The sequence below is a fragment of the Ranitomeya variabilis genome, chromosome 4, assembly GCF_051348905.1.
Source record: "Ranitomeya variabilis isolate aRanVar5 chromosome 4, aRanVar5.hap1, whole genome shotgun sequence".
Lineage (NCBI taxonomy): Eukaryota > Metazoa > Chordata > Amphibia > Anura > Dendrobatidae > Ranitomeya > Ranitomeya variabilis.
Window position 1 is genome coordinate 430,958,200 of NC_135235.1, and position 72,089 is coordinate 431,030,288.

At 44.1% G+C, this 72,089-nt stretch overlaps 1 protein-coding gene across 1 annotated transcript; it reads right to left on the reverse strand.

Moving 5' to 3' along the window:
* Positions 1–5,504: 5,504 nt before the first annotated feature.
* On the reverse strand, positions 5,505–42,714 carry SMIM36 (small integral membrane protein 36). The gene is made up of 2 exons (XM_077257587.1): positions 42,308–42,714; positions 5,505–6,574 (listed from the first exon to the last, which is right to left on the reverse strand). The coding sequence occupies exon 1, from the start codon at positions 42,635–42,637 to the stop codon at positions 42,374–42,376; it is 264 nt and encodes an 87-aa protein (XP_077113702.1). The 5' UTR covers positions 42,638–42,714; the 3' UTR covers positions 5,505–6,574; positions 42,308–42,373.
* Positions 42,715–72,089: the final 29,375 nt, after the last annotated feature.

A 72,089-nucleotide genomic window follows, 5' to 3' on the forward strand; every position in this document is an offset into this window, starting at 1 on the left:
GAGACACAGGAGGCATGATTGGAGACACTGGGGGCAGAATTGGAGACGGATTGTGCAGGATCATGGGGCAGGATGGATACGATGGAGACAGATGGGGCAGGATGGGGAGATCATATGGGGCAGGATGGATACTCATGAGGGCAGGATGGGAGAACGTATGGCTGACGCCAGGAATGAGACACACGGGGGCCAGGATGGGGAATATTATTACCATAGGGACTAATTAAGGGATATTATTACTGCAGTGATGTATTTATTTTTTGAGGACACTGTTTTAAATGAGGGGGCGGTCCTGTTACTGTGTAGAGTGACACTATGTCGCCTCTTTTTCTTTATGCGGTGTAATGTAGAAGTTGGGAAAAATTAAGTAATGTGTTCTACAAGCGGAGCTCGAGATAACTGTGTTATTTCCTGCAGAAACGAGTCCTGGCTGGAAGACATGATGGCGGTCTGTGCTGGATGAAAGATGAAGGACTTCACCTAGAGACGTCACTGGTAAGTCAGTGTTACCTATATACTGACATTATACACTGTATACTGTATACAGAGGTCCTGAGTATAATTTCACTAGTCATCACTGTATTATCTGTACACAGACACTGCATACTAAGTACAGATCTCCTGTGTATAATGGCACTTATGGTGATAGTGTGGTGCTTTTTTTTTATTACTGATCAGAATTGTAGTATTCAGTAACTATGTGGTGGTAATATGTGGTTTGGACATGGTGTTGCGGTATTTGTTCCTTGTATGTGATATTATTCGATCACTGTGGTGGTAATATGCGGTCTGGTCATGGTGTAGCGGTATTTGTCCCTTGTATGTGATATTATTCGATCACTGTGGTGGTAATATGTCATCTGGTCATGGTGTAGCGGTATTTGTTCTTTTTATGTGATATTATTGGTCATTTTAAAAATTGAAAAATAAATAAAAATATACCTAAATTGTATTGCATATTTTAACAAATATTTAATAGGTTACAGCAGAGTAGGGCCTCACCAAAAGAGTCTACCGTGTTATGGTGGCGGCTTACAAAATCTTTTGGCCAAAACAAAAGCTGCCAGCTATATGTGTGATCTGGTGATGGGAACTGTTAGGGTATGTGTCCACGTTAAGTAAACGCTGCGTGTTTGACGCTGCGTGGGGCCACAGCGTCAAACACGCAGCGTCCAGATGTTCCAGCATAGTGAAGGGGATTTTATGAAATCCCGTCTCCACTATGCGTGGTAACACGCACCCGGCGGCCCTGCGACTCCGGACATGCGGCGCTTCTTTTAAGATCGCAGCATGTCCGTGTTCCTTGCGGCAGCTGCGCCGCCGCAAGCTATAACACAGGGCCCTATGTGTGGGGTGCGATGATCCCGGATGTGTGCAATGAACACATCCGGCATCATCGCGTCACAGTAGGGGGCGGGGCTTAGCGCCGAGCGGGTTTGCCGCTCCGACGCAACCGCCGGCCATCCTGAAGGTGGATACGTACCCTCAATGTGTGATTGGTGAGAAGTGGAGTTTTTCCAAGAGAGAGCGGTGGGACTGTGGACAGTTTGAGGTGTGGAGCGTGGAGGCGGAGCTGGGGTGGAGCCTGGGCGAAGTCTCAAGGGGGCCCCGAAAATTTTGCCAGTATGGGGCCCCGAAATTTCTAGTGGCAGCCCTGCTGGCAACTGCCTGCAAAAGTTTTTTTTTTTCACTATACATATATAATATTCATTATGTTAACTAAGGGGCAGGTCAGTGAGGGATCAGTGACCTATCAACAGTCTTCATTATGAATACCTAATCAGAGCACCACATGAAGACTCCCCACAGGCCGCCCCGGATCACAAGCATTTCATTAACTCCAAACTGAAAATAAAGATTACACAACAACCACAAGACGGATTTAATCAACCAATGTATCATTTTAGGACGGTTTCACACATCAGTGTCTCCGGTACATATGGTGACAGTTTTCACACGTACCGGAGACACTGACACACGTAGACCCATTCAAATGAATGGGTCTGTGCACATATCTGTGTTTTTTCACGGTCCGTGTATCCTAGTTACACACACGTAGACATTTTTATTTTTGTGCAGCTGCACGGATCACACGGACCCATTCAAGTCAATGGGTCTATGTAAACATGTACCTCACAGGGATGCCATCGGTGTGATGCATTAGTATCACACAGATGGCCGCCGGGGAAGAAACGCTACAGTAAGTGCTGTTCCCCGGTGGCTGGTGCTGAAGTCAGCTCTCAACATTCTCCCCTACTCTGCCGGCGATCGGCACAAACAGAGGAGAATGATGTCCGAACCATGACAGCAGGTGGGGGCTTTTGGGACTCTTAACCCATCATCTGACACTTGCTGCTGTTAATAACAGTGATCGTAGGAGTGGAGGATGGGGGTATTCCACAGCAGCGGCCTGCGATCTAACTAAATAAATGAATGAAAAACCTGACGTGGGTTCCCCCCTATTTTCTTGAACAAACCAGGGAAAACTCACAGCTGGGGGCTGCAACCCCAAGCTGTTAGTTTCTTCAAGGTTGGTTATCAAGAATAGAGGGGTCCCCATGCTGTTTTTTAATTATTTCAATAAATAATTTTAAAAACTGGCATGGGGTCCCCCCATTTTTGACAACCAGCCTTGCTAAAGCTTACAGCTGGGGGCTGCTATTTTCAGGCTGGTAAAGGGCTGAAAGCTGAGGGTTGCAGCCCACAGCTGTGAGTTTTGTCTGGTTGGTTCAAAAAAATAGGGGGGAACCTTCGTTGGATTTTTCATTCATTTATTTCCTTAGATCGCAGCCGGCGGCTGTGGAATACTCCGATCATCCGCACCTACTGTCACTGTTATTAGTGGCAGCAGGTAAGTAAGAGTCCCAAAATCCCCCACCTGCTGCTGTTCAGACTTTAATATAATGCTCATTATTCTCCTCTGCTTGCCGGCAGAGCAGGGGAGAATGATGAGAGCTGGCTTCAACACCTGCCGCCGGGGAACAGCGTTTACTGTAGGTCTTCTTCCCCAGCGGCTGTCCGTGTGGTACTGATGCGGCACACTGGTGGCACACGGTTGCCAAACATGTGCCACACATCATACACACACGGGCACACGGACACCTATCTCTGGTACCGTTTTTTTCCGGTACCGGAAATAAACGTGTGAAACCGGCCTTAATCAGTATAACGGCACCAACCTGACACTCTCTGTAGGTTACTGTGCACAATCCTGCTGACAGGTTCCCTCTAAGAATGCTGGTTAGAGATTAAAAAGTTGGTCTGTAGGATTTCTGCCGTTACCCTGACCACCAGGAAAAAGGCAAAAAAAAACTGCAAGCTACTTTTTTTGCTGTTCAGTGGAAGCTAGGAAATTCTCAGGGATAAACTATTGGCATTATTTGAATAAAACTAATGTACAATGCTCTCTGTCGAAGCTGCCAACTTAGATACTGAGACAAAACTAGTGTTGTGGCGACAGTGACAGTAGGACAGTAATGCTACGTAATGTACTTTGATTAGAACAATCCGACTGGCTGTACAAAAAGCCATGCATAATGAGGGTGCATTGCACTCTATTCAGCAGCTGCCTTAAAAAGGTTTTTGTGTTTTTAAGGGATCCATATAAATGAATAACTTGTCTGTAGACAAACATACAGTTCAGGATTACCATTACAATATTACTTAGGTGGAGCGAGCAGCGTAATGGAAATAGAACTGATTTCGGAAAACAAAAAGTCGTTAGAGTATAGCATGAAAAATGTCAACTCGGTGATTAGAGGGTTAATTCACCATGACAACTCCTTTATGTACTAAGGATAGCCCACTAATTGCTGCCGAGTAACTATACAATTGAGGCCGAAAGTTTTGAGACTGACAAAATCTGGTTTTCATAGAGTTTGTAGCTTGAGTGTTTTCAGATCTTTTAGTCGAATGTTTCTATGGTTACTAATGTACAACTTATAAAGTTTTTACCCTTTTATAAACAAATACATCAAGTTTATGCAAAGATTTAATGTTCACAATGTTGACCCTTATTTTTCAAGACTTCTCAAATTCGCCCTACTGGCATTATGGATACCAGCTTCTCAGCCAAATCCTGACTTACAACAGCCCATTCTTGTTTAATCGATGCCTGGAGTTTATCACAATATCTGTGTTCTTGTTTGGCAATCCTTTTTGATGATTGAAGACATGTTCTCAATGTGATTGAGATCTGGGGAGATTCTTGGCCATCATCAAAACGCATCGTTCATCACTTAATTGCTCTTGGATCATTGGGAGAAGTTGCTCCTGGAGGATGTTTAGATATCATTCTTTATTCATGGCAAAATTGTGGGTGAGCCCCCTATCATATGGATGAAAAGCAACCTGACATATAAATGGTTTCAGGATGCTTTACTGGTGGCATAACACAGAACACTTGGCAGTGCTCATCTTTTCTTCTCCGGATAATCAATCTTCCAGATGTCCCAAATAGTATGAAGATGGCTTCATCAGAGAAAACAGCTTTGCAGGAAGTACAGTGATTGGACTACAGTGGACTGGGGTAAAGTTATTTTCTGTGATTAAGCTCCCTTCATGATGTTTAAGACGATATGTTAGAATTAGCGTCCGGACAAGAAAAGGTGAGCACTACCATGAGTCTTGTGTTATGCGAACAATAAAGCATCCTGAGACCATTCATGTGTGGATTACTCTTCATCCAAGGGATGAAATTTTGCCTAATAACACTGCCATGAATAAAAATTGGTATCCCAAAATCCTCCAAGAGCAAATTTTCCCACTAATTTAGAAGTAACTTGGTGATGAACAATGCTTTTTCCACCATAATAGAGCACCGTATCACAAAGTAAAAGTGATAAGTAAAGTGGCTTGGTGAACAAAATATTCAAGTTTTTGGTCCATGGCCAGAAAACACTCTAGATTTTAATCCCGTTGAGAATCTGTGATCAGTCGTCAGAAAGTGGATAAACAAACAAAAACACAGAAATTGTGATAAATTCCAAGCACTGATTAGGCAAGAATGGGCTATCATCAGACAGCATTTGGCCCAGAACCTATATCCAGTTGCAAGGTCAAATTTTAGAAGAACTGAAAAATAAGTGTCAACACTGTAAATATTGAGTCTTTGAATAAACTTGATGTATTTGGGAATTAAAGTCTAAAAACTTATGAAAATGCTTATAATTCTACTCCAATAACAAACCATAGAAACATCTGACTGAAAAATCTAAAAACACTGCAGCAGCAAAATTAGTGAAATCCAAAATTTATGTCAGTCTAAAAACTTAGGCCACAACTGTAGATTATATATAAGAGGGCTAAATAGACCCTCTAGTATAAGAGAACACCAGCGCTATCAGTCACTGACATGCTACTTCACAGTTGGTAATGGAATAGTTCAGGACTGAACAAAAGCTTCAAGTGGTCGCATGTCAATGATCATTCAGGTTGTTTGATAGCAATGAAATAATGGCAGATGGAGGCAGAATTAAAAATATGCAGTAACATAATAACTTTAATGTACACATAAGTTACATATTTTCTCTCCGCAGGAGGGTGCATTACTTGTAATGTTACATAATATTACAGCCACATATGACAGTTCATTTTAAGTGACAGTCCCTATGTTCTGGTAGTGCCATGGAGGAAGTCCCAGAGGTAGGGGCATAGTCTCTACTTGACTTTTGGTTCCTTATTTGGAACAGTGCATCCTCCTGCAGGACAGTAGCTGTAGGGGCTAAAGTTCAGTCACCCAGTTGCACTAACTCTTGCAGGTTCTAGGTTGGACTTCTTCTGGCACTTATGGCAATACAAGGAGGAAGTCTCCCTCTCCTTCCATGCTGTCATTCTCAGCATTGATTGTCATCTGTTTTATCATTTCTGCAGCCATCGCATCTGCAAGGTTGAAATCTCTGGACATGGCAAGAAGTACTCCCTCTTCTCCAACACAACTACTTTGCAGTAGGTCATGCAGCCATCACTGTCGATACTCTTTGGTGGGCCATAGACTGCTCTCTAGCTCAACAAATGCAGCACTATAAGTTAGCTGGAGAGACCTCTTCTCCCACCTGTGCAGTCTCTGCTCCATGTTTCTGCAGGCACTGTACTCCCCAACAGTGAGTAAGCTTGTCACCCTACTCCTTTCATGACCAAGTGACATGCTGTGCTCAAAGTTTGTATTATTAATCAGACACCACACTTCCTTGGCAGCAGCACCACTTTATCTTAGCCTTATTGACTGCTGTATATTTAGCTATTATTTTCAATATTATAGAGGTCACCATTGCTCCATAGGAGCTCCCAGGGCAGCTTCAATGCAGCAGTGCAACTTCCACCCTTTACAAGATCCAAATGCATTTTTAGAAGAACCGTACTAATCAGTGCCATATTGTCCTCTGAAATACCTCCAGAGTAAGATGCCCATTAATCACAATAATCGGAAAGACTGAATGCTGCAGCTCAATGGTAATCTGAATGCAAGGATACACAAAGCTCATCTATATCATTCAATAGGGATAGATGCTAAAATGAAGGGAATTTGTTATCTCCGTGTGCCGGAATCTCACTTCCCAGAATCCCATCTCTCGATCTAAAAAAAGGGAAAAGAATGTATTATGAATATCTAATAAGTGCAAAGAGTAATTAAAGTAAATGTCCAGACATATTATAAATAACACAAGTTGATAATTCCACAAATTGGCAGACATTTCTTAAGCTATTGATCATGTAACCCTATTGCTAAGAAAGGCTAAGGTGCAGATTCATTAAGACTGGTGTTGCACCCAGTAATCTTAATGACCTCACTTAAATAAGTACAGCTGAATTTATTCAAAGAAATTTATCACCAGGTTTTTGGTACCTCATCTGAGAGCTGCATGATGTAGGCAAAGAGACCCTGCATCCAGAGATGTATTACGGAGATTACTGGGTGCAGAGGTTGTCACACAATCCTAGTTCTTAGATTTAGCAAGGCAACAGAGTTGAGAAAGTTTCCCCCACCCTCCCCAGGCTCTCTATGTACATTCTCCATAGACAGTGAGCTGCTTATCACAGGAAGGGGTGGTGGTCGGACTAGCATGCACTGCTGTAGATCATTTTATCAGCAGATGATAAACGTCATTGTAAGTAAATAACAGCACACAGCCTGACATGTGACACATCATTAAAATCTGTGTTTTATCCCCTAACTCATGCTGTCCTCAGATTACATTACATAGCAAAAAACTGCTGACAGATTTCCTTTAAGAGGTGCGCACCACTTAATGAATTTGATGCATGTTCCTCGGAGAAATGCACCTCCTTGTGACTTGCCAGAATGCCACATCATTACCCCTCCCCAGCCTCACCCAGTTTGGTAGAATTGATTCCAACTGGTGTGAAAATGCCAAAAGTTTTAACATTTTTAACAGTATTCTGGCATAAAAGTTTTGATGAATTGCCACCTTAGTCTAAAAAGATGGACTCTCTGTAGGATGTACATCACGATGTAGATTATGAGTCACTTAGTTGATGTGCATGATCGTTAGATATACTGTATATAAGTGAAATAAATGTGGGCTATGTATACTGGAGAGTGACTTTTTTCAGCCATTGTCTACTGACATGCAGTGTTAATAAGATTAAACCTGTTAGTTTGTCAGAGGACAGTGGAGGTCATGACTGTGACTTCTAAGAACGCTTTCTGTGAAGAGAAGCTGCAGGCAACAATGGCTATTTTGGATAGATGCAAACTGAGCACCAGTGTGGAGAAACGGTGTAGCATTGTTGAAAGTTTGGGCACAGGTACGTTGACTATACATTCAACATATATAGTCAAACTTTTGATTTGGACTGATGGCTTTCTCTCATGCCCCTTTTAGCTGTTTATCTATCAGGATGATGTAAGGTCACAAGGCTATAAATTTCAATTACTGTATTTTTCAGACTATATGATGCACTTTTTCCCAAAACATTTGGGAGATAATGGGGGGTGCATCTTACAGTCCAAACGCAGGCTTACCGGAGGGTTGCGGCAGAGGTGTGCCGATGCTGTGGCGGTGGGCAGTGCGGAGTGCACCTGAGCAGGGTCCCTTCTTCTGGATGCTGGCATCCACGGTGAGCAGGCTGCATCACCGGTTTCCCTGCGACCATCTCCCTGAAGCCGTGAGCTGCCGGAGGCTTCAAGAAAATGGCCGACGGAGGCCGCGTGTGCACAGATTGAAATCTCGGCGGCACTCAGCTTCAGGAAAATGGCCATCGAGATCTCAATCTGAGCACGTGTAGTCTCCGGCAGCCATTTTCCTGAAGCCTCTGGCAGCCCATGGTTTCAGGAAGATGGCCGCAGGGAAACCGGTGATGCACCGTGGACACTAGGCCGTGGTGCCGCCACATTTCTGCTGCCAGCATCCTGAAGAAGGGACCCTGCTCAGGTGCACTCCGCACTGCCCACTGCGCAGCATCACCACACTTCTGCCACCATCGGCTTCCTGAGGAAGGAACCCTGCCTTCTGTGACCTCGCTATACCACCACTGGCTCTCAGGTAAGATACCTTAAATTCGGACAGTAAGATGGACCCCCATCTTATAAAAACCTTTTTTCTGCTATTTTCCGCCCCAAAATTTGGGGTGCGCTTTATGGTCCAATTCGTCTTATTGTCATGGTCTGCTGAGTTTCTGGGATTAGGTGGTTTTAGGGTTAACCTGTTTAGTTTGGCAAATTAGGTCCAAGACAAATCTACAAATAGTGACTTGAAAGTTGCAATTCTAAATCCAGTAAAGGCTGGTGTAAGAAGTAAGAAAAACATTTCTGCACAGAAATGTTATATCTAAAAATGCACTAATTTTATCAAAAATTGAGAGAGACAAGAGATAAATATGTTAGGAGTTTTCATCCGTGGGGATGCAGTTGAGTAAAAATTCAACAATCCTTAATACAAAGGATAGAATAGTCCAGTCAGGTAATGTCTCTCCTCGATACCTTAAGACTGGTTCATAGACTTTCTACTGAGCCCCTTAATTTTAGTGATCAGTAGGGATTAGTGATGACCGAGTGTGCTCGCTACTTGGGTTTTCCAAGCGTGCTTGGAGATTATGCTTGAGTCGCCTCAGCTGCATGATTTGCGGCTGCTAGACAGTCTGAATACATGTGGGGGTTGCCCATTTGTAAGGGAATCCCCACATGTATTCAGGCTGTCTAACAGTCGCAAATCATGCAGCTGCAGCGACTCAAACATAATCTCCGAGCACGCCCAAAATACTCGGAGACCACCCGAGCATGTTCGGAAAACCCGAGTAACGAGCACACTCACTAGTAAGGGAATCCCAGCACTCAGACAGCCAACAATCGAAACTTTTTAAATATCTGCATGAAATTGCATAAAAACCCATAAAAATTGTCACAGAAAAAGCTCCCATATCTCTACCACTGTATGGTAGATTAAAAAAAAATACAAAACAGAATAGTCACCAAGACCAAAAACTGGCCACTTTTGACCTGGTGCTCTTCAAGTCTAAGTTAGAAATTCTGGAAAAGCTTTAATTTCTAACAATTTCTATATTGCTTTTAGAAATTAATAAACAAACAAGAGACATAAAGACTAATTAGTATCATTGCCTGTGTAGGATTAAAACCATGGTGTCTCTTTCACCTAACAATAATTTGTGGCTGCCGGCAAAGTTATGATAACCAAAGCTAGAAACATGATGGGAATTCATTAAAAGCTAAGGAACATGAGCTTTCTTGGCCAGACTAGCCTGCCTCTCCCTTACCTGGTTTATTCTTTAAGCTCTAGCTCTGATCCATAGCCTTCTTTTATTAGGGCACTAACCATGTAATGCTTACAGTCCTCTGGCATTTACACCATTCCAAGCCCGAACTTGCAATTTTCTGTGTGTAGACAAACATCTGCCATCTCTGTCTGTCATTTGACAATTATTTCACAAGAGTTACAATAAAGATCCTTACAATTGCAATATTTAAAGTTAAATAGATTGAAAAAGTAAAGTATACTATGTTCGTTTATGAAAAGTAAACTTAGGTTTAGTGGAACTTATATGCCACACATAAAGTCGTTGTACGCCTCTTTGGGTGCTATATTACTGCCTACAAATTGGAGTTTTAGGCATAGTGTGAATGAAGCTTACCTTACTAGTATCCCTACTTGCTCAAAAATGCAGCGTATTTTGTAGTCAACATTAATTTATGTTATACCAAAATTTCTTGCTTTTTCACAAAAACAATTTTTGAGCTCCGGGATTCCAAAAAATTTGGAAATAGTGACGCTAAAAAGTAAACCAATATTCATCTCGTCTATTCTCAGATTTTCCATTGACTCCTGTTGTCTGACGGTCTCTAACTGCCTCCCTTACGTTCCATATATTATGTCATTACTTTAACCAATCACTATTCCCCGCAGTGATGCCCGCATGTATGACATGTGACTAGTGATGAGCGAACAAGCTTGGAATTGCTCAATACTCAATCAAGCATCAGGGTGCTTGATCGAATATCGAGCACTGGCAATTATCACGTGATGCTTGAGTGCTCGGGTCCCCAGAAGTAGCTCATTTGAATTTTCTGAACCGTGCGACGCACTGAAGCAGAGAATTTGCCTGCTAGTAGAGTAGGGACTCGTCTGTCAGTCTGACTCTTTGTGAGCTGTAGAGCTCTGGGGATGTAGAAAGAGAGGGAGTCCATTTTCTGAAAAAATGCTAGAGTTTCAAATTCACTTCCATTTTGCTCGCTACTCGAGTGGAGCTCATCCAAGTGTCCGACGTACTCGATTTGAGTACCGAGCTCTCGAGAATTTCAGTGCTCGATCAAAACTACATGTATGCAACCACTGACTGCAGAAATCAGCTGCATCATTCTCCTGAATGATGTATGGCATATGATGGCTGCAGGAAGAAAGCAGAGATCAGCAAGAATCACCAGAATGATGGTTGATGGTAGAGCTGTGGGCGATTGAAAAGATATGTACAAGGTTTTAAAGTATTTAATTAACCTATTCCTTGGAAGCATTTTCGTAAATCCTGAAAGAAAAACTTTAATTCCTTGTAGTTCATTTTTTGAAGCACAAAATTATTGGGTCTTAAGTAGACTTGATCATTTAGCTTCTTTTTATTTATTAACGTATCTTTCGGATTATAAGTATCAGGATCCTGTCAGCACCGGCGTGCTGCCACGACTCCTGGGGTCAGATGCCACGGTGAAAGCTCAGGCAGACGGGACCTGAGCAGCATGCTGAAGATAGCAGAAAACAGAAGGACCTACGATCATGTGACCACAGGGGGCGGGGCTTAGCATCCTGCTACTGGAGATAGGTGAAGGATTCTACAGGCACCTTAAAGTAGAGGAGAGGAAAACTCAAATTGTACAAACGGGGGTCATAAACGGAGATAGCAGCGCAATACAAAAGGGACAGACAGAACTCTAAATGGGGACAGAACCAGATCAGTACCAGACAAGCATAAAGTAGCACAGGCACAAAGCATGGGCACAAAGCACAGGCACAACAGGGTCACACACACTCGGCCAAGGGTCAGAGTATAAGCAACAGGGAATGGCCCCACAATGAGGCTATAAGAAGCCTCCCAGAATCCCAGAGTGAGGCCATCCAGCTTCTGGTAAAATTTTCAGAGTAATCTTTATTCCATCAAAAAAACTATTGAAAAAATGGTGGACAGGAACAAGAGCAAGTGACTCGTTTCGAACATGGTTGTTCTTTATCATGCTGAGTTAAAAATGACAAAGCACCAGTCTTAAATACACAGGTGCAATTAAGCAACACACATCTACTATATAATTGTCTAAGGGGTACTTCTGTCTGTCTGTCTTTCTGTCTGTCTGTCTGTCCCGGAAATCCCGCGTCGCTGATTGGCCTGACGGCCGCAACCAATCTGCGACGGGTACAATCTGGCTGAGAATTAGTCCCTCCCTACTCTCCAGCTGTCAGTGCCCGCTCCATACTCCCCTCCAGTCAGCGCTCACACAGGGTTAATGGCAGCGTTAACAGACCATGTTATGCCGCGGTGTAACGCACTCCGTTAACGCTACTATTAACCCTGTGTGACCAACTTTTTACTATTGATGCTGCCAATGCAGCATCAACAGTAAAAAGATCTAATGTTAAAAATAATAAAAAAATAAAAAAATCATTATATACTCACCTTCTGTCGGCCCCCTGAATACAGCCCAGGTCTTTCCCACACCTCGTGACGGTCCGGTCCATCCATTGCGGTCTCGCGAGATGATGACGTGCGGTCTCACGAGACCGCTATGTCATCATCTCGCGAGACCGCAATGCACTCTCGGGAGTGACGGGCACAGTCTGGTCACGAAATTGCCGCTCCCTACTCCCCTGCACTCAGCGCCCCCTCTATACTCCCCCCAGTCAGCGCCCGCCACCCACATGGCGTTTTAGCAGTCCATTAAACCGACTGGGTTACACCGCAGCATAATGCGATGTAACGCAGTCTGCTAACGGTGCTATTAACCCTGTGTGATGAACTTTTTACTATTGATGCTACCTATGCAGCATCGATAGTAAAAAGATATAATGTTAAAAATAATTTAAACAAATAGTGATATTCTCACCTTCCGTCGCCTCCGCAGCAGCTTTTCCTGCAGCTCGCGATGCTCTGGTCCCACCGCTTCACTGATTGGTTGCGGGCAGCCGGCACAACCAATCAGCGACATTGCCACAGGATTTAAATCACGGTTCGCTAATTGGTCGCGCCCAGCCGGCACGCCCAATCAGCGACATTGCCGCGGGATTTAAGTTACGCTTCGCTGATTGGTCGTGGTCAGCCGGCATGACCAATCAGCAACATTGCCGTGGGATTTAAATTACGCTTCGCTGATTGGACGCAGCCAACCTGCGCGACCAATCAACTACATTGACGTGGGATTTAAATCACGCTTCGCTGATTGGTCGCGATCAGCTGGCGTGACCAATCAGCGACATTGGCGGGGGATTTAAACACGCTTCGCTGATTGCTCGTGCCCAGCCGGCGCAACCAATCAGCGACATTGCCACGGGATTTAAATCACGGTTCGCTAATTGGTCGCTGCCAGCCGGCGCGACCAATCAGCAACATTGGTGCGGGATTTAAATCACGCGTCGCTGATTGGTCACGGTCAGCCAGCGCAACCAATCAGCGACATTGCCACTGGATTTAAATTACGCTTCGCTGATTGGTCGTGCCCAGCCGGCGCAACCAATCAGTAACATTGCCACGGGATTTAAATCACGGTTCGCTAATTGGTCACACCCAGCCGGCGCCAATGTTGCGCCGGCTGGCCGCGACCAATCAGCAAAGCATGAAAGATCTAATGTTAAAAATAATAAAAAAACAAAAAACCTGCTATTCTCACCTTCCGTTGTCCGCCGATGCGCGCGCGGCTGCTGCCAGCTTCCGTTCTCAGAGATGCATTGCGAAATTACTCAGAATATTTTGCGGTTTCGCGAGACCGCTAAGTCATCTGGGTAATTTCGCAATGCATCTCTGGGAACGGAAGCTGGCGGCAGCAGCGCGCACATAGGGACAGCTTCGCTGGACAACGGCGGGTGAGTATATAACTATTTTTTATTTTAATTATTATTTTTAACAGGGATATGGTGCCCACACTGCTATATACTACGTGGGCTGTGTTATATACTATGTGGGCTGTGTTATATACTGCGTGGGCTTTGCTATATATTACATGGGCATTGTTATATACTGCGTGGCTGCTATATACTACATGGGCAGTGTTGTAAATTACTTGGGCAGTGTTATATATTACGCGGGCTGTGTTATATACTGCGTGGCTGCTATATACTACGTGGGCAGTGTTATATACTACGTGAGCTGTGTTATATACTGCGTGGGCTGTGTTATATACTGCGTGGGCTGTGTTATATATTACGCGGCCTGTGTTATATACTGCGTGGCTGCTATATACTACGTGGGCAGTGTTATATACTACGTGAGCTGTGTTATATACTGCGTGGGCTGTGTTATATACTGCTTGGGTATGTTATATACTGCATGGGCTGTGTTATATATTACATGGGCTGTGTTATATACTATGTGGCTGTGCTATATACTACGTGGCTGTGTTATAGACTGCGTGTCTGCTATATACTATGTGGGCTGTGTTATATACTACGTGGCTGTGCTATATACTACGTGGCTGTGTTATAGACTGCGTGTCTGTTATATACTACATGGCTCCTATATACTACATGGCCTGTGCTATATACTATGTGGCTGCTATATACATACATACATACGCTAGAATACCCAATGCGTTAGAATTGGTCCACCATCTAGTGAAAAATAATTGACTAAAACTAACACACTGTGCAAGGAAGAGAAAAGAAAGGAAATACAATGTATGAGTATTGAAATCTAAATAGAAAATACGGGTGAAAACAGAGAAATGACCAATAAATGAAATAATATAGAAAAAAAATAAAAACTTTTTTCAAAATCTCAATAATGATAAGCTATTTCATTTTTCAGATGCAATCGAGAACGAGTACCCAAGTTAAAAATCCAGAACGTCTTCCTCACCATTTGACGCCTTTGCATATCACCACCTCGAGCCGGTCTGGTAATTTTTTCAAAACCAAAAACCTTGAGAGATGAAAGATTTCCTCTATGTGCATCAATAAAGTGTTTGGATGTGGAGGATGAATGTCTATTGTTATGGATGCAACCAGTTATATAATTAATATGTTCGTTAATACGAACCTTTAGTTTATGAGATGTTCATCCAATGTACAGCTTGTTGCATGCTGTACACTCTATTGCATAGACAACATGGTCAATGTTGCAATTAATGAATTGCTTAACACTGAAGCTCTGACTGTTGTCAGAATTAGAAAAGGAGGAGCACTGGCTCACAAAGGCACAGGTTCTGCAGCGTCGGGCTCCGCAGTGAAAAAAAGCCTTTACGATTAAGTGGGGTACCTGCAGATTTGGGTCTTGAAAAAAACTGAGAAAGTCGATTTGCCAGTGAAGGTGCTTTTTTGGCGACAACAGAACATCCAGATTTAAGAATGGAAGAAAGAATGTCATCCTCAAACCGTAAAGGTAAATGTTTTAATACAATTTGTTTAATACTAGAGAATTGAGGACTATACTGGGTAGAAAAAACTGGTTTGTTTGCATGTGTGATGATATTATGGTTAGGTTAGGTTCCTTAGGACAGCGAATGAAGATCTGTTTTTTTTTTAATCACAGATGGATTATGCTCTTTTTAATACCCAGTGGGGACATCCACGTTTAGCAAGTCTACAATTTAGTAAACTATGGGGTTACTGCAATTTCTTTTAATACAAATGTGTTCACCAGTAAGAACCGCTTTAGCTATAGTGCCTTGCAAAAGTATTCGGCCCCCTGGAACTTTTTAACCTTTTCCCACATATCATGCTTCAAACATAAAGATACCAAATGTAAATTTTTGGTGAAGAATCAACAACAAGTGGAACACAATTGTGAAGTTGAACAAAATTTATTGGTTATTTAAAATTTTTGTGGAAATTCAAAAACTGAAAAGTGGGGCGTGCAATATTATTTGGCCCCTTTACTTTCAGTGCAGCAAACTCACTCCAGAAGTTCATCTCTGAATGATCCAATGTTGTCTTAAATGCCCAATGATGATAAATATAATCCACCTGTGTGTAATCAAGTCTCCGTATAAATGCACCTGCTCTTTGATAGTCTCAGGGTTCTGTTTGAAGCACAAAGAGCATCATGAAGACCAAATAACACAACAGGCAGGTCCGTGATACTGTTGTGGAGAAGTTTAAAGCCAGATTTGGATACAAAATTATTTCAAAAACTTTAAACATCCCAAGGAGCACTGTGCAGGCGATCATATTGAAAAGGAAGGAGTATTATACCACTGCAAATCTACCAAGACCCGGCAGTCCCTCTAAACTTTCATCTCAAACAAGGAGAAGACTGATCAGAGATGCAGCCAAGAGGCCCATGGTCACTCTGGATGAACTGCAGAGATTTACAGCTGAGGTGGGACAGTCTGTCCATAGGACAACAATCAGTCATACACTGCACAAATCTGGCCTTTATGGAAGAGTGGCAAGAAGATATTGCCATTTCTCAAAGATATCCATAAAAAGTGTTATTAAAAGTTTGCCACAAGCCACCTGGGAGACACATCAAACATGTGGAAGAAGGTGCTCTGGTCAGATGAAACAAAAATCAAACTTTTTGGTAACAATGCCAATCGATATGTTTGGCGTAAAGGCAACACAGCTCATCACCCTGAACACACCATCCCTACTGTCAAACATGTTGGTGGCAGCATCATGGTTTGGGCCTGCTTTTCTTCAGTAGGGACAGGGAAGATGGCTAAAATTGATGGGAAGATGGATAGAGCCAAATACAGGACCATTCTTGAAGAAAACCTGTTGGAGTCTGCAAAAGACCTGAGACTGGGACGGAGATTTGTCTTCCAACAAGACAATGATCCCAAACATAAAGCAAAATCTACAATGGAATGGTTCACAAATAAACATATCCAGGTGATAGAATGGCCAAGTCAAAGTCCAGACCACAATCCAATCGAGAATCTGTGGAAAGAGCTGAAAACTGCTGTTCACAAACAATCTCCATCGAACCTCACTGAGCTCGAGTTGTTTGCCAAGGAAGAATGGGCAAGAATTTCAGTCTCTCGATGTACAAAACTGATAGAGACATACCCCAAGCGACTTGCAGCTGTAAGCGCAGCAAAAGGTGGTGCAACAAAGTATCGAGTTAAAGGGGCCGAATAATATTGCACGCCCCACTTTTCAGTTTTTGAATTTCCACAAAAATTTAAAATAACCAATAAATTTTGTTCAACTTCACAATTGTGTTCCACATGTTGTTGATTCTTTACCAAAAATTTGCATTTGGTATCTTTATGTTTGAAGCATGATATGTGGGAAAAAGTTGAAAAGTTCCAGGGGGCCGAATACTTTCGCAACACAGTGTACATGTTTGGGATGTCTACGCCTATAATGAATGATGGTATTGCCTGACAGTGGTTTTCTAAAAATAGAGGAAACAATAAATTCACCCACCGCACCGACGAACAACCGTGTTTGAAACGTGTTGCTTGTTCTTGTTCCTGTCCTGCATTTTTTTCAATTTTTTTTGAGGGAATAAAGATTATTCTGAAAATTTTACCAGAAGCTGGAACATTTTTTCTTCTTTTTGCAATTGCTACACATGAGTGGTCAGCTCGTGGTTTTGTGCACGCTGGACTCCTATAACCTTCAGCGGTGAACTGGTATTATCCCTTCTGTTTTCTGCTTAAAATAGAGCTACATTTATGGCATATCTAATGTATGCACCATAAGTGCCTCAGGGGTTGGACCCCCACCCTTTAGACTACCATCAGATTTTAATCCCTTACCAACATATGACGTTCAGTACATCATATGACTGCTTCCCGACTCTGCAGGAACAAAGCCCACATCTTTGCTGGCAGATGATGGTTACAATATTCAGCTGTCATCTGCTGCTAAAATCTGCACATTGAGCAGAGCTCTTCTTGCAGCTGTTAACTTGTTAAATGCCGCTATCAATCTCTGACAGAGGCATTTAGAGCGCATCAGCAAAAGAGCGCATCATCCTATGCCCCCATCAGTGCTCCAGTGACTTGATCATAGAGCGATTATGGGTTGGCAGGATAGCCAGGGGTCTGCAGAAGAACCCATGCTTGTCATGATGGCACTGTGAATGCCTGCTTTTGGCTGGTGCCCATAAGAAACCGAGACTTTTACTATATACATTTATACTGTTGTATTGCTGTTTATAACAAAAGCAATAGGATGATCATAGGTTCAAGTCCCCTAAGAAGACTAACAAATGTGTAAAGTAAAAAAAAAGTTTTAAAAATATGAAAATAAACTTAAAAAAGTTCAAATCACCCACCTTTTTCGCCATTAAAAATACAAAAATAATAATGAAAAAAATACACGTGTGACATCCCTAAATCCGTAAAAGTACGATCCATCAAAATATAAAATGAGTTAACCCAATCAGTAAACATCGTAATGATAAAAAGAACCTGAACACCAGAATCACGTTTTTTTGGTGGCCACCACAACACTTTAAACAAAATGGAATAAGAGCATATCACAACATCGTATATACCCCAAAATAAAAACGTCATCTCAGGAATAGGGTTGAGCGAAACGGGTCGATCATTTTCAAAAGTCGCCGACTTTTGGCTAAGTCGGCGTCTCATGAAACCCGATCCGACCCCTGTGCTTGTCGGCCATGCGGTACGCGACTTTCGCGCCAAAGTCGCGTTTCAATGACGCGAAAAGCGCCATTTCTCAGCCAATGAAGGTGAACGCAGAGTGTGGGCAGCGTGATGACATAGATCCTGGTCCCCACCATCTTAGAGAAGGGCATTGCAGTGATTGGCTTGCTGTCTGCGGCGTCACAGGGGCTATAAAGGGGCGTTCCCGCCGACCGCCATCTTACTGCTGCTGATCTGAGCTTAGGGAGAGGTTGCTGCCGCTTCGTCAGAAGCAGGGAGAGCGTTAGGCAGGGTCCACTAACCACCAAACCGCTTGTGCTGTAGCGATTTCCACTGTCCAACACCACCTTTGGTGTGCAGGAACAGTGGAAGCTATTTTATTTTTATTTTTTTCCTCAGCGCTGTAGCTCATTGGGCTGCCCTAGAAGGCTCCGTGATAGCTGTATTGCTGTGTGTACGCCACTGTGGAAACCAACTGCTTTTTTCAAAGCACATATCCTCTTGTTCCTTTCTGCACAGCTATCTTTTTTGTTTGTCCACACTTTTTATTTAATTTGTGCATCAGTCCACTCCTATTGCTGCCTGCCATACCTGGCTTAGATTACTGCAGGGAGATAGTAATTGTAGGACAGTCCCTGTTTTTTTTTTTTTGTGGGAGATTAAGATTGGCATTTCTGCTACAGTGCCATCCCTGTGTGTGCCATCTCTCACTGAGTGGGCCATAGAAAGCCTATTTATTTTTTCCGTGATTTGTTTTCTAAATTCTACCTCAACACAAAAACACTACATCAATCAGTGGTAGAAAAATATTGGCCTCAGTCAGGGCTTGTGTGCCACTGCTGTGTGTGCTATCTCTTATTCAGTGGGCTATAGAAAGCCTATTTATTTATTTATTTTTTTTCTTATTATTTGGTTTCTAAAGTCTCCCTGAAAAAAAAATAAATAAATAAAAAAACAGTGGGAGAGTAATATTGCCCTTTCAGCTTGTGTGCCAGTCTTGACTCCTGGGTGTGCCACCTCTCTCTCATTCAGTGGGCCATAGAAAGCCTATTAATTTTTTTGGTTTTTTTAATATTATTTGGTTTCTAAAGTCTCCCTGAAAAAAAAAAAAAACATAAAAAAACAGTGGGAGAGTAATATTGCCCTTTCAGCTTGTGTGCCAGTCTTGACTCCTGGGTGTGCCACCTCTCTCATTCAGTGGGCCATAGAAAGCATTTTTTTTTTCCTTGATTTGTGTTCTAAAATCTACCTCAACACAAAAACACTACATCAATCAGTGGTAGAAAAATATTGGCCTCAGTCAGGGCTTGTGTGCCACTGCTGTGTGTGCTATCTCTCATTCAGTGGGCTATAGAAAGCCTATTTATTTATTTATTTTTTTTCTTATTATTTGGTTTCTAAAGTCTCCCTGAAAAAAAAAAAAAAAAAAAAAAACAGTGGGAGAGTAATATTGCCCTTTCAGCTTGTGTGCCAGTCTTGACTCCTGGGTGTGCCACCTCTCTCTCATTCAGTGGGCCATAGAAAGCCTATTTATTTTTTTGGTTTTTTTAATATTATTTGGTTTCTAAAGTCTCCCTGAAAAAAAAAAAAAACATAAAAAAACAGTGGGAGAGTAATATTGCCCTTTCAGCTTGTGTGCCAGTCTTGACTCCTGGGTGTGCCACCTCTCTCATTCAGTGGGCCATAGAAAGCCTATTTATTTTTTTTTTAAAATATTATTGGGTTTCTAAAGTCTCCCTTAAAAAACAAAAAATACATAAAAAAACAGTGGGAGAGTAATATTGCCCTTTCAGCTTGTGTGCCAGTCTTGACTCCTGGGTGTGCCACCTCTCTCATTCAGTGGGCCATAGAAAGCCTATTTATTTTTTTTTTAAATATTATTGGGTTTCTAAAGTCTCCCTTAAAAAACAAAAAATACATAAAAAAACAGTGGGAGAGTAATATTGCCCTTTCAGCTTGTGTGCCAGTCTTGACTCCTGGGTGTGCCACCTCTCTCATTCAGTGGGCTATAGAAAGCCTATTTATTTATTTATTTTTTTTCTTATTATTTGGTTTCTAAAGTCTCCCTGAAAAAAAAAAAAAAAAAAAAAAACAGTGGGAGAGTAATATTGCCCTTTCAGCTTGTGTGCCAGTCTTGACTCCTGGGTGTGCCACCTCTCTCATTCAGTGGGCCATAGAAAGCATTTTTTTTTTTCCTTGATTTGTGTTCTAAAATCTACCTCAACACAAAAACACTACATCAATCAGTGGTAGAAAAATATTGGCCTCAGTCAGGGCTTGTGTGCCACTGCTGTGTGTGCTATCTCTCATTCAGTGGGCTATAGAAAGCCTATTTATTTATTTATTTATTTTCTTATTATTTGGTTTCTAAAGTCTCCCTGAAAAAAAAAAATAAATAAAAAAACAGTGGGAGAGTAATATTGCCCTTTCAGCTTGTGTGCCAGTCTTGACTCCTGGGTGTGCCACCTCTCTCTCATTCAGTGGGCCATAGAAAGCCTATTTATTTTTTTGGTTTTTTTAATATTATTTGGTTTCTAAAGTCTCCCTGAAAAAAAAAAAAACATAAAAAAACAGTGGGAGAGTAATATTGCCCTTTCAGCTTGTGTGCCAGTCTTGACTCCTGGGTGTGCCACCTCTCTCATTCAGTGGGCCATAGAAAGCCTATTTATTTTTTTTTTTAAATATTATTGGGTTTCTAAAGTCTCCCTTAAAAAACAAAAAATACATAAAAAAACAGTGGGAGAGTAATATTGCCCTTTCAGCTTGTGTGCCAGTCTTGACTCCTGGGTGTGCCACCTCTCTCTCTCATTCAGTGGGCCATAGAAAGGCTATTTATTTTTTTGGTTTTTTTAATATTATTTGGTTTCTAAAGTCTCCCTGAAAATAAAAAAAAAAAAACTTAAAAAAACAGTGGGAGAGTAATATTGCCCTTTCAGCTTGTGTGCCAGTCTTGACTCCTGGGTGTGCCACCTCTCTCTCTCATTCAGTGGGCCATAGAAAGGCTATTTATTTTTTTGGTTTTTTTAATATTATTTGGTTTCTAAAGTCTCCCTGAAAAAAAAAAAAAAATAAATTAGGTGGGAGATTAATATTGACATTAGTGCTTGAGTGACAGTCCTGCGTGTGTGTCATCTCTGTGATTTTGTGCCACAGAAAACAGAGTGTGTAACATTGTGCCTGATTTTCCTTGTGGTCTCACCAACCTGTTAAGGGATATTGAAATCATACTGAAGTTATAGCTCACCGTGTAAGTTGTTTGACAGCAACAAATAAAGTTACTTTGGTTAAGATTTTAAAACAATGAGGAAGTCTGGTGCAAGAGGTCGTCGTGGGCGTTCATTGTCAGCTGGTAATGATGGTAGTGGTAGTGGAGCATCAGGTGGTCGTGGGGATAAAAATATTCCACCTAAGTCTGGAGCTGTGGAGCCAGTTTCGTCGTCAGGCTACACAAGGCCTCGAACGCTCTCTTTTCTGGGAGTAGGAAAACCGCTTTTAAAGGCGGAGCAGCAACAGCAAGTTTTGGCTTACATTGCAGACTCAGCCTCTAGCTCTTTTGCCTCCTCTTCCGAAACTGGTAAATGTAAAAGCAGCGCGTCGCTTGTGGATGTTCACGGTCAGGGACAAGTCGCTTCCTTGTCCTCCTCAGCAAAAACTACAACAAGAGAGAAGGATGCAGCAGGCGACACAACGGGTCACTCCATGGAGCTCTTTACACATACCGTCCCTGGCTTAGAAAGTGAAACATTTAACAGGCCATGCCCATTACAAGTATATTCTGACATGGAGTGCACTGATGCACAGCCACAGCCAGAGTACTATGCTGCTCCTTTGACTCAGACCACCACATTGCCCTCTCAGGGTACAGATCCACAATCAGACCCTGATGAGACTATGTTGCCCCGCCACGAACGCTATACCACCGACCGACACAGTGACACAGACGAAGTTGCACACGAGCTCGAAGAGGAGGTAATAGATGACCCAGTTATTGACCCCGATTGGCAGCCATTGGGGGAACAGGGTGCAGGCGGCAGTAGTTCAGAAGCGGAGGTGGAGGAGGGGCCGCAGCAGGCATCAACATCGCAACAGGTTCCATCTGCCGGGCCCGTATCTGGCCCAAAACGCGTGTCAAAGCCAAAACCTGTTGGAGGACAGCGTGGCCATCCGGTTAAAGCTCAGTCTGCAATCCCTGAAAAGGGATCCGAGTCTAGGAAGAGTGCAGTCTGGCATTTTTTTAAACAACATCCAACTGATCAGCGCAAAGTCATCTGTCAAAAATGTTCAACTAGCTTAAGCAGAGGTCAGAATCTGAAAAGTCTAAATACTAGTTGCATGCATAGACACTTAACCACCATGCATTTTCAAGCCTGGACTAACTACCAAACGTCCCTTAAGGTTGTAGCACCCTCGGCCAATGAAGCTAGTCAGCAACGCAACATCCCTTCCGTCACTGTAAGGCCACCATTTTCCGCACCACCGGCAGTATCTGTGCAGGTTTCTTTGCCAGCCAAAAGCAGTCAGGGTCAGGGAACCACCAGTTTTGTAGGAGGAAATATTGCATCTAGGGCACCGGCGGAAACAATACCGTCTCCAACCGTCTCTCAGTCTGCCATGTACAGCGGCACACCCGAAAGTTCCACGATCTCCAGCTCTCCAGTCCAGCTCACCCTACATGAGACTCTGGTTAGAAAAAGGAAGTACTTATCCTCGCATCCGCGTACACAGGGTTTTAACGCCCACATAGCTAGACTAATCTCGTTAGAGATGATGCCCTACCGGTTAGTTGAAAGCGAAGCTTTCAAAGCCCTGATGGAGTACGCTGAACCACGATACGAGCTACCCAGTCGACACTTTTTTTCCAGAAAAGCCATCCCAGCCCTGCACCAGCATGTTAAACAGCGCATCGTCCATGCACTCAGGCAATCTGTGAGTACAAAGGTGCACCTGACTACAGATGCATGGACCAGTAGGCATGGCCAGGGACGTTATGTGTCCATCACGGCACACTGGGTGAATGTGGTGGATGCAGGGTCCACAGGCGACATCAATTTAGGGACAGTTGTGCCTAGCCCACGGTCTAGGAAACAGTTGGCTGTAGGCGTTCGCACCCCCTCCTCCTCCTCCTCCTCGTCCTCCTGCAGAAGCTACAGCTCTTCCACAGAACGCAGTCTGCCAACCACTCCATCGGCAGATGACACTGTTGCACACCAGTTGTCCCATTATGGGCCAGCTACTGCCAAGCGTCAGCAGGCTGTATTGGCTATGAAGTGTTTGGGCGACAACAGACACACCGCGGAAGTTCTATCCGAGTTCTTGCAACAAGAAACGCAGTCGTGGCTGGGCACAGTAGATCTTGAGGCAGGCAAGGTAGTGAGTGATAACGGAAGGAATTTCATGGCTGCCATCTCCCTTTCCCAACTGAAACACATTCCTTGCCTGGCTCACACCTTAAACCTGGTGGTGCAGTGCTTATTGAAAACTTATCCTGGGTTCTCCGACCTGCTCCTCAAAGTGCGTGCACTTTGCTCACATATCCGACGTTCGCCTGTACACTCCAGCCGTATGCAGACCTATCAGCGGTCTTTGAACCTTCCCCAGCATCGCCTAATCATAGACGTTGCAACAAGGTGGAACTCAACACTGCACATGCTTCAGAGACTGTGCGAACAGAGGCGTGCTGTTATTTATTTGTGGGAGGATACACGGGCAGGCAGTAGGATGGCAGACATGGAGTTGTCAGGTGTGCAGTGATCTAAGATACAAGACATGTGTCAAGTCCTTCAGTGTTTTGAGGAATGCACACGGCTGGTTAGTGCAGACAACGCCGTAATAAGCATGAGCATCCCCCTAATGCGTCTGCTGATGCAAAGTTTGACGCACATAAAGGAGCAGGCGTCTGCACCAGAGGAAGAGGAAAGCCTTGATGACAGTCAGCCATTGTCTGGTCAGGGCAGTGTACAGGACGAGGTAGCGGGCAAAGAGGAGGTGGAGGATGAGGAGGATGATGGGGATGAGTATATTTTTAATGCCGAACCTTTCCCGGGGGCACAGGAAATTGGTTGCGTGTCACGGCCGGTTTCTGGTTTTTTGAGGGACACAAGTGACGTAGATTTGCCTGCAACTGCCCCTCAACCAATCACAACCGGAGATTTGACAACTGGAACTTTGGCCCACATGGCGGATTATGCCTTACGTATCCTAAAAAGGGACACACGCATTACGAAAATGATGAACGATGACGACTACTGGTTGGCCTGCCTCCTTGATCCACGCTATAAAGGCAAATTGCAAAATATTATGCCACATGAGAACTTGGAACTAATATTAGCAACCAAACAATCAACTCTTGTTGACCGTTTGCTTCAGGCATTCCCAGCACACAGCTCACGTGATCGTTCTCACACGAGCTCCAGGGGGCAGCAGACTAGGAGTGTTAGGGGTGCACACATCAGAAGTGGCGTTGGACAGAGGGGTTTTCTGACCAGGTTGTGGAGTGATTTTGCTATGACCGCAGACAGGACAGGTACTGCTGCATCAATTGAAAGTGACAGGAGACAACATTTGTCCAGTATGGTTACTAACTATTTTTCATCCCTTATCGATGTTCTCCCTCAACCGTCATTCCCATTTGATTACTGGGCCTCCAAATTAGACACCTGGCCAGAATTGGCAGAATATGCATTGCAGGAGCTTGCTTGCCCGGCAGCAAGTGTCCTATCAGAAAGAGTATTCAGTGCTGCAGGTTCAATATTAACCGAAAAAAGGACTCGTCTGGCTACCCAAAATGTTGACGATCTAACATTCATTAAAATGAACCACAACTGGATTTCGAAATCTTTTGCCCCACCTTGCCCGGCCGACACCTAGCTTTCCTATGAAAAGCTCGTGCCTGTGAATTACTTTTCTAATGTCTAATTTGCTGCAGCTGATTGTACAGCATACGACATGTTTACACCTCCCTAAATGGCAAAACTCCCCACACGGGGCCGTGGTATCGCGACTTGGCGCAAGCACCCGTGAGACTGCTGTTTGTCTGAAGAGGTGGGTGTGCTCGCTTTTGGTTGACGGCATTGCTACTGGGTCCCTCATAGTACAATGTAGTGTCTCTGGCGGTGGTGGTGCGCACCCAACGTCAGACACACCGTTGTAACATGAGGGGCCCTGGGGCGGTCCCGCCGGCCTCAAGAGAGTTCCCCCCTACCCCAGCTCAAAATGTGCTCTACCACGTGCAAAATTATGTCGCACAGCTCCACCAATCTTTAGTCTATTCGCTGACATCATTCAATGTCTGGCACTGACAATACAAATTTGTAGACATCTATGATGCAACTTAAAGTAGTCTGTGTCTGTGTCCTATATTGGCACCATTAAATAGTTACTGCCAAATTACTATGTCAGAAACTCAGTAGATGAGCCCACCCCTGTACCTAAGTATGCCACCTTTTTTTTTGTTTTGGTTGTTTTGCGAGACATTAACATCTATTTATATTTTGGGAGTACTGGGACAGACACTCCTTGCACTACTCCTCCACTCACCACCAAGCTGCCTGTGTATCCATGTAACCGCTGTAAAGCTGCCATGAGCCTATTGTTTGTTATTTTAGGCCTTTGATAGCCTGTCTGCGGTCCCTACTTTAAATACTCCTCCACTGACCACCAAGCTGCCTGCCCGTGTATCCATGTAACCGCTGTAAAACTGCCATAAGCCTATTGTTTGTTATTTTAGGCCTTTGATAGCCTGTCTGCGGTCCCTACTTTAAATACTCCTCCACTCACCACCAAGCTGCCTGTGTATCCATGTAACCGCTGTAAAGCTGCCATGAGCCTATTGTTTGTTATTTTAGGCCTTTGATAGCCTGTCTGCGGTCCCTGCTTTAAATACTCCTCCACTCATCACCAGCTGCCTGCCTGTGTATCCATGTAACCGCTGTAAAGCTGCCATGAGCCTATTGTTTGTTATTTTAGGCCTTTGATAGCCTGTCTGCGGTCCCTACTTTAAATACTCCTCCACTGACCACCAAGCTGCCTGCCCGTGTATCCATGTAACCGCTGTAAAACTGCCATGAGCCTATTGTTTGTTATTTTAGGCCTTTGATAGCCTGTCTGCGGTCCCTACTTTAAATACTCCTCCACTCACCACCAAGCTGCCTGTGTATCCATGTAACCGCTGTAAAGCTGCCATGAGCCTATTGTTTGTTATTTTAGGCCTTTGATAGCCTGTCTGCGGTCCCTACTTTAAATACTCCTCCACTCATCACCAGCTACCTGCCCGTGTATCCATGTAACTGCTGTAAAGCTGCCATGAGCCTATTGTTTGTTATTTTAGGCCTTTGATAGCCTGTCTGCGGTCCCTACTTTAAATACTCCTCCACTGACCACCAAGCTGCCTGCCCGTGTATCCATGTAACCGCTGTAAAACTGCCATAAGCCTATTGTTTGTTATTTTAGGCCTTTGATAGCCTGTCTGCGGTCCCTACTTTAAATACTCCTCCACTCACCACCAAGCTGCCTGTGTATCCATGTAACCGCTGTAAAGCTGCCATGAGCCTATTGTTTGTTATTTTAGGCCTTTGATAGCCTGTCTGCGGTCCCTACTTTAAATACTCCTCCACTCACCACCAAGCTGCCTGTGTATCCATGTAACCGCTGTAAAGCTGCCATGAGCCTATTGTTTGTTATTTTAGGCCTTTGATAGCCTGTCTGCGGTCCCTACTTTAAATACTCCTCCACTCACCACCAAGCTGCCTGTGTATCCATGTAACCGCTGTAAAGCTGCCATGAGCCTATTGTTTGTTATTTTAGGCCTTTGATAGCCTGTCTGCGGTCCCTACTTTAAATACTCCTCCACTCATCACCAGCTGCCTGCCCGTGTATCCATGTAACTGCTGTAAAGCTGCCATGAGCCTATTGTTTGTTATTTTAGGCCTTTGATAGCCTGTCTGCGGTCCCTACTTTAAATACTCCTCCACTCACCACCAAGCTGCCTGTGTATCCATGTAACCGATGTAAAACTGCAGTATTTTGCTTATAAAAAAGAAAATACTGGAGAGATATCAAATGCAGACATTTTAACATTAAAAACAAAAACACATACAACAAAAAACTGGTACAGTACAAAAATTGGCCACCAGCTACAAAAACTTTCTCCTGCAAGTAGTTAACTGAAAGTTTTTTTTCCATTGAAAACACAGATATGGCATCCACCGAGTGTTGTCCTGTCGCGTCTTCTTTATATTATTGCCAAGAAGCTGCAACTGAATAAAGCTGAGCTTCTACCTTCTGCCTCTTATTAACTGCTTTTTTTAAAAAAAATTGTCCACCAGCTACAAAAACTTGCTCCTGCAAGTAGTTAACTGAAAGGTTTTTTTCCATTGAAAAAACAGATATGGCATCCACCGAGTGTTGTCCTGTCGCGTCTTCTTTATATTATTGCCAAGAAGCTGCAACTGAATAAAGCTGAGCTTCTACCTTCTGCCTCTTATTAACTGCTTCTTTTTTATAAAATTGGCTGTTCCGGCCTACTAAAGGTGTCTGTCTGCCCCTGCCTGGTGTTGTCCTCAACTGAATAAAGCTGAGCTTCAACCTTCTGTTCCAAATTACCATTTTTAAAAATGCAATTGGCTGTTCCGGCCTACTAAAGGTGTCTGTCTGCCCCTGCCTGGTGTTGTCCTCAACTGAATAAAGCTGAGCTTCTACCTTCTGCCTCTTACTAACTGCTGTTTTTTTTTTAAAATTGGCTGTTCCGGCCTACTAAAGGTGTCTGTCTGCCCCTGCCTGGTGTTGTCCTCAACTGAATAAAGCTGAGCTTCAACCTTCTGTTCCAAATTACCATTTTTAAAAATGCAATTGGCTGTTCCGGCCTACTAAAGGTGAATGTCTGCCCCTGCCTGGTGTTGTCCTCAACTGAATAAAGCTGAGCTTCTACCTTCTGTTCCAAATTACCATTTTTAAAAATGCAATTGGCTGTTCCGGCCTACTAAAGGTGAATGTCTGCCCCTGCCTGGTGTTGTCCTCAACTGAATAAAGCTGAGCTTCAACCTTCAGTTCCAAATTACCATTTTTAAAAATGCAATTGGCTGTTCCGGCCTACTAAAGGTGTCTGTCTGCCCCTGCCTGGTGTTGTCCTCAACTGAATAAAGCTGAGCTTCTACCTTCTGCCTCTTACTAACTGCTGTTTTTTTTAAAAATTGGCTGTTCCGGCCTACTAAAGGTGTCTGACTGCCCCTGCCTGGTGTTGTCCTCAACTGAATAAAGCTGAGCTTCAACCTTCTGTTCCAAATTACCATTTTTAAAAATGCAATTGGCTGTTCCGGCCTACTAAAGGTGAATGTCTGCCCCTGCCTGGTGTTGTCCTCAACTGAATAAAGCTGAGCTTCTACCTTCTGTTCCAAATTACCATTTTTAAAAATGCAATTGGCTGTTCCGGCCTACTAAAGGTGAATGTCTGCCCCTGCCTGGTGTTGTCCTCAACTGAATAAAGCTGAGCTTCAACCTTCAGTTCCAAATTACCATTTTTAAAAATGCAATTGGCTGTTCCGGCCTACTAAAGGTGTCTGTCTGCCCCTGCCTGGTGTTGTCCCCAACTGAATAAAGCTGAGCTTCTACCTTCTGCCTCTTACTAACTGCTGTTTTTTTAAAAAATTGGCTGTTCCGGCCTACTAAAGGTGTCTGACTGCCCCTGCCTGGTGTTGTCCTCAACTGAATAAAGCTGAGCTTCAACCTTCTGTTCCAAATTACCATTTTTAAAAATGCAATTGGCTGTTCCGGCCTACTAAAGGTGAATGTCTGCCCCTGCCTGGTGTTGTCCTCAACTGAATAAAGCTGAGCTTCTACCTTCTGTTCCAAATTACCATTTTTAAAAATGCAATTGGCTGTTCCGGCCTACTAAAGGTGAATGTCTGCCCCTGCCTGGTGTTGTCCTCAACTGAATAAAGCTGAGCTTCAACCTTCAGTTCCAAATTACCATTTTTAAAAATGCAATTGGCTGTTCCGGCCTACTAAAGGTGAATGTCTGCCCCTGCCTGGTGTTGTCCTCAACTGAATAAAGCTGAGCTTCTACCTTCTGTTCCAAATTACCATTTTTAAAAATGCAATTGGCTGTTCCGGCCTACTAAAGGTGAATGTCTGCCCCCGCCTGGTGTTGTCCTCAACTGAATAAAGCTGAGCTTCAACCTTCAGTTCCAAATTACCATTTTTAAAAATGCAATTGGCTGTTCCGGCCTACTAAAGGTGTCTGTCTGCCCCTGCCTGGTGTTGTCCTCAACTGAATAAAGCTGAGCTTCTACCTTCTGCCTCTTACTAACTGCTGTTTTTTTAAAAAATTGGCTGTTCCGGCCTACTAAAGGTGTCTGACTGCCCCTGCCTGGTGTTGTCCTCAACTGAATAAAGCTGAGCTTCAACCTTCTGTTCCAAATTACCATTTTTAAAAATGCAATTGGCTGTTCCGGCCTACTAAAGGTGAATGTCTGCCCCTGCCTGGTGTTGTCCTCAACTGAATAAAGCTGAGCTTCTACCTTCTGTTCCAATTTACCATTTTTAAAAATGCAATTGGCTGTTCCGGCCTACTAAAGGTGAATGTCTGCCCCTGCCTGGTGTTGTCCTCAACTGAATAAAGCTGAGCTTCAACCTTCAGTTCCAAATTACCATTTTTAAAAATGCAATTGGCTGTTCCGGCCTACTAAAGGTGTCTGTCTGCCCCTGCCTGGTGTTGTCCTCAACTGAATAAAGCTGAGCTTCAACCTTCAGTTCCAAATTACCATTTTTAAAAATGCAATTGGCTGTTCCGGCCTACTAAAGGTGTCTGTCTGCCCCTGCCTGGTGTTGTCCTCAACTGAACAAAGCTGAGCTTCCACATTCTGGCTTTCGCCCTATACTATCAGATATTAAACTGCATTTGGCCTACTAGTGTGGTTATGCCCTTGAAACAGTGTCTGCTGCTCTTGGGTTTGCTACTCCACTGAACAAAGCAATGCCGCCTGTTTAGTCCTGTTACCAATTTTGAACTGCATTTAGCCTACTTTATTCTTTGGCCCTATATCTGTTTCCTCCTCATCCTGCCCATTGCCCAGCCACTGCTAGATGAGTCTGCTGGTACATTGACCTAGACCACTACATTCCCCTTATACTCTACACAGCCAGAATCTGACCCTGCTGAAAGTAAGGTTCCCCTTCCCGCATGTTATACCACCTTACACAGGGACAGAGAGGAAGGTGCAGATGAAAGTGCAGGTTCCTTCATCAGGTGGGGGGGCATACTCGTTGGCGACGTCACTGGCACAGGGCCCCTCAGAGTACGCAAAAGTGTCGCTGCTGGTGGGAGGCGCCCCCGCCATGCAAACACACATCGCTGTACTTTGAGGGGCCCTGTGCCAGTGCCAATGTGAACGAGTGGGCCCCCCCTGCTTGCTCAGGATCACAGCACTTGCAACGTTGAAATACTTACCTTTCCCTGCAACACCGCCGTGACGTAGTCCGCATTTCCTGGGCCCACGAAAAACTTGAGCCGGCCCTACTCCCCCCACAACTTTTGCCAAATGACCCCCAATTCCCTATGCCCAACTATTATTATAAAGTTAATTAAGATTGACAAGCTTCAGAAACAAGAATGGATGTTTTTGGCATTAAAATGGGCACTGTAGGTGTTTTCCTGGCCTCCACTCACTGCCGACTATGCTTCCCCATTGACTTGCATTGGGTTTCGTGTTTCGGTCGATCCCCGACTTTTAGCGATAATCGGCCGACTGCACTCGACTCGACTCTGGACAAAATCGGGTTTCACAAAACCCGACTCGATCTTAAAAAAATGAAAGTCGCTCAACTCTACTCAGGAAGCCCTCATACAGCCTGATCGACCGAAAATTGAAAAAGTTATCAGGTTTTTTAAAATAGCAGCACAAGTTAAAAATTTTATTTTTTTACACATTTCCAAAGATTTCTTTACCACTTACATAAAATTATTCATTTTTGGTATCTTTATAATGACTAGGAGAATTATATTTCTGGGTACCTTTCACTGGATAATGAACGCAGTAAATTTAAAAAATTGCGGAATTGCGCTTTTTTGCAATCCTGTCACACTTTGGAATTGTTTTCCCGCTTTTCAATACGTCACATGATAAAATAAATGGTGTCAGTCAAAGAAACAAGTCTTCATATGGCTATGCCGACGGAAAAGAAAAGGTTATGACTCATGCAAGATGGGTAAGAAAAAATAAAAAATGAAAATATAGAAACAGAAAACAGCCATGACCGGAAGGGGTTAAACTTTAATTGTATTGAGACCTGGAGAGTTTAATCCCCAGTACTCCATAGACTGAATATATTGTATATTCTAAAATGCTCTTGATAAATCTATAAGAGAGAAGTTAACTTTTTTTAATTGTATTGTGTATTGTTTGAAGATGTCTAGTGTTTTGTAATCCATATTGTAATGTATCAATCTCTTCTCGTTCATGGATATTCATGTTCTATGCACAGTGTTAACGAACCACGTGTGGACAGATGCACGGTCCATTAACCTCTTTGTTCCTTTGTTTAATGCTACATTATGGTTCCCTCTGTATGAAATTACGTCTCAATTACATATTTCTAAAGCCTTGACCCTTACATCTGGCCATCCATTTTTTTTTTTCTCCCACATTATAGTGAATGTGATGCCGGAATTGATCTTATAATTTTCTGTATTCTGTTCTTAAGCATCTACAGTAGTGTACCAGACAAAAAATGGTCCTGTTTCCTCTTTTGGATCCACTACTTTGTCATCCATTCTTTCTGACTAGTTATATACAGTTAGGTCCATATATATTTGGACAGAGACAACATTTTTCTAATTTTGGTTATAGACATTACCACAATGAATTTTAAACAAAACAATTCAGATGCAGTTGAAGTTCAGACTTTCAGCTTTCATTTGAGGGTATCCACATTAAAATTGGATGAAGGGTTTAGGAGTTTCAGCTCCTTAACATGTGCGACCCTGTTTTTAAAGGGATCAAAAGTAATTGGACAGATTCAATAATTTTAAATAAAATGTTCATTTTCAGTACTTGGCTGAAAACCCTTTGTTGGCAATGACTGCCTGAAGTCTTGAACTCATGGACATCACCAGGCTCTGTGTTTCCACCTTTTTGATGCTCTGCCAGGCCTTCTGTTATGATTTTCCCAATGGCAGGGAAATCAAAATAACAACGGACTAGCTCTCGGGTGATGGGAACTAAAGTGACCGTGACCTGAACCTGACACGACACTGGAAGTAGCCGGGGAGTGTTTCCTACGATGCCCTAGACACCACGCGCCAGCCGGAGATCTAACTACCCCTATCAGAGGAATATACAGGCCTGCCTTACCTCCAGAGATGAACCCCAAAAGGAGATAGCAGCCCCACACAGATATTGACGGTGAGTCAAGAGGAAAAGACATACGTAGGATGAACAGCAGATTTAGCACAGTGAGGTCCGCTTACTAGATAGCAGAAGTACAGGAAAGAGTCACTTCACGGTCAACTTCAAAACACTACTCAAAAACACCATCCTGAAATTACTTTAAAACTCCAGTGACAACTCATGCCACTGGAGTGGCAATTCCAGTCCACGAGAGCTTCCAGCTACAGAGAGTCACATTGCAAATAGCTGGACAAAAATAGAATAAACTAGAAACAAAATTCAACTTAGCTGAACAGGATCTTGAGGCAGGAGAATGCAACAGAATGCTACTGATACATTGTTGGCCGGCATCAGACCAGCAGCCAAGCAGCCTTAAATAGGAAACTCCCCTAATGGGTGTCAACAGGTGATCAAGGATAGAAGAAGGCAAATAAGTGGCACTACCATAAAACACCACCGGGGGAGCCCACAAACAGAATTCACAACAGTACCCCCCCCTTAAGGAGGGGGCACCGAACCCTCACCAGAACCACCAGGGCGATCTGGATGAGCACTATGAAATGCACGAACCAAATCAGGAGCATGAACATCAGATGCTGTCACCCAAGAATTATCCTCCTGACCATAGCCTTTCCACTTAACCAGATACTGAAGTTTCCGTCTGGAAACACGGGAGTCCAAGATCTTTTCCACCACATACTCCAACTCACCCTCAACCAGCACAGGAGCAGGAGGATCAGCAGACGGAACAACCGGCACCTCATACCTCCGCAACAATGACCGATGAAAAACATTATGAATAGTAAAAGATGCTGGGAGGTCCAAACGAAAGGACACAGGATTGAGAACCTCCAGAATCCTATAAGGGCCGATAAACCGAGGCTTAAACTTAGGAGACGAGACCTTCATAGGAACATATCGAGAAGACAACCAAACCAGGTCCCCAACACAAAGACGAGGACCGACACGCCGATGACGATTAGTGAACTGTTGAGTCTTCTCCTGGGACAACTTCAGATTGTCCACAACCTGTCCCCAAATCTGATGCATTCTATCAACCACAGCATCTACTCCAGGACAATCCGAAGACTCCAATTGACCGGACGAAAAGCGAGGGTGAAACCCTGAATTACAAAAAAATGGAGAAACCAAAGTGGCAGAACTGGCCCGATTGTTGAGGGCAAACTCTGCCAATGGCAAAAAATCAAGCCAATCGTCCTGATCAGCGGACACAAAACACCTCAAGTAAGTCTCCAAGGTCTGATTAGTACGCTCAGTCTGGCCATTAGTCTGAGGATGGAATGCAGACGAAAAAGACAAGTCGATGCCCATCCTGGCACAGAACGCCCGCCAAAATCTAGACACAAACTGAGTACCCCTGTCAGACACTATATTCTCAGGAATACCATGCAAACGCACAACATTCTGAAAAAATAGAGGGACCAGCTCAGAGGAGGAGGGCAATTTGGGCAAAGGTACCAAGTGAACCATCTTGGAAAAACGGTCACACACCACCCAGATGACGGACATCCTACGAGAAACAGGAAGGTCAGAAATAAAGTCCATAGAGATGTGCGTCCAAGGCCTCTTAGGAATAGGCAAGGGCAACAACAACCCGCTGGCCCGGGAACAGCAGGGCTTAGCCCGAGCACAAACATCACAAGACTGCACAAAAATACGTACATCTCGAGACAAGGAAGGCCACCAGAAGGACCTAGACACCAGATCCCTGGTGCCAAAAATTCCAGGATGACCTGCCAACGCGGAAGAGTGAACCTCCGAAATAACTCTACTGGTCCAGTCATCAGGGACAAACAATCTACCAGGCGGACAGCGATCAGGCCTATCCACCTGAAACTCCTGCAAAGAGCGCCGCAGGTCTGGGGAGACAGCTGACAATATCACCCCATCCTTCAGGATGCCAGTAGGTTCGGAATCACCAGGCGAGTCAGGCTCAAAACTCCTAGAGAGGGCATCCGCCCTCACATTCTTAGACCCAGGCAGATATGAAACCACAAAATTAAATCGAGAGAAAAACAACGACCAGCGCGCCTGTCTAGGATTCAGACGCCTGGCTGACTCAAGATAAATTAGATTTTTGTGGTCAGTCAAGACCACCACCTGGTGTCTAGCACCCTCAAGCCAATGACGCCACTCCTCAAATGCCCACTTCATGGCCAAAAGCTCCCGATTTCCAACATCATAATTTCGCTCAGCGGGCGAAAACTTTCGAGAGAAAAACGCACATGGTCTCATCACTGAGCAGTCAGGACCTTTCTGCGACAAAACTGCACCTGCTCCGATCTCGGAAGCATCTACTTCAACCTGGAACGGGAGCGAAACATCAGGCTGGCGCAACACAGGAGCAGAAGAAAAGCGGCGCTTAAGCTCCCGAAAGGCCTCCAGAGCCGCAGAGGACCAATTAGCAACATCAGCACCCTTCTTGGTCAAATCAGTCAAAGGTTTAGCAATGGCAGAAAAACCCGCTATGAATCGGCGATAGAAATTAGCAAATCCCAAGAATTTCTGAAGACTCTTTAGAGAAGTAGGTTGTACCCAATCACAAATAGCCTGAACCTTAACAGGGTCCATCTCCATAGATGAAGGGGAAAAAATATATCCCAAAAAGGAAATTCTCTGAACCCCAAAAATACACTTTGAGCCCTTCACAAATAGAGAATTAGCTCGTAAAACCTGAAAAACTCTCCTGACCTGTTGAACATGAGATTCCCAGTCCTCCGAAAAAATCAAAATATCATCCAAATACACAATCATAAATTTATCCAGATATTCACGGAAAATATCGTGCATAAAGGACTGAAAAACGGAAGGGGCATTCGCGAGACCGAAAGGCATTACCAAATACTCAAAATGGCCTTCAGGCGTATTAAATGCGGTCTTCCACTCATCCCCCTGCTTAATCCGCACCAAATTATACGCACCACGTAGATCGATCTTAGTGAACCACTTCGCCCCCTTTATGCGAGCAAAAAGATCAGTCAGTAAAGGTAACGGATACTGGTATTTAACTGTAATCTTATTCAGAAGTCGATAGTCGATACAAGGTCTCAATGAACCATCCTTTTTACCCACAAAGAAAAACCCTGCCCCCAGTGGAGACAAAGAGGGGCGAATATGACCCTTTTCCAAAGATTCTCTGATATACTCCCGCATAGCAGTATGTTCAGGTACAGACAAATTAAACAAGCGACCCTTAGGAAATTTACTACCGGGAATCAACTCAATAGCGCAGTCACACTCTCTGTGAGGAGGGAGAGAATCAGCTTTAGGCTCCTGAAAGACATCATAAAAATCTGACAGAAATGCTGGGATCTCAGAGGGAGTAGATGAAGAAATGGGAACCAAAGGTGCATCCCCATGAATCCCCTGACATCCCCAGCTCAGCACAGACATTGATCTCCAGTCCAAGACTGGATTATGAATTTGTAACCATGGTAATCCAAGTACTAATACGTCATGTAGATTATATAACACAAGGAAACGAATAATCTCCTGATGGTCTGGGGACAGATGCATAGTCACTTGTGTCCAATATTGTGGTTTATTGCTAGCCAAAGGTGTAGAATCAATACCCTTTAAGGGAATAGAAACCTCCAGAGGCTCTAAATCAAACCCACAACGCTTGGCAAAGGACCAATCCATGAGACTCAGAGCGGCGCCAGAATCCACATAAGCATCCACAGTAACAGATGATAAAGTACAAATCAATGTCACGGACAAAAGAAATTTAGACTGCAAGGTACCCATAGAAAAAGATTTATCAACCTTTTTATCAACCTTCTTTATGCGTTTAGAGCATGCTGATATAACATGAGCTGGATCTCCACAATAGAAGCACAACCCATTTTTGCGCCTGTAATTCTGTCGTTCGCCTCTAGACAATACACTATCGCATTGCATATGCTCTGGTGCCTTTTCAGAGGTCACCGCCAAATGATGCACAGGTTTTTGCTCAGAAGATACCGCCATATGGTGCACAGGTTTTTGCTCAGAAGATACCGCCATATGGTGCACAGGTTTTTGCTCAAAAGATACCGCCATATGGTGCACAGATTTTTGCTCAGAAGATACCGCCATATGGTGCACAGATTTGCGCTCCCGTAAACGCCGATCAATCTGGATAGCCAATTTCATGGCATCATTCAGACCTGTAGGCACAGGGAACCCCACCATGACATCCTTCACGGCATCAGAGAGACCTTCTCTGAAATTAGCTGCTAGAGCGCACTCATTCCATTTAGTAAGCACCGACCATTTACGAAATTTTTGGCAGTATATCTCAGCTTCATCTTGCCCTTGAGAAAGAGCTATCAAGGCTTTCTCAGCCAAAATCTCTAAATTAGGTTCTTCATAAAGCAACCCCAAAGCCAGAAAAAACGCATCTACATTTAATAACGCAGGATCCCCTGGCGACAATGCAAATGCCCAACTTTGTGGGTCACCCCGCAATAGAGAAATAACAATTTTAACCTGTTGCGCAGGATCACCAGCAGAGTGAGATTTCAGAGACAAAAACAATTTACAATTCTCTCTGAAATTCAAAAAACGGGATCTGTCTCCGGTAAAAAATTCAGGCATAGGGATCTTAGGTTCAGACATTGGAGCACGTATAACAAAATCTTGTAAGTTCTGGACCTTTGAAGCCAGGTTATTCAGACCTGCAACCAAACTCTGTGGATCCATGATTCAAACAGGTGTAACCAAAGCCATTCAGAGATTAAGAGGAGAGGAAAAAAAAAAAGGCTGAAGACTGCAGTTTAAGCAAGGAGTACAAATAAGCACTAAGGTGCACTTTCCAAACACAGAAGGAAAAAAAACCTTTTCATATCCTTTCCTGCTTTAGTGCATAGTTTTAACACATGTGGGCCGGCCAAACTGTTATGATTTTCCCAATGGCAGGGAAATCAAAATAACAACGGACTAGCTCTCGGGTGATGGGAACTAAAGTGACCGTGACCTGAACCTGACACGACACTGGAAGTAGCCGGGGAGTGTTTCCTACGATGCCCTAGACACCACGCGCCAGCCGGAGATCTAACTACCCCTATCAGAGGAATATACAGGCCTGCCTTACCTCCAGAGATGAACCCCAAAAGGAGATAGCAGCCCCCCACAGATATTGACGGTGAGTCAAGAGGAAAAGACATACGTAGGATGAACAGCAGATTTAGCACAGTGAGGTCCGCTTACTAGATAGCAGAAGTACAGGAAAGAGTCACTTCACGGTCAACTTCAAAACACTACTCAAAAACACCATCCTGAAATTACTTTAAAACTCCAGTGACAACTCATGCCACTGGAGTGGCAATTCCAGTCCACGAGAGCTTCCAGCTACAGAGAGTCACATTGCAAATAGCTGGACAAAAATAGAATAAACTAGAAACAAAATTCAACTTAGCTGAACAGGATCTTGAGGCAGGAGAATGCAACAGAATGCTACTGATACATTGTTGGCCGGCATCAGACCAGCAGCCAAGCAGCCTTAAATAGGAAACTCCCCTAATGGGTGTCAACAGGTGATCAAGGATAGAAGAAGGCAAATAAGTGGCACTACCATAAAACACCACCGGGGGAGCCCACAAACAGAATTCACAACAGCCTTCACTGCGGTGGTTTTCAGTTGCTGTTTGTTTGTGGGCCTTTCTGTCTGAAGTTTCGTCTTTAACAAGTGAAATGCATGCTCAATTGAGTTGAGATCAGGTGACTGACTTGGCCATTCGAGAATATTCCACTTCTTTGCTTTAATAAACTCCTGGGTTGCTTTGGCCTTAGGTTTTGGATCATTGCCCATCTGTAGTATGAAACGATGACCAATCAGTTTGGCTGCATTTGGCTGGATCTGAGCACACAGTATGGCTCTGAATACCTCAGAATTCATTCGGCTGCTTCTGTCCTGTGTCACATCATCAATAAACACTAGTGACCCAGTGCCACTGGCAGCCATGCATGCCCAAGCCATCACACTGCCTCCGCCGTGTTTTACAGATGATGTGGTATGCTTTGGATCATGAGCTGTACCACACCTTCCCCATACTTTTCTCTTTCCATCATTCTGGTAGAGGTTGATCTTGGTTTCATCTGTCCAAAGAATGTTCTTCCAGAACTGTGCTGGCTTTTTTAGATGTTTTTTAGCAAAGTCCAGTCTCGCCTTCTTATTCTTGATGCTTATGAGTGGCTTGCACCATGCAGTGAACCCTCTGTATTTACTTTCATGCAGTCTTCTCTTTATTGTAGATTTGGATATTGATACGCCTACCTCCTGGAGAGTGTTGGTCACTTGGTTGGCTGTTGTGAAGGGGTTTCTCTTCACCATGGAGATTATTCTGCGATCATCCACCACTGTTGTCTTCCGTGGGCGCCCAGGTATTTTTGCATTGATGAGTTCACCAGTGCTTTCTTTCTTTCTTACGATGGACCAAACTGTAGATTTTGCCACTCCTAATATTGTAGCAATTTCTCGGATGGGTTTTTTCCTGTTTTCGCAGCTTAAGGAAGGCTTGTTTCACCTGCATGGAGAGCTCCTTTGACCACATGTTTACTTCACAGCAAAACCTTCCAAATGCAAGCACCACACGTCAAATCAACTCTAGGCCTTTTATCTGCTTAATTGAGAATGACATAACGAAGGGATTGCCCACACCTGTCCATGAAATAGCCTTGGAGTCAATTGTCCAATTACTTTTGGTCCCTTTAAAAACAGGGTGGCACATCTTAAAGAGCTGAAACTCCTAAAGCCTTCATCCAATTTTAATGTGGATACCCTCAAATGAAAGCTAAAAGTCTGAACTTCAACTGCATCTGAATTGTTTTGTTTAAAATTCATTGTGGTAATGTCTATAACCAAAATTAGAAAAATGTTGTCTCTGTCCAAATATATATGGACCTAACTGTATGTGAATCAAGCCTAAAGAGGTAGGTTTTTGGAGAACAACATAGAAATTTTTGCTGATTTTCAATATCTACAGCTCGATTTGTATTTTAATTTTTTAGGCATATTTCCATTTTAATTAAATTAATCGTTTGAATAAGGCATTAAGGCATCTAAAGGCATTAGTTTTTAATTTGCGTTTTTCATCGACATGAAAAATTAAAACTGGTTGTGACCCATCCGGTAAAAAAACTAAAACAAAAAAACTGAAAGATCAGCAAAATCAGAGTTAGGTTCTATTCACATTTTTGTTTTTTAGTAGCTTCATTGTAAAAGTCGCCCAGCTGAATACATTTATTATCACAATAACTGACTTCATATGTAATTTATGTGTGCTATAGTGCAATCCTTTTTTAATCTTCTTTCCCTTTAAATATTGTCCCAACATAACAATAGAATTTCAAAGTCTATTATCTTTTTTCGCTATTGGAGAGCGTAAAGGGCTTTTCTTATCTTAGAAAAAAACAATTTTCAAACATAAGAAGACAACTATAAAATATAACTTTCATAGACTGACTATAAATGCATTGTGACCTAGACCGATACTGGGAGCCCATTAATTTTACAATACTGTAGAGTGTACTGGTGCTGTACATTTATATATAATAAGTACAGAACCAAATTTTGTAACTATTATTACAGCCTTAACAGAAAACATGCCAGCAATATTATACTACAGTGCAGAGGTATTATTATCTATTCTAAAAAACATGTGTTATATTAAGTCCTGTCCTATTATCCAATCACACCTAATTATATACCTACAGTTTAACCAATTCTGGAATTTGTCTTTCTGTTATACTCTTAAGGTTTTATAGATATTTAGCTGCTCAGAGCCACCAGAGGTTTAGTTATTTTTGTGGCTATCTGAAAGGGCCCATATGACGAAGGTTAACTTGATAAGCAGAAATCGTAGATAAGAAAGCATGTAGAGCCTGAAGGTTCCACCAAGCTGACCAGGTATAGTGTCCAATTATGGTGGGCCATTTTTATATGAATCTCTTAGTTTCATATGTGAATATTTTACACTTAGGCTGCTTTCACACTGGCGTCGGCACGGGGCCGTCGCTATGCATCGGTCCGACGTGCCGACACGCGTTGTGAAAGTGATGCCCGACGTGGGCAGCGGAAGCAGTCTTACGACGCTTCCGCTGCCCCATTGTAAGGTCCGGGGAAGAAGGTGGCGGAGTTTCGACCGCATGTTCGGTCGAAAATGGTGGACAAAACGCGCAAAAAAAGTTACATGTAATTTTTTTTGTGCCGGCGGTCCGCCAAAACACGACGCAACCGTCACACGACGGTTGTGACGTGTGGCGATACGTCGCAATGCGTCAGTAATGTAAGTCTATGGGGAAAAAACACATCCTGCAGACAACTTTGCAGGATGCGTTTTTTCTCCTAAACGACGCATTGCGACGTATTGCAAACGACGCTAGTGTGAAAAGAGCCTAAAATAAGGAGCCCAACTGACACAACTTCTCTGATATACCATGTGAAGCAGAAAATTCATCAGTAATTATTACACTTCTTGTGGAATGATCCAGTCTTATGCATTTGTTACAATAATTTTTAATACTTGTGTGCATTTGTTTTGAGACTGGTGAAGAGAAGAACTCAACATTCTGCATAGGTGACAACACGTATTGTTGGGGAGTACTAGGATTATCGGGAGACTTTGAGGTACCCAGTCTATGTCCAGCGTGCATACCCAGCCAGAATCAATAATGGCAGCCACAATGTTGGCAGACAAGTAGATTTGGATAATACCAAAGAGTTATGTTTAAAAATAAGCAACTGATAAAATCCAAAAATAGGCATTGAAAATTGTGGACTTGCTAAAGAATATAGGTCAGGAAATGATCATAAACATTATGATTATTGACCAGTGGAAAGCAATCACAGTTCTATAATATTAGGATTAATGGAGTGGCAATTAGAATTAGAACCAGTTCCACCGTGAGGGTCTCCAGGACTCCGAAATCATTAAAAACACTCTTTTTTATTCATATAAAGATGAGTGGAATACAAAAAAATAAAATTCAGCAATGGATAACTAGGTTTTAATCTATTGCATTAAATGAGTTATCATATGAATAAAGAAATCTTTTATTAATGATTTTGGAGTGCTGAAGGACCTCATCTTTAAACTGGATGTGTGTTCCTGGATGAGCCAGCCATGCTTAACCCCATGTACCGCAGAATGTTTTCCCACTTGAAAAAACTCTGCTAAAATGAGTGAGGAGGATCAATCTCTTATTTTTGATAATTATAATTAGTCACATGAAGGTTCACTTTTAGAGATGTCAGATTAATATTGAACCATATCATAAAATGTCATCCATTCGGATCTATAATATGGGAATCCCAACAGCATCTAGATTTAGCAGTTTGGCATTTTGCCCAGTTATCTCAATGTTAACCTAGAGATGGCTCTCCCAGCGAGATGATTGAGACTACAGACACATGTCAGAAGTTGTATAAAAGTGAACCTACATTTGAGTTTTAATAAAAAATATCTTAAAAACAATCTGTGTTTTGTATATTAAAATACATTCTGAAATTTTAAATATCTAATTTGACTGCATAAAAAACTAAATTGACCCAAAAGTCCATATAATCTCTATGAGGAATCATAGCTGGTTTACCCGGTCTTCTCTTTCATAACCATGGAAGACGTGAATCACCCAGAGCTTAGGAATAAATTACGATTGAAACACCTAATGGGTTTCTAATTACCTAAGCACTTACTTGTTCCTTCCGGCATTTTTCAGATTCATTTAGCCTCCTTCACACAAATGTGATCAGAAAATCTCTTTAGACAACTGTTATTTTCTTCTCAAGTAAATCAGGTCTGTGCTCGTAGGCCTTTCCCCAAGTAGCACTTTGCTGCATTACCACCAAACGAATAGGCGACCTGTTCTCTGGCACTGTCTCCGGAGCATACTCCTTACTAGGATCCTTTCCCCGGCAGTCATACAACACACAGGAGATCAGAAAAACCAGCAGGAGAATGACATAACTGGCCACCAGAATTATTAAGTTTAGAGTCACCGGGTCAATTTCCAAATAAAACTCCATTACATCTTACACATTCTTTTGCTACACTTCTGGGCTATGGATTCCTTCAGTTCTGTCAGAGCAGGGAGAGGTGAATGGATTCTAATGGATGCAAAGGATTGTGTGGTAAAAATACATTTAATCCCCTCCACTCATTTCTAGGCTGCATGATTAAAGCGGCTCAATTTAATAACTTAATCCTCTCCCTTTGAAGACCACATAGAAGATGCATTTTGCCTGATTGAAGTGAAAGCGTGGTCATATCAAGCTGATTAAATATGAAGATAGGTGCTGCCATTATTTTTCTGATTTTATATTGATAATAAACTGACCTTTATGGGTTGTGCCAGGGGGCATTTACACAGTTGAATTGTTATTTATTGATAGGGGCATTGGTTATAAGATTTCACCCTTTAAAATATTCAGCCTATTGTTAATGGGTAGAAAAGTCTAGTCAATCTGATTTGGACCACTTAATGACATACTGATTGACTAACTTTGTGGTAATTACAAACACACAGAATGGAGATATTTCACTTTTTTGAAGGCCAGGTAACTATCCTACAGTGGACCATGCAGGAGCCATGTGGCCGAATTAAATATACCTGTAAATGCATATATTATGCAGTGTGTAACAACCCTGCCGGCATCACTGCATGGCCTTCCATTCCCCACCTGCCTGTTACATCAACTCACTCACCCTGTGCCATGCTGTGAGATCTGTCTGCTGCCGGCTCCATGGCTGCTTACTCTGTGTACACTTCTTGGCTGTGTGCATAGGGGGGCGGCGCCAGCAACTCCAGATTCTTATTGAGACTGTGTGCACCACCCTAAGGTGTCCCTGGCCAATGGCCTAGTGGCCTCTGATACTTAAGGCATCCTCACCCATTGGAGGATGCCTGAGCAAACTATTTCCCTCAGTTAGCACTTGCTACTGAGCTGCCAGGTCGTGTCAGCTTCCTGTCTCAGAGGAGGCCTTCATCTGTGTTCTGTTTGTGTATCCGTGTCCATTCCTGTCTGAACTCTGGTCTATGTCCGTTCCTGTTCCTTCTTTGTCATTTGTCATTTCCCACTCTGCTGTGTGTACCTCCGCCTTATCTTTCTGCTCTGTTCGCCACTGTCTGTGGCTCTGCTTCTCTCTGCTCTATTCACCACTGTCTGTGGCTCTGCTTCTCTCTGCTCAGTTCTGCCACAACCTGTGGTTCTGTGTCTCTCAGCTTTGCTCTCAGCTCTGCTCTCTGTAACTTTGCTCTGCACTCTGATCTTGCTCTGAACTCTGCGGCTTTGCTCTGCGGCTCCACTCAGCTCTCGCTCTGCGGCTCCTCTCCTTGTGGTTCTACCTGGCTCTGCTCCTTGCGGTTCTACCTGGCTCTGCTCCTTGCGGTTCTATATCTCTTGCTCTTGGCTCCGCCTCCTGCATTTCTGCATGAGGCTCAGCCTCCAGCTCTTGGCTTCGCCTCCTGCATTTCTGCACGTGGCTCTGCCTCCTGCTCTTGGCTTTGCCTCCTGCGTTTCTGCACATGGCTCCGCCTCCTGCTCTTAGCTTCGTCTTCTTCTCTGCTCTTAGCTCCGTCTTCTCCTTCTCTGCTCTTAGCTCCACCTTCTCCTTCTCTGCTCTGCCTTCTCCTTCTCTGCTCTTGATCCGCCTCCTGTGGTTCTGCTTTGCATCCGCTCTTGCTCTACCTCTGTTCAGCAACTTGCCGTACAGGTCTCTACCTGTTTGTTTATATTCACCAGTCTGAACAGGTTCTTATCTGTTTCCATACACCCGCCTGTACTGTATACCAGTTCCTACCAGAGTATCAGCCCTGTCCGCCTGTCTGCCAGAGTGCCAGCCATGCCCGTTTGCCTGCCTGTATCTCCATCAAGCCAGTCTGCCCGTCAGGGCCTCTGCCATACCCATCCGTCAGCCAGTGTCACAGCTGTGCCTGCCTGCCTGTGTCTTGTCCCTGGTGGGATCAGCATCCACAGTCCAACTCCACCCTGGAGTGGTACCGGGTAGCTTCCTATTGCACAAGTCTGACCTCATCAACAGAGGCTCCAGCAAACACCTAGGAAGCTACTTAGTTACGCCCCTTCCAGGGAAGTTTGGTCTGTGGTCCAGTGGGGCCACACCCGCAGACGCCCACGCCAACCAGTCTCGGCACGAGCGTTACAGAGTGTAGTCACTTTTTAAGGCCTCTGAGTTAAGATCTGGAAGGGGAAGAACAAATGTAAGTACCACATAACAAGACTGTAGTGGCCAATGCAGGAGCCATGTAGCCAGGTTTCAAATATACTAAATGAACATTTAAATTAAATGATCATTGAATTCAGGCATTAAATTCAGTCCCACAGGTATGTAATTTCATGCCCATCCATGCAAGCCTTACATCACCAAGCACAATGCCAAGAGTTGGATGAAGTAGTGTACTGCCACTGGACCCTGAAGCAGTGGAAATGTGTGCTGTGGACTGATGAATCACACTTCACTATCTGGCACTGGATGGAGGAGTCTAGATTTGACAAATGCCAGGAGAACGTTATCTACCTGACTGGATTGTGCAAACTGTAAAGATGGTTGGAGGAGGGATAATATGGGGTTGTTTCCAAGAATTTGTCCAAAGTGTCATAATTAGTGTTGAGCGATACCTTCCGATATGCAAAGGTATCGGTATCGGATTGGATCGGCCGATATCCCAAAAATATCGGATATCGCCGATACCGATACCCGATACCAATGCATATCAATGGGACACAAAATATCGGAATGGTTCCCAGGGTCTGATGGAGAGGAAACTCTCCTTCAGGCCCTGGGATCCATATTCATGTATAAAATAAAGAATAAAAATAAAAAATATTGATATACTCACCCCTCGGACGGCCCCTGGCTCTCACCGGTCCAAGCGTCTGCCTCCGTTCCTAAGAATGCAGAGTGAAGGACCTTCGATGACGTCGCGGCTTGTGATTGGTCGCATGACCACTCATGTGACCGCTCACGCGACCAATCACAAGCCGCGACGTCATCGAAGGTCCTTAACTCCCTGCATTCTTAGGAACGGAGGCACCGCTAAGAGCCAGGGTCCGCCGGAGGGGTGAGTATATCAATATTTTTTATTTTTATTATTTATTTTTTACATGAATATGGATCCCAGGGCCTGAAGGAGAGTCTCCTCTCCTCCAGACCCTGGGAACCATGCGCACCGCACACTTCCGATTCTAATTTCCGATATCGCAAAAATATTGGAACTCGGTATCGGAATTCCGATACAGAAAATATCGGCCAATACCCGATACTTGCAGTATCGGAATGCTCAACACTAGTCATAATTAGAGTGAGCATAATTCCTTTTAATTGAGCACACCAAGACATTTTGTATGCTTCCAACTTTGTTGGGACAGTTTTGGTAAGGCCCTTTTCTTTTCCAGCATGTCTGTACCTTTATGCGCAAAACACAGTCCCTAAAGGCAAGGATGGGTGAGTTTACTGAGGAAGAACTTGACGTCAATCAACTTGACGCAAGCCAAGATTGCGAGCCATCTCCTCTCATCCAACATTAGTTTATGACCTCACAAATGCTCTTCTGGATGAATGGTCAAATATTCCCAAAGGCATCCTCCAAAATCTAGTAGAAGACTGAAAGCTGATATAGCTGCAATGAGGGACCAATTTTATGATGTTTGCCACTTGCCTTTTTACTGTACAGAAACCGTCCTACTTTTTGGCAGCGACATGAGACATCTGGTCTGATGTTTGCATCATCTGTTCTTACTATTAGCTTAAAATGATAAACGGGACTAAGAGACTGACTGTAAAATAGTGACCCAATTAAATACAAATAAATGATCTGCAATCCAAACATGTTAAATGTTTAACAGAAATTGTCTTCTGATAAGCCTACGATATTCTGTTGGTGCACATGACTGTTTAATCAGATATTGCCCTTTAATATTTTACTACTTCTTAGTTTGGGAATGTTGTGTATCAAACCAGTTTTTCATCTCTCTGACAAGTTGGGGTTTAAGGGAATTATTTATTTAAATTAATTTATTTTTGGGGTAAGTTATCATATTTTTTTAAATATGAAGCAGAACCAAGTTAACTTTCCGAAAAATTAAAAAATGGGAATTTATTCCCTGTCTGTGAATAGCAAAGGAGAAGGCCAACACTAGTCTAGGGAAACCCGTATGTATATGAGGAATGTATATATTTTTTCTGTGGTGGTCCAGGGTAAAACTTATTGTTAATGTCTAGTGATATTCATAATATTAGAGATGTGTTTTTTTAATTTCCTGATGATATAGAGTAAAATAAGGAATAATGCCTAATGGTCTAGAGTACACAAGGAGTTAAAATTTAGTTATCTCATGATATATAGTTAACCCCTTCACGACATGCCCTGTACTAGTATGGCAAATGTCGTGTCTCCCCCTTTGATGTGGGCTCCAGCGCTGAGCCCACATCAAAGTCGCGACATGTCAGCTGTTATGTACAGCTGACATGTTTGCACAATAGCGTCAGGTGGAATCGCGATCCACCTGCCACTATTAACCTGTTAAATGCCGCTGTCAAACGTTTCAAAAATTCGAAATGCCAGAATTACATTTTTTTGGTCAATGCGACATTGCATTAAAATGCAATAATGGGCGATCAAAAGAACGTATCTGCACAAAAGTGGAATCATTAAAAATGTCAGCTCGGCACGCAAAAAATAAGCCCTCACCCGACCCCAGATCACGAAAAATGGAGACGCTATGGGTATCGAAAAAATGGCGCCTTTTTTTTAGCAAAGTTTTGAACTTTTTTTCACCACTTACATAAAAAATAACCTAGACATGTTAGGTGTCTATGAACTCATAATGACCTGGCGAATCATAATATCAGGTCAGTTTTAGCATTATTGAACCTAGCAAAAAATCCAAACAAAAAACAAGTGTGGGATTGCACTTTTTTTGCAATTTCACCACACTTGGAATTTTATTCCTGTTCTCTAGTACAAGACATGGTAAAACCAATGATGTTGTTCAAAACTACAACTTGTCCCGCAAAAAATAATCCCTCACATGGCCATATTGACAGAAAAATAAAAAAGTTATGGCTCTAGGAAGGAGGGGAGCGAAAAACGAAAACGCAAAAACGAAAAAGGGCCGCGGCATGAAAGGGTTAAACGGGGCAATGTTTGGTAGCCAAGGGTGTATAGTTAAAGTGATTGTCCCACGAACAAAATACATTTTAATCAATAGACCTTGGAATAAAAATAACTTTCACAATTATATGGGTTAAAAAAATGTTCTGTGCAGAGATAATCTTATAAATGTGTCTCTGCTGTGTACTGTGTAATGGCCGTGTCTGACTGTGCAGGAACATGGTCTGATCATACCACAGCTCCTGGGCAGGGGAGGAAGCAAAATAGAGTATACAGACAGGACAGCATGGGAACACAACAGATTCTTTCTGGGAGGCAAAACATTTCCCTGCCTGTTTTTAAACAATATTTTACCTCCAAGAAAGAATCAGCTGTGATCCCCTGCTGTCATGTCTGTATACTTTTTTGCTTCCGCCCGTGCCCAGAAGCGGTGGTATGATCAAACCATGTTCCTGAATGGTCAGACACAGCCAGTACAGATCAAGGACACATTTATAAGATTATCTCAGCACAGGAACATTTTTTTTAAACCAATCCACTTACAGAACTTATTATTATTATTCCAAGATCTATTAACTAAAATTTACTTTGTTTATGGGAGAAACCCCTTTAAGTATTTTATTTTCTGGCGATCAAGTTGTTTTTCACTAATGCTTTGGTGATACATGGTTTCTACCATTGCGAAACGTTCGGCAAGGAGATGTCACTTCTGCCCTGCTGCCAATGAATCCACAATGGTTTACAACAGATTAAAATTTATAAAACAGGTTTACAGGGTCAATCCGCTTTTGATGTCATGCAAGACCTCTTCATCAGGTCAGAATCCTTGACCAGGTTTCTGTCCTGATGAAGAAGTCCAGCGCAACCTCAAAACGCGTTGACCCTGTAAACCTGTTTAATACATTTATATCCATTGGAAACCATTATGGATTCATCAGCAGCAGCGCAGAAGTGACATCTCCTTCCCAATCGTTTCACACTGTTGGGTCCCTCCAGTGACTGATGTCCTTGCAGCAGCTGATATATATTTCATGCCAGTTACATGTTGCTCTGTAGCAACCATACAAGGTGAGTGGGTCCATTTCCTTCCCACCTTTTTGTTATCTGTGAAGACCCTATGGTGCTTTCTTTCTTTCCCAGTTTCGTTGTTTGCATAGTTTCTACCATGTGACTTGTGGTGTCTTGTCCAATACGAAGCTCTCGTGATCAGATAGTGAGAGTACTATGTTATTTATTTTTCTCTTTATGATGGACAGTCAGATTTACGCAACATTTTTGATTGGAATGTAAAAAAGGATTATTTTATTTTGTTGTATTTATGACACAAAAACAGTCTTCGGGACTTTAGTTATGCTAGCCATACCTCTTGAAGTACTTGTGAGCATAGTTCTCATTTGGAGTGCTAACAGATGGAACACTACATGGGTTAGGCCAAGTTAGGACAATCTTTTGGATTTGACATAATTTGTTTCTTCTTCTTTGATGAATACCACTGGAAGAATGTTGGTGTTCTTTTATGGTGGCCCATACAACCACTTTCTAATCTGCAGTCCGGAATTTCAGTAGATTTACTTGAGGATTAAAGTCCATAAGCGTTATACATGTCCATCTGAACCATTTTGGTTGTATTCCTGTGTTTGCCAAGGAAGAAACAGCAATAAATGCATGTTCCATGAATGTAGGAACCATGCAGGTGATACATTTGATTCCAGGCTACCGCTTCCCCAGCCAGTAACTCACCAAACCGATTCTTTGCTCCAGGTAAGCATTTTGATGGGGTTCTTTTAGCATAACCCATATGGAGAAAAACCCCTAAAAAAACCAATAAAGTATGTTTTCACTCAAATCATAATGCACATAGATTTTTTATTGACAAATTACATATATGCATATATATACTGTATGTGTGACTTTTCTATGAAGACTAATGTTGTCCATGTATATTTGATGTTTTCTAAGTGTTCCAACCCAGTTCATTTTAGAAGGATGAGACGTCACGGAGTCTACAAATTCTTCAACTTTCAGAGCTGATTAGATTGGAAGTTGAAATTCACAAATTTGCTCCATCTTGTGCCTGATGATAATATTACAACTGCAAAAAGTATATCTTAGTACATTCCAGCTGAAAACTTCAGAACTAAGCACTATGTATTTAATTATGTAGCCATTTATTAATGCAGTCATTGGCTTGTCAAGCTAGGGTTTAAAGCATCAATCTACACAACAGGTTTTCCTAGTGATTCATGGATTTTTTTACAGCTACTCTCATGCCCACATTTCAAGGACAATTTAGTACATTCATTGACTTCCTATCAAAATGAACCTACTGTATATAAGAGAGTAAAATTATATTGCAAGCTCCATTGTGGAAGAAGACTGACAGTGCACTCCTCCGACAAACCCCTGACACACTTGCTTTCTCTTCTGGGTGTCAAGGACGTCTGCTTGGATTGATTGCTGAATCCCTCTGTCTGCAGTACTTATTGATTGTGTGACATGCCCTAAACAACTGGACATACTTGTGAAACTATTTTGTGCAATTTACTGTTACAAAATTATGTGATAATTGAATTTTCAACGACATTAGAACTTGTTTAGACTTGGATTAAATTCTCACATTACATTTTGATTTATGATCATGTATTTCCAAAAAGTCATTGCTGCCTCAGTGGGTACCAAATGTAAAATATTTGTGGACCCTCAAGTGCAAGGCTAGGGAATGGGGAAAAGGAATGACACCAAACAGAACTTTGAAGTGATTTATTTGTCATCATCAAACACAAACTGATATTTATACCAAAATGCTTTACCAATAATTAAAAGTATTCAAATTCAATTAAAAAAATGCACAATAACTGCAACTGTGTGGATTTTAGTAAAAACATAATGACAACGAATGATCTGGCAATAAATGTAGCCCTTGCATTCACTGCACGTCATAGTGCAATGTTCTTCACAAATTAACTCCTTGCAGTCATTGCAAACAAATCTCGTCTTTTTGTCCTTCGATCGAGGACAAACATAGCACTGTTTGCGCTGTCCTGTAACACTGCTGGTGTCACTTGAAAGTGACTAGCCATTGTTTATTTTCAATTATATTACAAAACCTGTGAATTAACAGAAAATATAAAAAAAAGAATAGACAATAAAGGTACTATGTGGTCAGGAGAGTTCCAAACACAGAAAATTGAAAATAACTTTGAAACAAAATTGAAAACCAAATTCAAAATATCATCAACATAAGCAGAAATTTGTTACTTGAAAATACATAGAAGGTCAATGTCTGCGATTGACCAGTTTTAGAAATATTTCAATTTTTTCAGCGCTGGAGTCTATATGACCCCATGGTTCCACAACAGGGTTAAAGGGAATTTGTCAGTAAGATCAACCCTAACAAGCCGTCTATATTGACATGCAGGTTCTAGAAAGTTGAACAAAATGATACATTGTTATCTGTAATCCAATGTTTTGTTACAGAGAAATCCACATTTTTGATGTACTGTACCATATATCTTACACAACATCTTCTGTATACTTATGAATCGATGTACAGTGTACTCAATACTGTGCCTTTTATCTTCCAGTGCTGTTACCTATAGATGTCCAATATTCATTGGAACTTTAGTACATCGTGCTAACTTATTTTTGGATATTGGAGATCCTGAGCTAGGGAATGTATCAGGTGGATGTAGTGTAAGTTGTCGAAGGAAAATAAGTAGGAATGAGTAAACCTGAACTATAAGGTGTCCGATACCGAACCAAGAGCATGGACGTTTCACAGGATATCCGGATTACTGTTTGGTTTTGGATGCCTAATAAAGTTTGGTGAAAGGCTACAGCACAGCCAATCAACAAGCTTTTAGGCTGTGGGCACTTCCGAAGCCATCACAGCCATACCAAGTATTGGCATGGGTATGATTGCCCGCCACACTTCGTATCCAGGACTGTATAAATGCCGGATCATGGGTGCTGCCACCATTCTGCTCTGCTTACTGTAGGGATAGGATGAAGCTGGAGTGGGGGACATATCAGATTTTGACTGTGCACTCTGCCACAAATCCACTGTGTGAACTCTGCACTTGACTCAGTGGGAGTACTGTGCCAAAAGCCGCTGTGTGTACTCTGAAACCTCGCCTGTGGGAGTACTGTGCCAAAAGCCGCTGTGTGTACTCTGCAACTTCGCCTGTGGGATGACTGTACCTTTAAGCTACTGTGTGTATTCTGCACCCCCACCTGTGAGAGTACTGTGCCTTTAAGCCACAGTGTGTACTCTTCGACTCTCCTGTGGGAGTATGGTGCCTTTAAGCTGCTGTGTGTACTTTGCAACAACCCCTGTGATAGTACTGTTCCAAAACCCGCTGTGTGTACTCTGCAACTATGTCTGTGAAAGTACTGTGCCAAAATTTGCTGTGTATACTCTGCAACCCCACCTGTAGGAGTACTGTACCAAAAGCTGCTGTGTGTACTTTGCTGTTTGTAGGTCAAACAAATAATTTTACTGTTCTGCTGTGTCTATATGAGTAGTGTGGAAAAAAATTGTATCTACTCTTTACAGCACCAGGCCCCTGTTATGGACCTGGTGGTTAGGAGCACCCGGAATGACCTGATGGTTAAAACGTAAACCTGGGACAAGCTCTGAGGAGGTGGTAACTCTACTGACCGCAATCCCTAATCCTATCACACACACTAGAAATAGCCGTGGAGCGTACCTAACTCTCCCTAGACGCCTCTTCACAGCCTAAGAGCTAACTACCCCTAAAGATAGAAATAGAAGCCTACCTTGCCTCAGAGAAATTCCCCAAAGTAAAGGTAGCCCCCCACAAATATTGACTGTGAGTTAAGAGGGAAGTGACAAACACAGGAATGAAACAGAGTTTAGCAAAGGAGGCCGAATCTTCTCTAGATAGACAGAGGATAGGAAAGGGAACTGTGCGGTCAGTATTAAAAACTACAAAAACCATGCAGAGTGTGCAAAAAGACCTCCACACCGACTCACGGTGTGGAGGTGCAACTCTGCACCCCCAGAGCTTCCAGCTAGCAAGGAAATATCATAATAGCAAGCTGGACTAGAAACATAGCATGTACTGAGAAACATATTCAAAAACCAATGAACAACAAAAGAACTAGCAGGGACTTAGCTTCTGCTGGAGTAGACAGGTCATCAGAGAAATCCAAGAGAGATCTGAACCAGTACTGAGACATTGACAGCTGGCATGAACTAACGACCTAAGCAGAGTTAAATAGGAAAGCCAGCAGAAGCAATAAGCAAGGGCAGCTGATAAAGCCAACCTCAAAGATCAGCAGTTCCACTCAAAGCCACCAGAGGGTGACCAAGGACAGAACTCACCAAAGTACCATTCACGACCACAGGAGGGAGCCCGAGAACGGAATTCACAACAGGCCCCCTCGGCTCTCTGGGTACAATTTTAACTGTCGGATGCCATAACTGTCAATTTTGCTCTCACGTGCTCGGACTGCTGCTCTCCACTTGCCTCACTGCAGTCTGTCCCATGTTAAATTTCAAGTGGTCTTTTTCTCTTCAGCCCACCCTTCTGGGGTCCATCCGTCTGACGCACTCACCACGTCACTCGCCGCTCCCGCTGACTTCTCCTTCAGCCACGACTCCTCTCTTACCCGATGGTTCGTACTTCATTTTCAAAATGCACCCTCTTCCAGAACTCCCATTCTGGTATGAACCCTGGCATTAGCACATCCTCTCTTCTGTGTTGAACCTCCAATGGGCAGAGCACCTTTTCTCTTCCTTGGGCGCTGTCCACTCCCACGTTGGGCCGGACTTCTCCACCTCAGACCTCAGGTCTTCTCCATCTTTGCATTAATGCTGTTGGCTGCCATCTTAGTTTGTTTATTTTCAGATACTGTCATATCTGCATCACCATCGACCATTTTGGAATTTAAAACCATTTCAGGTTGTTCATTTTATAGTACTTCTTCAGTTATGCCACAGCGCTTTCTTCACTCTGCTTTCTCCATGCAAGGAACCCGTATACTGCCGAATATGCCAAATGTAATGGGTTCCAGGGTGGTAGTCATGGGTAAGTGTAGTACAATTGGCACACTGGCCCACTACACAAATTGGGGGACCTTTAGGTGTGTGGAGTGCAGTGTTTCAGTGAGATAGATTTTCATACTCACTTCTGATTCACCTACCATGGCACCGATTCTTTTGGTCTTCAGAATGAGACAGCCACATCAGCTTGTACTTGCAGAGTCCATTTTACTTATCAACACATTCAGATACAATGAATAACATGTTTTCTTTCATGTTTTTTCACAGCCAATGGCACATTTCCAGTGATGATGAACACATACGTAGTTCTTACACTATAGTTCACTGCAGAGTGTTTCATCCCTAAGGGTAACTTTTTTGTCCTTGGAACCTCGATATAAGGGTGCTCCTGCTCAGTATTGTTCCCGCTGCCTGGTTATCTTGAATCCACCTTCTAGGTAAGGCTTAGTGTTCCACCAGGTCCAGCTCTTAATCATGGCCCCAATTCCAACAAACAAGAAAATAGAAAAGGAGCGCTATTCCATTATTTCTAGCTGGAGTATTCAGGCAAGGTTGCCTGCTTTGCACAATACTTTTTTTAAGGTAAACACTTTGGGCCCCCGGGACTCTTAGGCAACATCATTGGGAAGGCGTTTCAAAGCAAAGTGGCTGTGACTGCTGGTAGTAAGCCTTGTGGTGAACTGCCACCTTGATCCAAGAACAAACTACGAGCTTTTTATGTGGCTGCTCTCCTGTATGCCATTGAAGGTAAAAGTTTGGCTCTGTGGGTGAACTGTGAAAACATGCTCTGTATGTGACATTTTTAATAAGATTCTCTGGGGGTACTGTGCCCTATGCTCTTTGGCTTACTTTTTTAATCACTTTCTATGGGGGTACTCTGCCCCTTGCTCTGTTGGTGAAATTTGTAATCTGCTTCTGTGGGGGTACTCTGCTCCATGCTCTGTGGGTGAAATTTTTAATCAGCTTCTGTGGGGGTACTGTGACCCATGCACTGTGGGTGAAAGTTGTGTAACAAGAAACCATGACATATCTGGAGAATTCTTGCCGGAGGTGCCATTGATGAGGAGAGGCTGCCATCTGCTAGCTAGCTGAAATCAAGCAGAACCAAAGAAGGTTTGTAGGGGGAGTGACTTTGTGTGCTGGACTGGATCAGGTGACCCACAGGATAAACTTCTTCGCCCAACCACAAGGAGATTTGGTGCGAGGGAAGAAGGCAGGGCAGACATGCTCCAGTGACAAAACTAAGACCACCTGGCAAGATCTATATTCCCCAGAAGATATTCCCAAGAACAGCTTACACTGGTCAGAGCCTGAATCTGCGCCCTGAGCTGGTCAAGTCTCCGAGGCCCGACTATGCCTGTCAAGAGCTGAGGCTCAGTCCTCTCCACCTTGAGCCTGAGAGATTTCCTCTGATGGTCAAGCCAAGAAGAGCCATGTGGAGACTGCAACAGGATAGGCACACCTGCGATAGCGAAGGAATAGTGCGAGTGAGCAGGGCTGTCACCTCCAGCTATCATCCTCGGTACCGGGGTCAGCTGGGATTAGGAGTACAGGTTGGGAGAGGGCTGGTTGGAGTGTTGGAGGGTTCAATGTGCTTTAAGAAACTACATCAGGAAGAGACTTGCGGCCTAGCAGCTAAACCCGGTGACCCCCACTAGGGCCAGAGCTTTGAGTGAAAACTCCTAAGACTGGGCGCACCACTTTTGTTAAAAGGACAATAACGTTAAGTAGTGAAAGACTTTCTTGTTTATTCTAAACCTGTTGCTATTCCCTCTACTGGTAAATTGCATAGCTACTAACACTAATTGTTTAACCCCTTCACCCCGAAGCCTGTTTTCACCTTAATGACCAGGCCAATTTTTACAATTCTGACCATTGTCATTTTATGAGGTCATAACTCTAGAACGCTTCAACAGATCCCAGTGATTCTAAGAACATTTTCTTGTAACATATTGTACTTCATGTTAGTTATAAAATTTCTTTGATATAACTTGAGTTTATTTGTTAAAAAATGTAAATTTGGCGCAAATTATTACAATTTTGCAATTTTGAAAGTTTTAATTTTTATGCCCTTAAATCAGAGTCATATTGCAAAAAATAGTTAACAAACTAACATTTCCCACATGTCTACTTTACATCAGCAAAATTTGGGAAACAATTTTTTTGTTAGGAAGTTATAAGGGTTAAAAGTTGACCAGCAATTTCTCATTTTTGCAACAACATTTGCAAAACCATTTTTTTAGGAACCACATTACATTTGAAGTGACTTTGAGGGGCCTATATGACAGAATATGACACCATTCTAAAAACTGCACCCCTCAAGGTACTCAAAATCACATTCAAGAAGTTTATCAACCCTTCAGGTGCTTCACAGGAATTTTTGGAATGTGGAAGAAAAAATAAACATTTACTTTTCTTTCACAAAAATTTTTCTTTAGACCTAATTTTTTTTACTTTCACAAGGGTTACAGGAGAAAATTGATGATATATTTTGTTGTGCAATTTCTCCTGAGGGCACAGATACCAAACATGTGGGGGAAATCTACTGTTTGGGCGCATGGCAGTTCTTGGAAGGTAAAAAGCGCAATTTGACTTTTTGAATGTAAAATATGCTGTAATAATTAGCGGATGCCATGTCGCGTTTGAAGAGACCCTGAGGTGCCTAAACAATGGAAGCCTCCATTTTGGAAACTAGACCCCTTAGGGAACTTATCTAGATGTGTATTGAGCACCTTGAACCCCCAGGTGCTTCACAGAAGTTTATAACGTTAACCCTTGAAAATAAAAAAAAATCACATTTTTCCCATGTGAATGTATTTTAGCTCCAAATTTTACATTTTCATAAGGGTAACAAGAAAAATTCCTCTATAAAATTTGTTGTGCAATTTCTCCTGTGTGCGCAGATACCAAACATGTTGAGGAAAACAACTGTTTGGGCGCACAGCAGGGCTTGGAAGGGAAGGAGCGTCATTTTACTTTTTGAATGTATAATATTCTGGAACAATTAGAGGATGCCATGTCGTGTTTGAAGAACCCCTGATGTTCCTAAACAGTGGAAACCCACCTCATGTGACCCCATTTTGAAAATTATAATCCTTTGGGAATTTATCTACAGATGTAGTGACGATTTTGGGTCCATACGTGTTTTCCAGAAGCAGGCAGCAGTTGCTGAGTAAAAATTGCAAACTGGTGGGCTCTCTTCACTACAGAAATGCCAAACATGTGGGCAATAAATGTTGTTTAGGCACACTGGGGCTCAGAATTGAGGGGGCATTTGGATTTAGGAGTGGAGAATTTGCTAAATTTCTTTTGGCAGGTGAGGAACCATTTTGCTTTTCCAGAGCCTTTGTGCTACCAGTAATGTGGAAGCCCCCTATATTTCCATTAACAGATGACAGACCTGAGTGGGGACTTGCTTTTTTTGTGGATGGAGTTAAAGTTTTTATTGGGAAAATTTTACATAACGTTTGGGATCACATTTATTTGGTGCTTTACGCTGACCATTTATTTTGGGGTTTCCATCTAAATCTCTGAGTGACGTGACAGATGAAACCCCTGAGGGATACATACACTACAATAAGGCAGCAGATTTACTCTGGACTTCGTCTGGCCTCTGTTCAGCGGTGCACAAAACTGTGCAATCCTGAAAAACACGGACACCGCCGATCACGGGTCAAATGGAGTCCACAGTGACTCCATCTGCCTCATTATAGGGAATTTTCCACCGGGGGTTCTGTCTGAATCACGTATTTCAGAGATTTATATGGAAACCCCAGTACAAGTGCTCAGGGCAGAGTGCAGGATAAATGTGTGCCAAGCCTTACTGCGATCTTTGGGAGGCAGAATGAAAATTTCAACAACATGTGAACAGTTGGTTTTATTTATTTTTTACGGCGTTCCTCGTACAGTATAAGTGATCGGTTGGTGTGATTGCAGTGATACCAGATTTATATCGGGTTTTTATGTTTGGCTGCTGTCACACATTAAAAGACGCTTTTTAGTGCGAAAACTAGTTTATGCATCACCATATTTTGAGAGCTATAATTTTTTCAGATTTCGGTCAACAGAGTCATGTAAGGTCTTGTTTTATGCAGGACGAGCTGACGTTTTTATTGGTACCCTTTTCGGGCATATGACATTTTTGATTGCTTTCTATTCCGATTTTCAGTGGACAGAATGAACAAAAACCAGCAATTCAGGAATTGCTTTTTGTTTTTTGTTTTTTATACCGTTCCGGTTGTGGTAAAATTAGTAAGGCTGCTCTATTCTTCGGGTCAGTACGATTACAGCGATACCTCATTTATATATTTTTTTACGTTTTGGCGCTTTTACACAATAAAAACTATTTTATAGAAAAAAATTATTATTTTTTCATTGCTGTATTCCGAGAGCTATAACTTTTTTACTTTTCTGCTAATGGAGCTGTATGGTGGCTTGCTTTTTGCAGGACAAGATTATGCTTTCAGCGGTACCATTTTAATTTACATTTGTCTTTTTGATTGCGTTTTATTGCACTTTTTGTTCTGCGGTATGATGATAAAGCATTGTTTTTTGCCTAGTTTTTATTTTCTGGTGATCACTGAATGGTTTATCTAGTGGGAAAGTTTTATAGAGTGGGACTTTACGGACGCGGCAATACCAAATATGTGTACTTTTATTGTTTTTTTATTTACATAAATAAATATATTTATTGGGAAAATATTTCATAATTGTTTTCATTTTTTTAGGAATTTAAAAAAATATATTTTTACACTTGCTACTAGTGTTGAGCATTCCGATACCGCAAGTATCGGGTATCGGCCGATACTTGCGGTATCGGAATTCCGATACCGAGTTCCGATACTTTTGTGATATCGGGAATCGGTATCGGAACCATATTCATGTGTAAAATAAAAAATTAAAATAAAAAATATGGATATACTCACCTTTCCGGCGGCCCCTGGATCTTACCGCTGTAACCGGCAGCCTCCGTTCCTAAGAATGAGCGCGTGAAGGGTCTTCAATGACGTCGCGGCTTCTGATTGGTCGCGTAAGCGCTCATGTGACCGCTCACGCAACCAATCACAAGCCGCGACGTCATCGCAGGTCCTTCACGCGCTCATTCTTAGGAACGGAGGCTCCCGGTTACGGCGGTAAGGTCCAGGGGCCGCCGGAGAGGTGAGTATATGGATATATATATATATATACACTCACCGGCCACTTTATTAGGTACACCTGTCCAACTTCTTGTTAACACTTAATTTATAATCAGCCAATCACATGGCGGCAACTCAGTGCATTTAGGCATGTAGACATGGTCAAGACAATCTCCTGCAGTTCAAACCGAGCATCATTATGGGGAAGAAAGGTGATTTGAGTGCTTTTGAACGTGGCATGGTTGTTGGTGCCAGAAGGGCTGGTCTGAGTATTTCAGAAACTGCTGATCTACTGGGATTTTCACGCACAACCATCTCTAGGGTTTACAGAGAATGGTCCGAAAAAGAAAAAAAATCCAGTGAGCGGCAGTTCTGTGGGCGGAAATGCCTTGTTGATGCCAGAGGTCAGAGGAGAATGGGCAGACTGGTTCGAGCTGATAGAAAGGCAACAGTGACTCAAATCGCCACCCGTTACAACCAAGGTAGGCCTAAGAGCATCTCTGAACGCACAGTGCGTCGAACTTTGAGGCAGATGGGCTACAGCAGCAGAAGACCACACCGGGTACCACTCCTTTCAGCTAAGAACAGGAAACTGAGGCTACAATTTGTACAAGCTCATCGAAATTGGACAGTAGAAGATTGGAAAAACATTGCTTGGTCTGATGAGTCTCGATTTCTGCTGCGACATTCGGATGGTAGGGTCAGAATTTGGCGTAAACAACATGAAAGCATGGATCCATCCTGCCTTGTATGGAGCATCTTTGGGATGTGCAGCCGACAAATCTGCGGCAACTGTGTGATGCCATCATGTCAATATGGACCAAAATCTCTGAGGAATGCTTCCAGCACCTTGTTGAATCTATGCCACGAAGAATTGAGGCAGTTCTGAAGGCAAAAGGGGGTCCAACCCGTTACTAGCATGGTGTACCTAATAAAGTGGCCGGTGAGTGTATATATATATGGATATACTCACCTCTCCGGCGCTCACCAATCAGAAGCCGCGACGTCATCGAAGGCCCTTCACGCGCTCATTCTTAGGAACGGAGGCTCCCGGTTACATCGGTATCGGCGAGATCCAATATTTTGCCGGTATCGGCCGATACTGTCATGAATCCCAATGGCTAGGGATAGCACAGGACAAGCAAAGTACAAATATATTATGGACGAGCTCTAGGGTGATGGAACCTGGGCTGACCGCTGCCCTACGCCTGACAAACGCAACTAGAGATAGCCAGGGAGCGTGCCTACGTTGGTTCTAGACGCCACGCACCCGCCTAAGAGCTAACTAGCACTGCAGAGAAAATAAAGACCTCACTTGCCTCCAGCGGAATGAACCCCAAAAGATATAGTTGCCCCCCACATGTATTGATGGTGAAATGAGAGGAAGGCACACACATAGAGATGATATATATAGTTTTAGCAAATTGAGGCCCGCTGTAAACTAGAAAGCAGAACGATACAAAAGGGGACTGAGCGGTCAGCAAAAAACCCTAATCAAAAAAAACCATCCTGATATTACAAGAACCCATGTGCCAACTCATGGCACATGGGGAGAACCTCAGTCCACTAGAGCTACCAGCTAGCATAGAGACATAATAAGCAAGCTGGACAAAAAACCAAACAACTGAAAATCAGCACTTATCCTGAAAGATCTGGGAGCAGGTAGGCAGGAACCAAACAGAGCACATCTGAATACATTGATAGCCGGCAAGGGAAATGACAGAAAGGCCAGGTAAAATAGGAAACACCCAGCCACTGATGGACAGGTGGAAACCAAAGGCCGCAACCCACCAAAGTCACCCAGTACCAGCAGTAACCACCAGAGGGAGCCCACAAACAGAATCCACAACAGTACCCCCCCTTGAGCAGGGGTCACCGAACCCTCACGAGAACCCCCAGGGCGATCAGGGTGAGCTCTATGGAAGGCGCGGACCAAATCAGTCGCATGAACATCGGAGGCGACCACCCAGGAATTATCCTCCTGACCATAACCCTTCCACTTAACCAAATACTGGAGTTTACGTCTGGAAACACGAGAATCCAAGATCTTCTCAACAACATACTCCAATTCTCCCTCCACCAGCACCGGAGCAGGAGGCTCAACCGAAGGAACAACGGGCACCTCATACCTCCGCAACAACGACCGATGGAACACATTATGAATAGCAAACGATGCTGGGAGATCCAAACGAAAAGATACAGGGTTAAGAATCTCCGAGATCCTATAAGGACCGATGAACCGAGGCTTGAACTTAGGAGAAGAGACCTTCATAGGGACAAAACGAGAAGACAACCACACCAAATCCCCAACAAGAAGTCGGGGACCCACGCGGCGACGGCGATTAGCAAACTGCTGAGTCTTCTCCTGAGATAACTTCAAATTGTCCACCACCTGATTCCAAATCTGATGTAGCCTGTCCACCACCACGTCCACTCCAGGACAATCCGAAGGCTCCACCTGACCAGAGGAAAAACGAGGATGAAACCCCGAATTACAAAAAAAAGGAGAGACCAACGTGGCCGAACTAGCCCGATTATTAAGAGCAAATTCGGCCAGTGGCAAAAAAGCAACCCAGTCATCTTGATCAGCAGAAACAAAACACCTCAAATAAGTTTCCAAGGTCTGATTAGTTCGCTCCGTCTGGCCATTCGTCTGAGGATGGAATGCAGACGAGAAAGACAAATCAATGCCCATCTTGGCACAAAACGTCCGCCAAAATCTAGACACAAACTGGGATCCCCTGTCAGAAACGATATTCTCCGGAATCCCATGCAAACGAACCACGTTCTGAAAAAATAAAGGGACCAACTCAGAGGAGGAAGGCAACTTAGGCAAGGGCACCAAATGAACCATCTTAGAAAAGCGGTCACACACAACCCAGATAACGGACATTTTCTGTGAAACCGGGAGATCAGAAATAAAATCCATGGAAATGTGCGTCCAAGGCCTCTTCGGGATGGGCAAGGATAACAACAACCCACTGGCCCGAGAACAGCAAGGCTTAGCTCGAGCACACACTTCACAAGACTGCACAAAGGTACGCACATCCCTAGACAAGGAAGGCCACCAAAAAGACCTGGCCACCAAGTCTCTAGTACCAAATATTCCAGGATGACCAGCCAACACAGAAGAATGGACCTCGGAGATGACTCTACTGGTCCAATCATCCGGAACAAACAGTCTTTCTGGTGGACAACGATCCGGTTTATCCACCTGAAACTCCTGCAATGCACGTCGCAAGTCTGGGGATACGGCGGACAATATTACCCCATCCCTAAGGATACCAGTAGGCCCAGAGTCTCCAGGAGAGTCAGGCACAAAACTCCTGGAAAGAGCATCTGCCTTCACATTCTTTGAACCTGGCAGGTATGAAACCACGAAATTGAAACGAAAAAAAAACAACGACCAACGAGCCTGTCTAGGATTCAAACGCCTGGCAGACTCAAGGTAAATGAGATTCTTGTGATCAGTCAAGACCACCACACGATGTTTAGCACCCTCAAGCCAATGACGCCACTCCTCAAATGCCCACTTCATGGCCAAAAGCTCCCGATTACCCACATCATAATTGCGCTCGGCGGGCGAGAATTTTCTAGAGAAGAATGCACATGGCTTCATCACCGAGCCATTAGAACTTCTCTGTGACAAAACCGCCCCCGCTCCAATCTCGGAAGCATCAACCTCAACCTGAAAAGGAAGTGAAACATCTGGTTGACACAACACAGGAGCAGAAGAAAACCGGCGCTTAAGTTCCTGAAAGGCCTCCATGGCCGCAGGAGACCAATCAGCAACATCAGCACCCTTTTTAGTCAAATCAGTCAAAGGTTTAGCAATACTGGAAAAATTAGCAATGAACCGACGATAAAAATTAGCAAACCCCAAGAACTTCTGAAGGCTCTTAACAGATGTAGGTTGTGTCCAGTCACAAATCGCCTGAACCTTGACGGGATCCATCTCAATAGTAGAAGGAGAAAAAATGTACCCCAAAAAAGAAATCTTCTGGACTCCGAAGAGACACTTTGAGCCCTTCACAAACAGAGAATTGGCCCGCAGAACCTGAAACACCTTCCTGACCTGTAGAACATGAGACTCCCAGTCATCAGAAAACACCAAAATATCATCCAAATACACAATCATAAACTTATCCAGATATTCACGGAAAATATTGTGCATAAAGGACTGAAAGACTGACGGAGCATTGGAGAGTCCAAAAGGCATTACCAAATACTCAAAATGGCCCTCAGGCGTATTAAATGCGGTTTTCCACTCATCACCCTGTTTTATCTGCACCAGATTATACGCACCGCGAAGATCTATCTTAGTGAACCACCTAGCCCCCTTAATGCGAGCAAACAAATCAGTCAATAATGGCAATGGATACTGATACTTGACTGTAATCTTATTCAGAAGGCGATAATCTATACAAGGCCTCAGGGAACCATCTTTTTTTGCCACAAAAAAAAACCTGCTCCCAGAGGGGACGAAGATGGATGAATATGTCCCTTTTCCAAGGACTCCTTAATATAATTCCGCATAGCAGTATGCTCTGGCAGTGACAGATTAAATAAACGACCCTTAGGGAACTTACTGCCAGGAATCAATTCTATAGCACAGTCACAATCTCTATGCGGAGGGAGCGAATTGAGCTTAGGCTCCTCAAAAACATCCCTATAGTCAGACAAAAACGCAGGGATCTCAGAAGGAGTAGATGAAGCGATTGAAATCGGAGGTGCATCACCATGAACCCCCTGACATCCCCAGCTTAACACAGACATTGTTTTCCAGTCCAGGACAGGATTATGAGTTTGTAACCATGGCAGACCAAGCACTAGTACATCATGTAAATTATAAAGTACAAGGAAGCGAATCACCTCCTGATGAACGGGAGTCATGCGCATGGTCACTTGTGTCCAATACTGCGGTTTATTCATAGCCAATGGAGTAGAGTCAATTCCCTTCAGAGGAATAGGAACTTCCAGAGGTTCCAGACTAAAACCGCAGCGTTTAGCAAATGACCAATCCTGAGGGTCGCCCCGCAGGAAAGATATTACAATCTTGACCTGTTGAGCAGGGTCTCCAGAGGAGCGAGATTTTAAAGAAAGAAACAATTTACAATTGTTCCTGAAATTCAGGAAGGTAGATCTATCTCCAGAAAAGAACTCTGGAATAGGAATTCTAGGTTCAGACATGGGAGTGTGAACAACAAAATCCTGTATGTTTTGAACTTTTGCCGCGAGATTACTCAGGCTGGAAGCCAAACTCTGGACATCCATGTTAAACAGCTAAGATCAGAGCCATTCAAGGGTTAAGAGGAGGTAAGAAGCAGCTAGACAGCAATTAAGGGCTAGGCAGCAAAACTCTGAAGGGAAAAAAAAAATAAAAAAAAAAATATCCCTTAAACACTTCTCTTTCTCCTGCTTCAGCCCAAACAATTAACACTTTGTGGGCCGGCTATACTGTCATGAATCCCAATGGCTAGGGATAGCACAGGACAAGCAAAGTACAAATATATTACGGACGAGCTCTAGGGTGATGGAACCTGGGCTGACCGCTGCCCTACGCCTGACAAACGCAACTAGAGATAGCCAGGGAGCGTGCCTACGTTGGTTCTAGACGCCACGCACCCGCCTAAGAGCTAACTAGCACTGCAGAGAAAATAAAGACCTCACTTGCCTCCAGCGGAATGAACCCCAAAAGATATAGTTGCCCCCCACATGTATTGACGGTGAAATGAGAGGAAGGCACACACATAGAGATGATATATATAGTTTTAGCAAATTGAGGCCCGCTGTAAACTAGAAAGCAGAACGATACAAAAGGGGACTGAGCGGTCAGCAAAAAACCCTAATCAAAAAAAAACATCCTGAGATTACAAGAACCCATGTGCCAACTCATGGCACATGGGGAGAACCTCAGTCCACTAGAGCTACCAGCTAGCATAGAGACATAATGAGCAAGCTGGACAAAAAACCAAACAACTGAAAATCAGCACTTAGCTTATCCTGAAAGATCTGGGAGCAGGTAGGCAGGAACCAAACAGAGCACATCTGAATACATTGATAGCCGGCAAGGGAAATGACAGAAAGGCCAGGTAAAATAGGAAACACCCAGCCACTGATGGACAGGTGGAAACCAAAGGCCGCAACCCACCAAAGTCACCCAGTACCAGCAGTAACCACCAGAGGGAGCCCACAAACAGAATCCACAACACAATACTATCCGATACCGATACCAATGCATATCGGAAGGTATCGCTCAACACTACTTGCTACTCTTTGCACTGCAATGTATCAGATCAGCGATCTGACAGGCAGTGAAGGTGGCTTCTCAGGTCCTGCTCTTAGCAGGTGCTGAGAAGCCACCTTCCTGCAGGACCCGGAAGGACCCCGCGGCCATCTTAGAGCCAGGGGTCTGAAAGAAGAACCTCAGAACAATGCGATCGCATCGCGTTGTTTTGATGGAAGCACGCAGGGAGCCCCTCTCTGTGCGATGCTTCTCTATGCCGCTGTCACTGCTGACAGTGGCATCAGAGGGGTTAAATGCCCATGATCGGTGCTAGCACCGCTCGTGGGCATTGCTGAGGGGTGTCAGCTCAGGCCGCATGATAGCAGCGCCGTACTAGTGCTGCTGTTTGCGGGTACGCACTTCCCGCACAGCAGTATTATTACGGCGCATGCCATTACTGCTGTGTTTAAATAGCATTATTTCAACCCCTGGCTGTTTGCACCTCATGATTAGGGTTGAGCGACTTTTATTTTTATAGGATCAGGTCAGGTTTCACGAAACCCGACTTTCTCAAAAGTCGGGTCGAGTGAAATCGGCCGATCCTATAAAAAAGTCGGGGTCGGGGTCAGCCGAAACACGAAACCCAATGCAGTGCAATGGGATACTATGGTTCCCAGGGTCTGAAGGAGAGGAAACTCTCCTTCAGGCCCTGGGATCCATATTAATGTGTAAAATAAAGAATTAAAATAAAAAATATTGATATACTCATGCAGCGCCCCAGAGTCCTGGTCGTTGCAGTACTGTAGCTCCGCCACTAAGGGGGGCTATGGTACGTCTGATGGCACTGAAGGAGTTCATCTGACCAGGTATCACAGACACCAATACATTTCACAGTCTGGCCTCCAGGTGGAGCTAAGGGTTCTATTTATTAGGCCACTCCTCACAATCTGGTAAAACTGGGGGTTAGGCAGGAAGTTAGAAAGAAAGCTGACTGGGTTGGAACCAGGCAACACCTTGTGGCAGAGGGTGTTGTAGGGGAAGATTCAGAGGGGTCCCTGTCAGGGGTGGGATCCTGACAGAGGCCTAGCAACCAGAGAGAACGTTACGGGACCGCGCCTGCACGATATAGCAGCGGTACCCCAAGAAAGGATAAGAAGCGAGGTTTATTGTGCTGAGTGAGAAACGAGATCAACGCAACAAGGAGAATACCAGTAGGAGTCGTGCTGTAAGACGAGGCAACATCCTATTGAGGCACATAACCGGTGGCCGGAACGCCGAGGAAGTATAGAGCTCCAAGCCAAACTTCAAACCTATGGCAGGACAGTCAGTTAGAGACGGGCTGTCTCACCCAATTGACCTAGGAAGACACAGGGGGGTAACAACAGGAGTGGGGCGACGCTAGAGTCCCGGAAGAGCTCCGAGCCTCCCCGTCATACGGGTGCGTCCTAACCATAAGATCTGGGGGACGTGGAAGAACATGAGAATCGAGTTGTGAGGGAACACGAGAAACAGACACAACAGTTGTGAGGACTATCCCGTGGTGCTCAGCAGGGAAGGACTACAACACACAAGCGCTAGCGGGGAGGCACAGATTTCCACCTGCAAAGGGAACTCTGGATGTGCCATCGGACCGACCAGGCTTGTGCAGCCTGGTTAACCGTATTCCGGATTGAGGACCCTGAAGCCTTCAGTAAAGAGGTAAAGAGACTGCAACCTGGTGTCCTCGTTATTTACTGCCACCTGCACTGCACCACCACAACATCATCACCATTCCCTCTACCTATCATTGTACGCCCCTCAGCAGGGTCACGGACCGGGTCTAGCCACCGTGACAACCCCAGAATAGAGACTCAGAGGCCCGGTACCGGGTACCCCTCGGCCCTGCGACAGTGGGGGCGCTACAACTTGGCGTCATGAACAGGATCTACTTAAGGCTGAAGAATCAGGTCATGTGTGCCTTGGAACTGTGATTTATTATACTTGGACTGTGACTTATTGCAAAGACTGTGGATTGCCATTTGCCGCCAAAACCAGCCGCCATTACAGCGCTGAGGAGAGCGCAGGAGAAGAAGAGGGGCGTGGAAGTGGGCGTAGACAAGCTGGAGAGCGCGAAAGACAATGGCCGCCCAGTCTAAATATTTCTGCGTCCTGAGGACGTGCCCGTCAGCAGCCGAGGTCCGCCTCCTCATTCTCTTTGGAGGATGGAGACCATGGAGACGGGGCCGCCCACGAAAGAGACTGCGGGAAGAGGACACTGGAGAGGAAGTGAAGATGGCGACGCCGGGAGCACCGCGTGGGAATGACCCGACTCAGCGAGAGGCTGCACAACCCGACACAGCCCTGGACACGCCATCGTTGCGGGAACTGACCCTTGCGGAGCTACTAATGGGCCGACCCCCGTGGCCGCCGTCTGAGGAGTGTGTGGCTGCGGCCGAGGCCCGGCAGATTGCCTACCGCCTGGAGGCCGACGCCCGTGTGATCGCTCGGCTGGGCCAACCTACGGAGGTCCGCCTGTCTCCGGTGTCCCCCGCTTCTTTCATCCCGACCGCGGCGGAGTGTGAGCTGCAGGTACAGGGCTTGAGGATCCTACCGGAGGCAGAACACCTTCGACGCTTGATGACGGCTTGGCGGAACAGACCCCAACCTGCGGCCCAGGTCGATCTGACAAGCGTCGCGGAGACTCCACCGTCACACTGGGGTGTTGTGGTTTCCTTCAACTCCCGGAAGGGCAGGGGAGTTATCCAGGAGATCGGGGAGCCACTACAGGTCCGTGTCGATCAAGAAGAAGTGGAGCCCTGCGGGGGAAGGTACGATTCCGACCTGGAGCCTGGCGACGCAGTGACCTACACCCGGTGGAGGAGGGAGGTCGGCTGGATAGCTCGGGGAGTCCAGCAGTGTGTCACACTCCAGGCCAATGCCGGGACATCTGAGGACGAGCCCCCTGCAGAGAAGGCGATGGAACCTGTCTCCGTGGAACCTCCGGAAGTCCGGGCTCACCGTGTGCCCCTGGGTCGCGCTTGCCCACGAGTAAGGAGGGCATCCCGCAGAGGGATCCTGTCGTTGCTGGAGCCGGGACTGGCCCTTGCTGCACCAACGCGGCCTGTTGGCCGGGTGAGGCCTGAAAGGAGACCACCCCCCGCACTGCAAGAAAACTGAGTAAGCAAAAATGCTTTATTGATTGTAAATAGTTCATTGTTTTCTGCTGTTTTGCTGCTAAAACCCGTCCAGGGTTAACTCTTAAAGGGATCCCTTTGTTGACCCGGGATCCCTATTGCTTTTTGGTTGTTTCTACTTTTTGCCGTAGTTATCAAGAGACTGCCGAATCATGGACGGTGAATGATTCAAAAACTGATGTTGTAAATAGTCCGCACCTTCTTAAAGGTGCTCTCTACTGGTTTTATAAAAGAAAGGACTCTTTGCGAAGAAACTGTTCCTGGAAGCAGTACCGGAGTCCTTGCTGCATACGGACTTGCAGCTTGAGAAGTTGCACTACCTCATAGAGACTTGGTCCCCTCTTAAAGGGGATGTGCATTGATAGCACTTAAGGAATGATGATGCTTTAAAAGAAGAAGTAACAATGCTGATATGTAAAAGTTATATGTAGAAAGCTAGTTAATTGTAAGAGATGTTTAATAATGTTGATAAAAGAATGAGGACAGCAAGTGAACCCGTAGGGGTTAGTGGTGAGTCCTCTTAGGAGCCATACAGAGGGCTCAGTAATCCTGAACCGAAAGATGGATGATATGTTCTATATTGTGTATAGTAGTAGAAAGACAGTAGGCCCGGGCAGAAAGGGGCAGTCCTGTAACAGAAAGGAGAGGCAGTAGGTCTGGAGCAGTTAGGACAGGTGGTCCTGCAGATGTAAAGAAGGAGAATGCATAAAAGTTGATTGGCCTTATAATGTGTTATAAGAAGGTCTTTAGTGGATCCAGCGAGTACGTCCTTAAAGGCAATGTTAAATTATTGTTCAAAGATTTTGCACTTAGTAGAATACCCGGTTGGGTAAGAAAAGTTATTTATAGTAAGTTATTTAAAATATTTAACCATGTTTGTAACGTTCAAGTGTCCTCACCTCCCATAAAGGGAAGCTCTGTTAAAAAGCTTACTTGTACTTGCATTTTCAAAATTGTATGTCTTTTTGCTAACATGTATTGTTGTTTTCTTCCCAGTCCGGGAGTACTGGATTTAACCGGGGGGGAGTGCAGCGCCCCAGAGTCCTGGTCGTTGCAGTACTGTAGCTCCGCCACTAAGGGGGGCTATGGTACGTCTGATGGCACTGAAGGAGTTCATCTGACCAGGTATCACAGACACCAATACATTTCACAGTCTGGCCTCAAGGGGGAGCTAAGGGTTCTATTTATTAGGCCACTCCTCACAATCTGGTAAAACTGGGGGTTAGGCAGGAAGTTAGAAAGAAAGCTGACTGGGTTGGAACCAGGCAACACCTTGTGGCAGAGGGTGTTGTAGGGGAAGATTCAGAGGGGTCCCTGTCAGGGGTGGGATCCTGACAGAGGCCTAGCAACCAGAGAGAACATTACGGGACCGTGCCTGCACGATATAGCAGCGGTACCCCAAGAAAGGATAAGAAGCGAGGTTTATTGTGCTGAGTGAGAAACGAGATCAACGCAACAAGGAGAATACCAGTAGGAGTCGTGCTGTAAGACGAGGCAACATCCTATTGAGGCGCATAACCGGTGGCCGGAACGCCGAGGAAGTATAGAGCTCCAAGCCAAACTTCAAACCTACGGCAAGACAGTCAGTTAGAAGCGGGCTGTCTCACCCAATTGACCTAGGAAGACACAGGGGGGTAACAACAGGAGTGGGGCGACGCTAGAGTCCCGGAAGAGCTCCGAGCCTCCCCGTCATACGGGTGCGTCCTAACCATAAGATCTGGGGGACGTGGAAGAACATGAGAATCGAGTTGTGAGGGAACACGAGAAACAGACACAACAGTTGTGAGGACTATCCCGTGGTGCTCAGCAGGGAAGGACTACAACACACAAGCGCTAGCGGGGAGGCACAGATTTCCACCTGCAAAGGGAACTCTGGATGTGCCATCGGACCGACCAGGCTTGCGCAGCCCGGTTAACCGTATTCCGGATTGAGGACCCTGAAGCCTTCAGTAAAGAGGTAAAGAGACTGCAACCTGGTGTCCTCGTTATTTACTGCCACCTGCACTGCACCACCACAACATCATCACCATTCCCTCTACCTATCATTGTACGCCCCTCAGCAGGGTCACAGACCGGGTCTAGCCACCGTGACAACCCCAGAATAGAGACTCAGAGGCCCGGTACCGGGTAACCCTCGGCCCTGCGACAGTGGGGGCGCTACACTCACCTCTCCGACGCAGCCTGGACCTTACCGCTGGTAACCGGCAGCCTTCTTTGCTTAAAATGAGCGCGTTCAGGGCCTTAGATGACGTCACGGCTTGTGATTGGTCGCGTGCCGCTCATGTGACCGCCACGCGACCAATCACAAGCCGTGACGTAATTCTCAGGTCCTAAATTCCTAATTCTAGGAATTTAGGACCTGAGAATTACGTCACGGCTTGTGATTGGTCGGGTGGCGGTCACATGGGCGGCCACGACCAATCACAAGCCGTGACATCATCTAAGGCCCTGAACGCGCTCATTCTTAGGAAGGAAGGCTGCCGGAAAGAAGCCGAGGGTGAGTATATTCCTATTAGGTATATACTCACCCTCGGACGCGCCCTGCTTCTTTCCGGCAGCCTTCCTTCTTAAGAATGAGCGCGTTCAGGGCCTTAGATGACGTCACGGCTTGTGATTGGTCGCGGCCGCCCATGTGACCGCTCACGCGACCAATCACAAGCCGTGACGTAATTCTCAGGTCCTAAATTCCTAGAATTAGGAATTTAGGACCTGAGAATTGCGTCACGGCTTGTGATTGGTCGCGTGGCGGTCACATGAGCGGCACGCAACCAATCAGAAGCCGTGACATCATGGAAGGCCGTAAACGCACTCATTTTAAGCAAAGAAGGCTGCCGGTTACCAGCGGCGATGTCCAGGGGCCTCCGGAGAGGTGAGTATATCAATATTTTTTATTTTAATTCTTTATTTTACACTTAAATGTGGATTCCGATACCGATTTCCAATATTGCAAACATATCGGAACTCGGTATCGGAATTCCGATACCAGATTCAGAAGATCGCCGACCTCATGGCCGACCGCACACAGGGGTTGGGTCGGGTTTCATGAAACCCGACTTTGCCAAAAGTCGGCGACTTCTGAAAATGGCCGACCCGTTTCGCTCAACCCTACTCATGATCTCTGCTCCTTGCATCCAAACACCTGCATTACATTTGTAAGCTGCTTCTGTGAGTGTACTTTGCCCCATGCTCTGTGGGTGAAGTTTTTAACTGGACTGGCAGTAACAAGCCTCTGTCTCTGTGAGGGCACTGTTAACATTTTTATGTTATTCATTTACTTTCTATTTTACCATGATTGATATGGTGACAGAAACACTTTAAGTCACTTCCCTATCCACGTTTGTTTGCAGAGCAAGTGTCCTGCTCTTACCCACATTTTGCTTCTTTTCGCAGGCCCTTAGCCCTTACTCAGACCAATTTACAGCCTTTTTACAGCACTGAAGTTCAGGTCCCCATTGACTTACAGTATATGGAATCAGGGGTCAAGTTTGGGTCAAGTTCGGGTCCCAAACCGGACTGTAATAAAAGTCCGGCTGAACCCCGACATCCATAAGTAAAGTCCTGAACCCATTTATATGTCCCCAATGTCTGCACAATCTGCTGTTCTTAGGTGGTAAGCTCTGCAGAACAATAAGATAACAAAATGTGATCTTTCTGACATTGTATCCACAACAGGTCTCTGTGGACTGAACATGTGTGATCACTGTGAGAATCTGCATATAATGTGGGGTCACTAGTAGTCAGACACTGCATATAATATGGCCTCAATGGGCCATATATGACAAGTG

Bases quoted from the DNA above. Each gene is read 5' to 3' on its own strand.
- SMIM36 (XM_077257587.1), bottom strand. From the start codon at position 42,637: ATGGAGTTTTATTTGGAAATTGACCCGGTGACTCTAAACTTAATAATT.